Here is a 56,549-nt window from a genome sequence, read left to right as displayed (position 1 = left end):
AACACTGAAAACTCACTGGTAAACCTAAAATTACCTTGCTAGTTGTTGCTAATCTTGTTTTGTTCTCTCAAATGACTCTAGGTCTAATTTAATTAGTTAACTGACTGGTTTAATCTGATCAGTTTGGGTTACCAAAAGAAGGCAGCCGGTCTCTGAAGTGCAGTTTTGTTGTCATTCCTGAAAAAACACAGAAACAAAGCCAGAAAACTATGAATAAAAATGCTTCATAAAAGTGATATAATATTTTTGTTAAGGGCTGTGCATTAAAGCTGAATGACTGTATTTCTTTACAGTGGAGTTTAAGTTAAACAATCAAGGTGTGATTAAAGTGCAGACTTTTATCTTTAATTCAAGGGGTTTAAAAGAAATATTTTATTGACTATTCAGGCATTACAGCCATTTTTATCCACAGGCCCAGATTTTAAGAGCCTCTAATGCTGAATGAAAAACAGTTTCATAAGCAGTTTCAAGGCCTGTTCTCTTGTTGTTGCGTGAAAAATTAAGATAAAAGATCTAGACGTCACTTCAAGTGTTTCACTTGTATTTGCTATGTTTTTACTGGAACTTAATTAATACAAGTGAAGGAGGAACATGTCAGACTGACAAAATAAAATCACTAGTGTTTATGATGATGTGACTGGTGATACGAGTAGCAGAATGAACTCTGAAGTCTCTGAAGCTCTACTCTGTGCACTGATTCTGCAAAACGCTGCAAAACTGATCAGATGGGGATCTAGTTAGCCCAACGTCTTTTGACCCAATGAACATGGTGCACTGTTTATAGAATGGCTGCAATTCATGCAGAGTTCATGCAAAACTCCTTAAATTAAAGCTGTGCTTCAATCACATCTAGATTTTTTGATTTGGCAGTAGTACAAAATCAGAGATTGCACAAATATTTACGATGTAACTGAATTTGTAATGTGTCCTGCATGTAAAGTAGAATGCATGGGTGTGATGGGTTTGTATCAGTTCACGGAGTGTATTGTGTGTATACCAGTGTTTGGAAGGAGTTGTTCTATTGTTTCTTTATTTTCCACAGTCACACCTATAAAAAAAAACTTGGTTATCATTGTTAAGTCACAACTATAATTTCATTTTGGTATTTTTAGAATTTATCTCTATTTTGTGATTAATGAAAAGAGAAATCAGTTAATGTAAAAACTTGGCAGCAGATAGTGCCACCAGGGAGATGCCTATACAAAGAGGTTAATGTGTAAAGTAAAGGTCAGCGTACCCAGGAAGGCGTCGACAAGGATACCGACTCCACTCATGGCTTTAAAGAAGATGTTTGGTAGCTGACTGTCACCTCTTCTCAACACCTCCCCCTGTGAAACTTGCGATGGAACAACAGCTGCTGTGCGACTGAGCTCCACCGGATTACTGGGGGTCAACGAAAAGACACGTCACATGCCAAGTTAAAAACATCTGACCATGTTTCTGAAGCAATTGTTACCTAAATAAGTGCAGGAATCTAAACCAGGTCTGGGGGATTCGCTTATCATCCATGTCCTCGGGGATCAGGGCAGCATCTTCTTCTGGGACTTTAAAGTGAGGGAATGATGGCCCGAAAGTCAGCTGCAGCAACCTGAGCACATTACAACAATGCAATTATGGACAAAAAACCATAGGAGTCTGCTCAGTGACGGGTTGTTCTCCCCAAGTCTAGGACCAACAGACATAAAAACTCCTTTGTCCCACATGCCATCAAACTATTTAACTCCTCGCTGGAGGGAAACAGGAGGACAAAGGAAGGTGGGGACAACTAAGCTTTAGTGTTTGCACAAGCTAAACACTAAATAAGAACTAATCACGTGCAATAGACTCACAACAGTCGCAATACTGTGCAACAGACATTTGGCTGCTACATCTCATTAATGAGTATATTTCATTGCATATTCATATTTTATATTCATATCTATCTATCTATCTATCCATCATCCATCTATCTATCTAGTATATAGTAACAACATAGCACCAATAATCCAACAAACAAACAATACAATATAGTTCCCCAACAACAACAATAAAAACATCTCCCCATGAGTATTTTGTGGCTGCTGCCGGACAGAACTCAGTCACAGTTTGTGATGTTTCTGAACCTGGAGGTTAAGGCTGCAACAACTCTGCACCACTGTTCCACAACTGCAGGCTGATGTCTCCAGCTGCTCAACATCTGTCTGCATGTCTGCCATAGTGAGCGAGATGGAAAACATCGAGAGCAAGACAGCAGCCACACTTCAAGAAGCACTGCCATCAACATGTCTGATACACCACCTACAGAAACACAAGGACAGGTGAAGAAAGACCGGTGAGACGCAGACAGGAGACATGGACAGGAGAGACAAGTAAAGATACAGGGGGTTAGGATAACTATCACCTGCAGCAGTTGCTGGAGACAGCATGGCATGGTTGATGCGAAGCAAGAAGTGCAACAGAGTCTCCCAGGTGTCTCTGCTCATCATGGTACTCTCTTTAGCCAGTACTTGGACAGCACACAGAACCTGCTGATAGAGAGACAGGTAGACCAGATTTACCTGGTCAGACCTGAGTGCAGAGTCAAGAAGAGAAGAGTTCAGAAAAAAACAGTAACAAGTACAAACACATTGATCTGCATGACACCACACTAATGGCTAGTCGTTGGATATAATAATAATGATGGATTGCATTTATATAGCGCTTTTCGAGAACCTCAAAGCGCTGTACAATTCCACTATTCATTCACTCTCGCATTCACACACTGGTGGAGGCTACAGTTGTAGCCACAGTCACCCTGGGGCAGACTGACAGAAGCGAGGCTGCCATATTGCGCCATTGGCCCCTCTGGCCAACACCAGTAGGCGGTAGGTGAAGTGTCTTGCCCAAGGACACAACGACCGAAACTGTCCAAGCTGGGGCTCGAACCGGCAACCTTCCGATTACAAGACGAACTGCCAACTCTTGAGCCACAATATGATTAATAGAAGAATTTTATCTTTAATAATCACTGTCTCAACTGGTTTTGGTCTGGTAGGTGTCACTAAATAGAACAGCTTTGTGCAACATAAGGCAGAAGAAACATCAACTACATCAATCTGACCTGACCGATACTCATCAGCCAGTAAAATAAGTATTGATAACTGTTAACACGTATGTTGTTTTAACAACATGAATATAATATATGGCTTAACTGGACTCAAAGAAGGGCTGAGTCGCATCTAAAAACATCAGGTATTCAAAACTAACAAGGTCCTTAAAGGTCAATGGTTCCTTAGTGGATCCCTGTATGGGATCAGTAAATCAGGGTAATCAGGTCTAGATTGTCTACCTGGGCAAGAACAGATTGAACAGATGTCGGAGGATCTTCTGGACATACAGGTTGGGGTCTCTGCTGATTGGTGGAGGAGTGGAGTCTCTTGGGGAAACCAGGGCCATTAGCCAATCAGTGTAGATGTCCACGCAGAGTTTGACGGTATCTCCTTCTAGTGGGAGAGTGAGGCCATAACACAAGACCTCCATTGTCCACTTTACCTGCATATTCAGATTATTATTATTATTATTATTATTATTATTATTATTATTATTATTATTATTATTATTATTATTATGTTTCTGTCCTCAGTGATTAGGATTGAGATTAAGATTCAGATATTTCTTTTGTATTTTTATGATGATCAGTTTTATTTATGTGGGTTAAATCACAACAGCAGTCACCTCATGAGTACTCCAGTAAAGCTAAGAGAGCTGTACAGAGGTTTGGAGGTTACATATACTGTCATAGATACGACTTATGTTTCAAGGAAAATTTACATGCCAAACAGAAAAAGAAGTCCAGACCTGTCATCCACTGAAAATATTTGGTGAATTATTAAACAAAAATATACATCAAAGGAGGCCTTTGTATCTAGGTTTTAATGGTTGGTAAAAGGCTACATTCTCTGTTTATTAATATTTTGCACAGCCCCTCCACATTCTTGGTAACAGGGTCTGACTGTATCCAACTTGCTTTGCAGTAAACTGGTCTGGGCTTCAAGTCATTCTTCACTTCCTGCTGTGTTGTCTACCCCCACTGTGTGTTTGGCTTTAGTTAGAGGTCACACTCACCTGTTTGTCTGTGCATAGCAAGCTACGGGTGCCAGGGTTTCCAAGGCCAGCTCCCAGGGGTTTCACCACAGCAACAGCAATATCTCTGCCTACAGAAGGCGGGAAACAGCTGAGCACGCTCACTTGACCCCGCCCACCAGACAGCGATTGGTCCATGGTTGGAAATTCAGAGCTCAACTGCATAACAGACACGCAGAGTTTCTTATCGTGTGAACTGCTTAACAGGCCCTTGGCATGGCAGTTAAAGTGTAACTGCAGCTACATTAAACAGATATCAGCAGCTGTAATCTTCCCTTTGTGCATTTTGTGTACATGTTTATTCTGCAGTCAAGTTCACATGAAGTTGGAAAATCTTTCATCGTTGATGCCTTGTTGTCAGTTTAACACATTTACACTGACAACTGAATTGCAACATGAATCTCTAACATGTGAGCCTGAAAGTATTCAGCTAAAATTATCTAAACTATTATAAGGTACAATTACGCAAATGCAATCTGAGGTTAATGTCATACCGTACAATACAATTTGTTATACAATCTAAAAATTCAACTGATACAGGATAAAGTGGTTGTTTGTTATTTTGAGTTCATCTAATTTGAAAATATCTCTTCACAGTGTCCATATACAGTCCTTCTCTTAAGAAGAACAGACAGTGGTTAGATGGAGAGAGAAAAGCAGATAATAAAAGAAAGTGAAGGACACAAAGTAAATTGAAGAATAAGATGTGCTGTTGGAAGACATTTGATCACCAAGATCAGGGTGTTTAAATAAAAGTAAATAAATAAAGTTAAGTAAATAAATAAGTCCAGCTTGTATTGAAATAGTACTGCAGTAAACATACTTCCAGAGAAATGAAATACTGATTACAACAGTTCAACATTTCTAACAGCAGATTCCACATGAAACTGGAGTATCATACCTGCACAGGTGAGTCCAGCTGAACGGTTTGCAAGTGAAATTCTGCGCTACCACCTGTTGACACCAACAGTGAAATCAAATCAGTTACTCTAAGGCAAAACTTTAAGCTTCAAGTCACCTTCTGCTGCTGCCTTCAGGGTCAGTTAGGAAATGTGACATTTCAGTCAGAACCGGTTTAACTAGAGGTGTACCTCTCGAGCTGTTATTGCCAGACTGCAGCAAAGCACAGAGACAGTTTTTAGCTTACATTAAACAGATGGGTTTAGTATCAACATGTAGGACCTTCCCGATAGGTTGGTGTCATGTAATGACTCTGTTTGTTTTACTGAAAAAGCTCCAAACCAGTAATTATCTACTGCTATTCATGCAGATGCTGCTCTCAGCAGTAGTTGGTTGCTCAAAATGTTCCCTAAGAACATCTTGATGCTCAATCATCCAGGTAAGGAAATTTCAAAAAGTTGATTCTGTTCATCTGGTCGTAGCGTTTTCAGTGGGAGAGACATTTAGTCACTCATCCAAGTCTCAGCTGACTGCAGGTTTCCCCAACCTTATAAACAGAACCTTTTCACAAAGACTCAAACTAGCGCTGCTGAATGAACAATGAGCTGTGAGGTCAGTTGCTTGAACATTAACTGTCATGACCATTGATCAACAGCCACTGATTCACAACCACTGATCAAAGACCATGAGTATCATTCACAGAGAGTTGGGGAATGGCTGCAATCACAGCATTGTAAGATGGTGAAAGATGTACCCTTAGTCCCCCTCCACGATTCAGAGATGGTCTTTCCCTTTTCACATTAATGGCCTCCTCCTCTTTCAATTATGACGTTGAAAGAGTGTCCACTGGCCTGTAGGTGTAAATAGATTGTGGAGTCCTGGCCTGATGTTAGCTCTTCTGTCTTTTGCCATTGGCTTCGCCAGAGGTTGTTTAGTTTCACCGATGTATAAATAAGGTAATATAGATCTTTATTGTCATTGTTACCAGAACAATGAAACATAGTTTGGCAACTCTGCATTTGCAGCAGTAGATAAATTCAACATTCTTTGGATAGGAGAACGAGATAAATAAAGATCAAAATACGTTTACGAGGTAATGCACACGTTATATACAGAAACAAAATATATAGAAATATCTACAGGTACAGTGTAAGGAGTAGGATCAGTGCAGTATAAAGTGTGATGTGATTGGTTGTATTGCACTTTGAGTAAGGGGTAGGAATGCTGGTTGCTATTGTACAGTTATATAATAGAGGTATAAAATCACAGCAATTCTCCAGGCACTTAATGGTCGACAATATATATCTCTATTTGTGTGGAGGGACCCGATCTTTGGCGCAGCGTGTTTTGGGGTTTAAAAGCCGCAGAGACACAGAAAATGGGTCTCAGCTGTTCCGATACTTATGAGACATAAGGGATCACTAAGGGTTTTCGCTTAGGCAGCAGATGTCCTTTTTTTCTGGATCGGCTGGAGCTTTCTTTAGGAGCCTTCCCAGCTTTGACAAAAGTCCAGCTGGGATAGCTACATTTAATCAGGGCCTTCTTGATGTGATGTTCTTCTGCTTCCCTGGCCGCTGTGTCTGTTGGGATGTGTTCGCTCTGTGTTGTAGCGTCCTGATGACGCCCAGTTTATGCTCCTGTGGATGATGAGAGTCAAACCTTAAATACTGATTCCACAGCATGTCTTTTATCCTGTTTTCCTTCTCTCACCCCAACCAGTCGCAGCAGATGGCCCCGCCCCTCCCTGAGCCTGGTTCTGCTGGAGGTTTCTTCCTGTTAAAAGGGAGTTTTTCCTTCCCACTGTCGCCAAAGTGCTTGCTCATAGGGGGTCATATGATTGTTGGGTTTTTCTCTGTATCTATGAAGCGCCTTGAGGCGACTTTTGTTGTGATTTGGCGCTATATAAATAAAATTGAATTGAATTGAATTGATCCGTATGCGTAGGTTTCTGGTACACATCAGCTTTCAGATGTCCTCCATTACTGATGGAAATCTCAGAGTCTAAGAAGGCTAACCTGTCATTTTTCACATCCTCCCTGGTGGACCAAGTTAATGTGATCAGTGAATTGTGGTATGTTCTAACATTTGATTTTCACCCATCCATATACCTGAACCAATAGCTTGGTGGTGTTCCAGGGTAGGATAACCAAGCCCTCTTTTCCATTTCTTCCATTACAGTTTGGCCACAGTGGGTGAAACTGGGGAACCCATGGCACAGCCATGTTTCTGCCTGTAGTGCTGACCTTTGTGTGTGAAATTTACAAAAGAAGGTTAGGGATGAAAAATCTGACTATTTTACCCCCCAAAACAAAATGTAATCATAGTTCTGGGAATGTGAATTCTGTTCATTTGATCTAAAATAAGGTCAGATTATTGTCACAACTGTCACATCCAAAAGTTCTCCGGTATTGTATGAAAAGCAAAAAAATCTAATGGTTTTGAATTACACAGCATCTCAGTGAGTACACCCCTCACATTTTTGTAAATATTTGTTTTTATATCTTTTCATTGGACAACACTGAAAATGACACTTTGATCAAATGCAAAGTAGTCAGTGTGCAGCTTGTATAACTTGTAAATTTTCAATCACCGACCGTAACAGAAACACTTTCTAGACACAAATAACTTTCTGCATCAAATTAATATCATCTAAATGCAGATGAGAGGAACTGATAACTAGCTCCAAGTGTTACCATTTTATTAGCCACCAGCCACTAGCTTAATAAGAGATAGCCAGTATGGGCTACAAACAGTGACTAACATTAGCGTTTGCCTTGGACAGGTTCACATTTAAACAGGTCAACATTTCAATGTTGTTGAAACCGGGCTTCACGAGGATGTCAGTTAGTAAGATGCTTCACCAAGTTTTTTTCCCCACTATTGTTCATGTGTTCAGCAATTATTATGGGAGGGAGGGGGCTATTTGCCTAACTGTGTGCACCAGTGTCCTGCCAACTTGTTTGGCAGCTGGAGGAAGCAGAGTTGGCATTATTGCAAATGAGTATCTAGCCAAACGGTTAACCCTACTCAGAACATATACGACCTACTGTACTCACATACATATAAAATACGGTTGTTTTAAGAATTCTGAAGTCAATGGGTACTGCAAGTATCAGTTCTCATCCCTAATTGAACCATGATGCAGCGAAACACATGATATTTTCACTGCATAAAAAAGGCTATTAGAGTGCAGGAAAAGGACATTCTTTATGTTAAAAAGCACTTTCTACTAAACAATGAACAAATGAAGATCAAAGACACTTAAATACATCACTTTATTGATTATTAACAAGCACATGTTTTATAGATTTGACACAATGATACAATGTCCTGCGTTTGATAGCTCAAGTATCAATGGATGAAAGAAAGTTCAGATATCTGAACATAAATGCACTGAAAGCATCAAATGATAGCGACTGAGTCAGAGTCCCCAGCAGCTTCGCCAGCTGAGACGCTCAGCTCCAGCTTGTTTAGACCCTGAGGATGCCTGCCAGACTGATGCATGAAGGGTTTTCTATCAGAAGAATCTTTTAAATGATTTGACAGTTTTTAATGACACTTGACGCCTTAGACGGCCTTCTTGCTCTGCAGCTGTTTGGGCAGCTTTCTGCGGTCCTTCATGGCGTTCCTCTTCCTCTTCTTGCTCAGGAAGTTGTCCAGTTTGCTTCTCTTCTTCAGCTCTTGGTATTTTTCAGCCAGCTGCAGCTTTTTCATGTCAGCTAGAAGCAAGAATAATTGAAAGAACAGTTATTAAAACTTCCACTACCTTCACAGATGCTGTCACTGTTTATTTTTTACAGAAATTAAAAAAAAAAATTCTTATCAACGTTTCTTTTTTTCATGACCATCTTAAATCAGAATCAGAATACTTTAATAATCCATAAGGAAATAGTCTAAGTCACAGTTGGGACCACAGGTCAGTGTATTCCTAATGTCAGTCCCAAGTGTGAATAAATGGGAAGGACTGCATCAGGAACTGAAGATGTCATTTTGGAGCGCTGGGGCCAAATACTTAGTGAATCAATAGATGTCACATTGAAAATAAGCATTCCGAGATCTATTGATGATCTTCTTACATTTCTTGAAGAAGAATGGTTTTCCACCCTCGCTGGCTTTCTCTCTCTGCTGTCTCTTGAACTGCAGCTCTCTCTCTCTCTGCTGCTCTTTGCTCTTCCTTGCTTGGTCTTGGTTTTCCTGCACAAAGTCAAAATTGACATTAAAAAGACCTCAGAATAAAACCATGCAAAGTAATTGTAATTGTTTCCATTAATGTTGCTGCTGCCGCACACACACACACACACACACACACACACACACACTATAACCTATACAAAGAACAAAACACACACCCCTGAAAATCGCCAGTTACACGGACTGGAGTGAAAATCACTGAAAAAAGCAGCAAATGTTTAAAGAAAACCTTTGAAAGAGAGCCTGGAGAACTGAATATCAAACAGAATATTGATGCTGCACTGCCAATTTGATGTTTGATGACCTCATGCAATGCATTACTATAACATGTAAAGTCAAATTTATTTATACAGCACATTTAAAACAACAACTGTTGACCAAGGTGCTGTACATTTAAGACAAAAGAGATAAAACATAGGAAGACATGATACAAATTTAAGGAAGAAGAATAAAATGAGAAGATCTGTGGGCGATCGTGGCTCAAGAGTTGGGCGTTCGTCTTGTAATCGGAAGGTTGCCGGCTCCGACAGTTTCGGTCGTTGTGTCCTTGGACACTTCACCCGTTGCCTACTGGTGGTGGTCAGAGGGCCTGGTGGCGCCAGTGTCCGGCAGCCTCGCCTCTGTCAGTGCGCCCCAGGGTGGCTGTGGCTACAATGTAGCTGCCATCACCAGTGTGTGAATGTGTGTGTGAATGGGTGGATGATTGTGTATAGTCTAAAGCGCTTTGGGGTCCTTAGGACCAAGTAAAAGCGCTATACAAATGCAGACCATTTACCATTTACCAAGATCTGGGTAAGAAATAAGACCAAAGTAATGCAAACTCACTCTGAGTTAAAAGGCAAGGAATAAAAGTGGGTTTTCAGATTTCAGGTTTTGAAAGTGTCCAATGTCGAGGAGGTCTTGAAATGAAGGGGACGTTTGTTCCACGATTTAGGAGCCGTCACAGCAAACAGAGGTCTCCTCTGTGCTTTAATCTTGACCTCAGGGCAGCTAGGAGCATTTGATCTGCACACAGTGATCTTGCAGGAGTATGAGGGTGCTAACCTCTGCAACATGCAAAAATGAATAATAAAATCTTAAAATCAATTCGAAAACTAACTGACAGCCAGTGTAAGGACGCCAATGTGGGAGAAATGTGCTCTCGCTTGCGTGTGGCAGTTAGTAACCACGGTTACTGCTGCAGCAGCTTTGTTTTTATTTTTTTAAATTGCAAAGTACTTTTACACATACTGCTGAAAATGCTGTTTGCCAACTACAAGCAATAGATTGGTTGCTGCTTCAGCCCTTTAAGAGGTCTGTAGCAACAAGAGGTTGATGATGCACGCTCCTTATATTGCACCTGCTCCTCTGCATGGTACATATAACTTGTATATATATGTATATTCCCTGTGTGTCGTTAGCTCTATAAGTCTATTTTTTGGCTTCTCTTTTTTCCTTATTCTACACGCTGCTAACGGAGAGATGCCAAACTGTCTGTCACTGTTCTTGTAACAGTGACAATAAAGATCTATTCTACTCTATTCTCTTCTATGATTTCATAAATCAACAAACTGAAATGGTTTTCGAGGAAGATGCTTAAATTGTAAAACTATTAATGCGTTTCTAGTTTTTCTTGATAAAAATGAACAAACGGAATAATTAAAAGTGAATGAAAGGCAGCAAAGACTCACCATCCTCTTCAAAAGGAACTGCAGTTTCTCCTTCTTCTGGCTGTTTTTCTTTATTCTCTTCAGCTTTTTCTGAACAATCTGCAAATAACCAAAATGGTGCCACTGTTACTCTTCTCACACCAACTGAAACAAACACGTTTTACAACTGTTATCATCTTAGATTTTTCAGCCTACAGTTAAAAATGTCTTTTTTGTTTCTCTTTACATTCAGCACATTGTCGTTCATTTTCTCACCTCCTTCTCTTTGTGTCGGATGTCATTAATGAAATTATATGTCTTCTCAAAGATCTCTGGTTTGTATTCTCCAGACAAGTCATCAAATCGAGGATCTCTCAGCGTCTGGAGGACAGAACAAAAAACAAATCTGTATATACATGAGTGCTTGTGCATTGAACTCAACACTGGAGATTTTCTCCACTCACTGGTTTCTTGACGGGGACGACCTGTCGGAGGAATGGTGCTGGTTTCTTGGCTGAGAGTTCCACTGGCCTGAAATCACAAGCAGACCGTAAAGCCCTGCAGGATTCAGATGAGGAAAGTCTAACAGTTGTCTGAGCAGGCTGAGAACGTTCACCTGTTCTTGTTTAGTCGTTTCTTCTTGCTGGACTCGTGACTCCTGTTGCCGCCATAGGCGACCGTGTTGTAAACTTTGGTTCCCACCTGGTTCTGCAGTTTTACAATGTTCTCAAATGACATGTTGGACAGCTCTGGAAGGGTTGGAGAAGACAGAAGGGGAGACACTGCAATTAGTTATCACACGCAATTATACATTCAGCACTATATTGGGTTTGTGGGGGGAAAATCTTGAAAAAAAACCCAAAAAGCATACAGCAGCTGGAACACAAAAATGTGAAAACGCACAGATACATAAATCAACAATCTGTGTTTGTGTGTGTCTGTCATGATATGTACTTGAAAATGAGGGTGGGAACTAGGGCTGCACGATTAATCGTTAGAAAATCGTGATCTCAATTCATACTTATGTGCGATCTCAATTCCAAATGACAACAATTAAACAAACAAACAAAAAAAAAGACGACGATTGTACCGCATTTTGATCCGGGACGTAATCTGCATGAAAACAAGCGCTCACTCTTCCTGCTCAACAAATGACGAGGGCGGAGCCTTATACCACGTGATACAGAAGCTGGCTGCTAAAATTGGCAGGGAAAAAACAACGGAGAGCACGTCAGGGATGACGAGAAAGTGACAGGAGAAAATCCGTCCCGGTCAACCACCCAAACATCAATAACGGGAACCTTATACAGCGCTTCCCTATACCCGTCGAACTCCCGCAGGCACAAAGAAATTACGGAGGCTATTACTTATCACCTGACCAAAGATATGGCTCCATCAACACTGTGCAAAACGAGGGATTTAGGAAAGTGATCAACACCCTAGACAAACGCTACACAGTGCCGTCCCGCAACTATTTTTCTATTGTTGCACTACCTGCTCTATACACGCAGTGTGGAGCAACGGTGGAGACGCAATTTCAAGCAGTACAACATTTTGCGGCAACGACAAAATGTGAGACATTTGTTGTTTTTATGTTTATTTATTGTTTTTATGTTCAGTCTCAACTGTTACGAAGTTGATGTGCAGTTAATAAGTGCAATAAATATTTATACTGGAAAAGAAAATCGTGAGAGAATCGTGATCTCAATTCTAAGCCAAAAAAATCGTGATTCTCATTTTATGCAAAATCGTGCAGCCCTAGTGGGAACCCTATGCTGGTCAAAATCCTATTTGTCAGGGCAGTTAAATGAGGAGCACCACAACAGGTGGTGGCCAGTGAGAACACAAGACGAAAAGCACTGTGTTTGCTAGTTAATTCGCCTGCACTGAAAGCAGCAACAACAAATGGATGTTAAAAAATTCACAATGGTTTACACTAGGGCTGTTCGATATAACGATATATATCGGATAACGATATAAAAACGTCTATGTTTCATTTTACGCTATCGTTTGTTTCGTGGTGTCGCAAAATAAACTGTTTACGGCAATATTTTTTCACCGTTTTGATGTCACTGTAGCGGCTATATTCATTTGTTAAAGTTCTCTCTTTCTCTTATATGTAATATAACCACACTACGGACGGACAAGCGCCTGTTTTTATGCGTTGTTGTTAGCAACAACGACGGTAACACCATCGCGTGTCCGCTTGTTTATGTTCCACATGAACCTTTCACAATAAAGCTCAAGATCCTGTTGAGACTTTTCAAAATAAACCGAATCACGTGAAAGAGCAGATTATTTACGGATGAGAAGTAAAAAAGAGCCGCCAGGTCGAGATTCACAGAATTTACAGAAAATGTTACATTTTTGTGATTTATATCGTTACCGGGACGATGGAATTCTTATATCGGGATGAGACTTTGGTCATATCGCACAGCCCTAGTTTACACTTCCTAACTGAACAGAATAATATCCTCTATACAAACAACATACATACAAACAGTTTTGTGGCCAATCGCACAAACAGGGCTTACGTCAGCACTTAAAGGTAACGTGGTTGTAATTCTAGCTGCACCACCCAAACTTAACTAGCTGTCCTGCTACGACATTTATACCCACTTTAAAAATGGCAGATGTAACCTGCAGGTCTCGCTTCACCAGTTTGGCATCGTTCATATTCTTGAGCTGCAGACACACTCACCCTTTCTGATGTCTTCTTTTGTTTGGACTTCATTGCTGCCACCAGCATCTTCTGGGTCATCATCACTGTTACCATCCTCTTCATCTCCCTCTTGTTCTTCATCATTATCAGATTCCATCTCATCGCTGCTATCTGATCGTTCCTCATCTTCATCAGTCTTTTCCTCTCCTATTTTGTAGCACTGATCTTCCTCCTCAGTCCCTTTTCTCTCAGTAATCAGTGCAAAGTTCCTCTCCACATCAGACGACTCCCCGTCGCTGCTGCTTTCTAACCCTTTCTTCTTTGAGCTCGGCAGCTGTTTCTGCTTCTTCATCATCTTTGTTTATGAGGTTGTAGTAGACGCAGAGACTGGAAATAAAACAAATATGAACAATTTTACGTGGTGCTGAGTTTGTCGTAATTATTCAACCCTACAAAGAAAAAAGCGTTCTTAGGCTACGTTCACACTGCAGGCGAAAGCGCATCAAATCCGACTTTTTTGACCCTATGCGACCCATATCCGATCTTGGTGTGACAGTGTGAACGGCACAAATCCGATATTTTCAAATCCGATCTGGGTCACTTTCGTATGTGGTACTGAATCCGATACATATCTGATGTTTTAGAAAGCGACTGCTGTTTGAATGGTCAGGTCGCATTAAATCCGTCTTTTACATCACCGACACAAGACAGACGCCAATTATCAGTGCCGGAGAAGACATCGCGAACACTTCCTGGCCATCCAGTGAAACTGCTGGGAAGACAACGTTGGAGAAACGTGAACATTTTATTTGTTCTGTATAATCTGCAGATTCTGACAGAAATCTGCAACTATCCTTGAAGCACCGCTCCTCTAAAACAGCAATAAGGATCATTATTAGGCCAAATGTAAATAACAAAATAACTTTACAACTTAAAGCAAAAATTGGGAAATGTAAAGTCCGAAACAAGTCTTTATATTAAGGGCCATCAGTCAAACAATACTGTTCGGTCTGGGTCTAAACAGAGCGCGTTGTGTGTGACGTCTTCTTTTGCGCATGCGGGCCGCTTTGAGCGTTCACACTAGAGCGTGTTTGCTGTCACATTTTATCTGTAGTGTGAACAAGCAGACGGAAAAATTGGATTCTATCAAAAAATCAGAATTGAGCATTAAGACCTGCAGTGTGAACGTAGCCTAAGAGTTCCAATCTTTCTAATGACGCTTTCCGCCAAGCGCACTGAGCAGGCAGGTACTAGTGTCTGCCAAAAACTGATTTCCAGTATTTGCCAAAAACTGATTGCTCGTATTTAAACTGCTATAAGTAACTTGTTGGGCTATAATATGTGAAACATATGTCAAATGCATCCCTCATGGATGACATAAAGTCATCTTGAGCCACAAACAACATTCGTGTAACAAGGTAGAAGCCTCAATCAGTTTTTGGCCGTGACTTTTATATAACCTTTAATTATGCAGTTTAAAAAAAACCTCATTAACATACAAATGTGTGTAAGAGTAAGTTGGCCAGTAGGACAGCAGAAATGGCAGCAAATATTACAATAGTTCTGTAAAAATATTTTAAGTGGGGATAAAGGATTGGTTATAATGTAAGTACAATAACACAGAGTTGTAAAGATACATGAAACAACAGATATTTTTTTAATTCTATATATAACCCCCTTATAAACGCTGTTTACCGACATACGTAAGGATATTACACAAAAAAAAAAAATACACGGAAACATTGAAAATCGCTTTTTGGCACAACACCGGTCTGTGCGCCATCTTGCATCAGATGTGTTACACATCTAATAAATACGCTTCTCCTGTCTCCATTGGCACAAGTGGATTTTCTTTTTATTAAAACCTGACCTGACATCAACGTGGGCGCTCCTGAAATGTCTCTTAAATTTTTCCAGTTCTTTGGGGTTTTTGTACTTTCAAGATGCATAACTTTAAAAGCGCAGATTGACGGAAATAACCACACACCATATAGCAACTAGCAACTCGGTGCTAGCTAATGATCGATGCCGCTGGATGAAAATGTGATCTTGAAAACTAACGAATATTAATATCAGTACTTTCTATTAATCCTAGCAAATCTTTCCGAAGACTAAAATGTAAGTTTTCACTGGTTCATAAGGACTACGGTTACCTAACAGAGCAAATAACTGCATGGGGAATCGCATACATAATGTATCTTGTGAACTGTATTCGCATTAGCTTGTCTAACACATGAATGAGGACTTTACGGCAGATTTATTCGGCTTTGATGAGAGCTGAACTCTGATTCGGGTTATATGGAGCAACAATAATAATTCTCAGGACAGTCATCGGTATTTTACCCACGGAAATGGCGTCATCTCGTGTTCAGTGTTTACTTTCAGGAGGCTTGTTAGGTGTAACATTCACAAGCAGGATTAACAGTTAGTACATGGGGAAACAAACGAAAACGTCACCAATCAAGCTTATTAAGTCTGCTCTTTCCTGTATGTCGTATAAAATAAACGTCAACACACCTGGATATAGAGCCGCTGTTAAGTCGTCTTTTCCTAAGTTCCAAACACACGTGTGCCGATCTAGCGTACCCCCATCACTCCAGGAAGCTAAACAAAACACTTCCTGTTTCAAATTAAAAGTTTCACTGAGAATTTTTGTTACGAAAAACACCAACCTTCAGTGTTTGATATAATTACTGCCCAGGACACCAATTGTGTTAAAGGAAAATAAGAGCTAAATTTAACCCGTGTTAAGCTCATGATAATTGTAACTCATGATAAAATAAATGTTTCTGGCACATGCTCAACTCATGCTCCAAATTCGGCCACTCTTGGCTCCAAAATAAAATGGAAAACAAACAAACAAAGAAAAAATAATCATAAAACTAGGACATTTAATATTCATTACTGCCTGAAGAAAATAAGAATAACCCAGGTTAAACTCAGGGTTCTTGCCAGGCTAACAGAGAGTCACATGTCTACTGAGCCAAGCCTTCCTTTAACCTTACCTACTAATGAATTAGCAAGTTTCTTTAAAAAATAAATGAAATTGTATTAACAAATTAAATTTTCACCATTAGAGGAAAAACATTTCCAACCACCCCACAGATCATTATGTACAGCTGATATTCGTTTAGATTCTCTCTCCAATCTTTCTGTGTTAACTTCAATAATAACTTCCACCAAACCATCAATGTGTCTGGTTCTGCTGGAGGCTTCTTCCATTTAAAAGGGAGTTATCCTTTTCACTGTCACCAAGAGGAGCTCAGAGGAGGTCATTTGATTGTTGGAGTTTTTCCTCTATTATTGTAGTCTTTACCTCACAGTATAAAGCACCTTGTGGTGACTGTTGTTGCAATTTCGTGATATATAAATAAAACTGAATCGATTCAGAATTCACTGTACACAAACAGCATTAATGAAGGTTACAAATGTGGCCTCAGACAGTAGACTTACCTCTGTACTGCTAGACAGTGTAGTGTTTGACACTGTTGACCACACTTTTTATTACAGTTGTTAGAACATGTCATAGATATTAAAGGTACTGTGGCACAGTGGTTTAAGTCATATCTGTCTAATGGACTCCAATTTTCTCATGTGTGAGGTAACTTAAAGCAGACAGAGTTAATTAGAGCGTTGTATGTATGTATTTGTCCATCACCTCAGGTTCCAGTTCATTCATGAAAGATCAAAACAAAATCCCCTGATTAGCCTGTTTCTCTGTAACACAGAGAGACAGAGAACCTTTCACACTCACTCATGGACAATTTAGATTCCCAGTTAACCTAATCCAGTGCAGAGAGAGCCCACGTAAGGAATATGCAAACTCCACACTGGCCAGATGATGGATTCGGACCACGAACCTTGAACCAAGACACTGAACGATTCAATTTGTATTCATCTTTTCAATTCTCCTTTCTTCCTGTATTTTTCTGTATTATTATTATTGTGCTTGATTTGTAGGCTAATATTGTATGCTGTTATTCTTTTCTGCCATTTCTTTTTTCTATTTAGTAGTGTGCTGTCTAGTGTAGTGTGAGTTTTTCCACCCCCCAAAAATAAAAAAAAATCAAATCAAACATTAGCACAACTCATTAGCATAGACCTCTCTGCTGAATCACTCTTGTTATTAATCTCTGTCTCTCTTCCACAGCATGTCTTTATCCTGTCTTCTTTCTCTCACCCCAACTGGTCGCAGCAGATGGCCCCGCCCCTCCCTGAGCCTGGTTCTGCTGGAGGTTTCTTCCTGTTAAAAGGGAGTTTTTCCTTCCCACTGTCGCCAAAGTGCTTGCTCATAGGGGGTCATATGATTGTTGTTGTTTTTTTCTCTGTGTGTATTATTGTGGGGTCTACCTTCCGATATAAAGTGCCTTGAGGTGACTGTTGTTGTGACTTGGTGCTATATAAAAAAATGAATTGAACTGAACAACTCTCCATCTTTTTTAACACTTCTGCACTTAAATGTCCCATATAATTTAACAATTACAACAAGTCAACTCAAACTCATTCAGCTTTCAAACAACATTTTCTTGGAAATGTATTCTCTGGTATTATTATGTGTAAATTTATTTTCTCAGAGCAAAGTGAATATTTATCACTGATGCTCTATTATTTATTTATTTTTTTTTCTTTTGCTAGAATTTTAATTTTTTCATAACTCTGTGTATTACTTAGTATCACGGTGGTTTAAATCTCTGATCCCCAGAAATCGAAAATGTACATGTTAAAAACATACTCTGGAGAAAGAGTCGCTTTAATTCTGAAAAGATTTGACCGGAAGTGCTGTTCCTGTGTAATGTTCGAGTAAGTCCAAACCAAGCCTCGTTAGTGAGATGCTGGGAGCTGAGTAGGATTAGGAGCGCAGCAGGAGAGCAGCAGCTCGGCTCTCCGCGCTTTGTTTTCTGCTCAGATCATCAAGAGCTGCAGTCTGGTGTGGAAACGCTGCGTGTAGTTCTTCTCTCTGAAAGCGACCTGCCTTTTTTCTCCAGAGGACATCCCACCGTACCCATTGCAACAGGTCGAGCAGGAGGTGAAATCTAAAACAATATATATAGATGTGATGTGACAGTAAAGCGCAGAGAGAGAGGCGGGCAGCAGAGGAGGTTGACGGTGTAAGCTTTGATGGTTTCAGCTGCAGTGGATGCGACAGAGCGGGGAACTGCCAACATGATGCCGGTGAGTGGAAAATCACATTCTGCCTTAATGACCCATTCATGCACAACTGTCACCACCATCTGAGGGGGAAACTCCGAGTTCAACTTTCTACCACACATCCTTACATAGCTGCATCACGAATTTAATTTATAGGACCACGCACTGAGATCTTCGTGGAATCCCTTTAAAGCATTTTTTAAATAAGAATGTGTCTCGAAATAACACGTCATGTTTTATAAATTAAACTTTTTTGTCGCACTAATCTTTTTCGTTGTACTTGGCTTCCTCTGACTTTGTAATGTAATGATAAATACTACATATAACACAATTAATATTTAACCACGCAGTATATTTATGTTTGAAAATAAAGATATTAGGTGTAGTTTTAAGTTGTGTTAATGTGCAAACGTTCAGCTTTAAATCACGGCTATGATTGTTCTTAGCGGTTTGCTTTGTGTTGATATTGTGTCTTTGCGTTGGGTGCAGTTTGCACAGTGCTGTCATGCAATGAAAATTAAAGTAACTTTAACATTCACACTCCTTAGAAATTGTAAAGTGTTCTCACATTTTCTCCTTGATCAACACAAACTGAAATCAACTCGATCAGTAACATTACTATGACTGTTAACTGTATTACAGTACTCTGTTACAGTATATCATTTTAACCCCATTCCTCACACTGTATCTAGCAGATATCTGCTGAATACAATGTGAGGAAGCTTAAACAGACAAACAGGATCAGTTAGACAACAGATGCCAGTGTGGTGGAATCAGACAGAATAGGGATTACGTGTTCCTCTCATCACGGACCAACTGCAGGTGACACAGAGGATTTGAAGTTGTCTGGTGTCTGTCTGCAGTGACTCAAACACAGCAGACTTCTCTGTTGCACCAACCAGTGTCACAACCAGATGTGAGCAGGCCAGCTGTGGATCTACTAATAATAGATTAACACCATTGCACTGCACCATTGTTTTCATGTGGAATGATGGTAATCTTCTGGTTTATGAGAATAAAAAAAGACCTTTTCGTGCATGCTACATCCTCAGTCTTACTTCTGCTGAACAGTTTGACATTTCAGGCTGTGGTGTTCTGGTACTTGTCACATGTCAGACGTCCCACTCTTCACTGGTGTCCCGTGTCTGGGAACCACCAAAGTGTCATTATTTCACTGAAATTCAGATAACTGACACGTTGACTGGTTGGATTTAAGTGTGTTTCAGCTACAGTTATCTGCATTAATGATGGGGGGGTGGGGGGGTTTGCACACTAATGGATGGCAGACAAAAGAGGAACTTTATAGACTCTGTTGAAGGAAACAGAATCTATCAATGAGGAAATGGTGAGATGAACTTCTCATTTATTGTTCTATAGACAGTAACTTCTACTCTTGACTTCATTATTTCTACATAGGTTGTTTGGAGGAAGCTCTTATAAAACAACCAATTTACTCACAACTTGTCTTAAATAAAGGTGTAAAGGTGACATAATATACTATATGCTGCTAAATGTAGCTTTTTTGATTCACACTTCAAAATAATCTTTATTTTTATAAAAATAACAAGTTGAAAAAAACAAACCAATAAACTGCTACCAATGTACTATTGATTAACCGCAAATGAGATTCTGTGCACTCATCTTTGACATATTTTACCTTACCGACAAAAAGCAGGTGTAACAGATGTACAGAACAAAGCAAGTGTCAGGTACTTGCATCATTTTCTAGTCTGACTGTAAATTCAGCAGATCGCAGGATATCGACCTGTTTCTCTTGTTCACTCATCTTTATAATTTCTCTTCTAACTGCTTTGATCTTTTTAAACCTCACCTAGACCGCTGGCTTGCGCTGTGGCAGTCGAGCTCCTTGTGGCTTAAGCTACGTTACCTTTGTTAACTTCCTTAAAATATCCATGTTCAGCTGGGTGAAGACGATTTATGATTAAGTTTTCATGGTGCTCCACCTACAGTTTATTTTGAACTGTTTGACTTCACTCATAGTGAAGAGCTTCCATGTTAATGACATGTTGTATGTGTTCATGTGACTGTTAGCTCATAACTGAACATGGTGACCAGACAGGATCAAGAATGCTGGAACCAATCGAGCCCCTGGTCAGCTGATTTGTACAACTTTACTTGATTGGCTGCCCTCATTAACAACATAATGAACAGCAGATGGGTGGAGCTTCTATGCTCTCATTCAGAGCCATGTGTCCTCCAACACAGCAACTACAGGTTTCTGGATGTTCATGAACAAATGTTGATTGGTTGACAAAGTGGGTGGCTGTAGCTCAGGAGGTGGAACCACCAACCAATCTGTAGGTTGGTTGGTGGTTCGCGATGTCTTCTCCGGCGCTGATAAGTGGCGTCTGTCTTGTGTCAGTGACGTAAAAGACAGATTTAATGCGACATGACCATCAAACAGCAGTCGCTTTCTAAAACATTGGATATGTATCGGATTCAGTACCACATACGAAAGGGACCCAGATCGGATTTGTGCCGTTCACACTGTCATAGCATGATCGGATATGGGTCGCATAGGGTCAGAAAAATCGGATTTGATGCGCTTTTGCCTGCAGTGTGAACGTAGCCTAACTGATGCATCCATTGGAATGTGAATGTTAGACAGAAAGCACTTAAGCATAGAAAAAGTGCTCGGATGAATCAGTGAATGAGTGCTTTGAGTGCTCAGGCTGAGTAGAAAGCCGCTGTTTAAGAACCCTTACAACTGAAACAAGGGCAGAGAGTCAGGAATGAGAGAAGTGTGAAAAGAAACAGCAAAGATGCAACACACAGCAGTCACTGTTTTTAACACTTGGTTTTACTTGAGCTCTTTTGCATGTTAACGCCGTCTTCTCTGGCAGCCTGATAGAGACCCACAAGCAAGAGTAGCCCCAGATCCGTTACACCACATTGTACACTGCCTCCATCAACAACAGGCCCACTCTGCAGGTAGACAGGGTGTCCACTGACTGCTAATACGCTACCACTGCTGAGACATGATTTCAGAATAAGTGGGAGAAATCTTAATTAAAAGTATGAGATTTGAAAGTATTTCCACTGCAGTTAGAAGAGTTCAAGAAAACCACAGAGCTCTATTTTTAAATAGTGGAAGTTGTCAGTATTGTTTCTGCTGAGACAGTCACTGTGGCTCACAAAACAAAAAAACCCCCAAAACAAAACGTTTGTCAGTCTTTTTTTGTTCGTTTTTCATATTAACTTTGACGTCCAGACTGCAAGAAAAAGAAGGAAACAGGTGGAGGACCAGGATCAGATTATCTGTTAACCAGACAGGAAAACCTTACTGCAATGGGGGGAAAAAGAGACGTCAGTATTTTCCAGCAGAAGATAAGGAATATAATATTATGTTTAAAATAAAAGGTTCAACCTGATACTTTTGGTAATATTTTGTTTTCTTTACAAGCATATGTTTTCATTTATTACAGTATATTTAAATCTGACCATTTTGTGATTTACAATGTTTTGGAGAACTGTAATAACATTATTATACATATAATTTAGAAACCAGATTTTTTTTAAAAGTCTAAAGTGAAACATTGAGAGCAGCCTGTAGAGATTACCTGAACATTTGCTGACCTTTGTATCTAAGACTTTGTCCTTGTCTACTTAAACCTCCAACACTATAAAAGCATACACATATACTATGTTTGTGTATATGTATATAAGAGGGAAAAAAAAACAGAAAAGCATAAAAGGACCAGTTCTTGTGATTCAAGATAGTGAAGCAAGCCTTAAATGTTACATAAAAGCTGCCTTTAAAAAGGCAGCACACCCTATTCATTAAACTGCATCCTCATAATCTTCCAGGCTGAGCTCAGTGGAGCTCATTGTGCTGCTTGGTAACTGTTGCCACAGTGACCAGAAATTAACACTAGCACACTCACTAACACACACACGCGATTCAAGGTCATATGGGAACACTCTTTATTTAATATTCCTTAGGCGATGAGGCGCTAAAGCATTTGTAGCCTTCATGTTAGTTTGCAGCATCACCCTGGTGCTGATATTCAGGTCTCAAAGGTGACGATAAAGTCAGACTCGTCCCGCTCTGGCTTTGTTTACATCTTTAGGCAGAAGCATTTTGACAGTGAGAGTACTTCCATTCTTTCATGTTCAATGTATAAAATTGCGCTAAACATTCAAATGTAGAAAAGTCACCTTCTTGTTGACATCCTCTGACAGACATCAGTAAGAAAATTGGTTTTCACCATATATGTTGGCCAATATGCTAACGTGTTTAAATAAGTATATAATCAGCTAATCAGATGGCAGCAACTCAGTGCATTGATCTATTTAGGTATGTAGACATGGACAAGACGAGTGGCTGAAGTGCAAACTGAGAGATAGCGTAAGGAGGAAAGGTGATTTAAGTGACATTGCATGTTGGCGCCAGACAAACTAGCCTGAGCATTTCCAGAAACTCCTGGGATTATGTTTAGGTTTACAGAAAACTGTCTGAAAAACAGAAAGTATCCAGTGAGCAGCAGACCTCTGGTGTAATATCCCTTGTTGATGCCAGAGGTCAGAGGAAAATGGCCAGACTGCTTTGAGCTGAAAGCTCAGCTCAGCTATACATGTACACATATATACACACTGCATGTTTATAAGCACAAACAATGCTAAACACTGCTGATGACAGGCGTTACTAGGTAGGTAGATTTTATTAATAGTGTGTAGTGTAATATTATAAGTTGGTAGGTGGGTTACAGACACCAATAGCATCATAACATACACTTTATCAAAAGGTATGACTTTATAGATGATTAGTCAGCAGGTGGGACATCTCCCAATATAATCTAACAAAACAGTGTCAGTCAAGGAAGACAATGTGAACAACAGATGTCTGGAAGCATTCTGCGTTTATACTGCTCACTGTGGGAGCGTCCTAGACAATGGGGTCGTGTGTATTGTTTATCCAATATTGGCATGTCATGTGATGCTGGTAGCCATATGGCTACAGCCCTCCACAGTGCCTACAAAACATTTGGGATGTGACCTGCAGTGTGGCAGCTGTCAGCATGTTGCCCTGAGCAGAAACAGGACAGATACTGAATGAGTGAATGAAAACAGTCGGCACATTGACAGCGAAATGTGTTTTCAGTCAGTTTAGTTGTGATTTAACACTCTGTTATAAATAAAGCACGCTGAGATCAAAACCAATATTCTTTGACCTTTGGTTTTCCCCGGTCTCGTCTGATAATGTTTCAAATTAGCTTCAGTTTTGAGCTTCTGATCTCAGGATTTCAGATCTACAGAAATATTTGACAGAATTTCCTAATTTGTCTAGTTAATTATAATAATCAAATGATTTAATTAAATCAGTGATCTACTGTGTTAAATGTTTAGATTTATTAACTGTCACATTTGTAGTCATTGGTGCTTTCATAGAAATCTACATCAGCACCAGTATTAAAAAAAATAAAATAAAAATGTTTGCAGTTGTAATCTGAGTAGCAACAAAAACAGCTTAAAATGTTTTTAATTTGCTAAAATTATGTAATACGTTTCTTTTGTTGATTAAAGCTGAACTATATGTATCCATGTGTGTTTGTCTGCTTCTGTTGTGACGTCTCAATTGTTGGCGAGTCAATAACAGGATTACGAGGTGACTCCATTTTGATCATTGTTAAGACGAAGCTGTTGACCTCTTTCAGACAGTAGATGGATCGTTAATTTCATCCCACACAGCAGTGGGGGGTTGTGGTAGTATTAAGCAGCGTGATGCAGCTCTAATTCCTGGCTGGATTAGGAGCTGAGGCCACAGGACTTTAAGGCTCGCCGCCTGTTGACTAGCAGGTTCACTCTTCGGGGCTTTTTAATATTTCAGCTTTCACACGTTTCCACTTTCAGCTACTATGGGTGCAGCAGTGTTTCCAGGATTTCACAGGGTTTTTTCCTCCATGATTGAAATTAATGATGTTGTGGTGGTATAAAATCAAACAGCCTATACTGTCCTCTTGGAAGGATTTCTTACAGTGTTTTAACTGCAAGATGACAGCTTTGGTGTGTGTGTCATGTTTGTGTTTTTGTGCAAGTGTCTGTGTTCGCTTGTTAAAGGCTACGTTCACACTGCAGGTCTTAATACTCAATTCCGATTTTGTGATTAAATCCGATTTTTTTGTCTGCTCGTTCACACTACAAATAAAATGCGACAGCAAACGCGCTCTAGTGTGAACCCTCAAAGCGGCCGCATGCGCAAAAGAAGACGTCACACACAACGCGCTCTGTTTAGACCCAGACCAAACAGTATTGTTTGACTGATGGCCCTTAATATAAAGACTTCGGACTTCACGTTTCCCAATTTTTGCTTTAAGTTATTTTGTTATTTACATAATAATGTAAATAACCTAATAATGATCCTTATTGCTGTTTTAGAGGAGCGGTGCTTCAAAGGATAGTTGCAGATTTCTGTCAGAATCTGCAGATTATACAGTACAAATAAAATGTTCACGTTTCTCCAACATTGTCTTCCCAACAGTTTCACCGGATGGCCAGGAAGCATTCACGATGTCTTCTCCGGCACTGATAATTGGCGTCTGTCTTGTGTCAGTGACGTAAAAGACTGATTTAATGTGACTTGACCGTTCAAACAGCAGTCTCTTTCTAAAACATCGGATATGTATCGGATTCAGTACCACAAACGAAAGTGACCCAGATCGGATTTGAAAATGTCAGATTTGTGCCGTTCACACTGTCATACCAAGATCGGATATGGGTCGCATAGGGTCAAAAAAAAATTGGATTTGATGTGCTTTCGCCTGCAGTGTGAACGTAGCCCAAGTGTTCTAGTGAATGAGAGAGTTTGTGTGTCTGTATGCCTTTAAAAGAGCATGTAATGGCTGCAGTGAAGAAGAGAGAGCATGTCAGCATTCTGAAGTTTGTGCTTTGATGCAAAATTTAGTGCTGCTGAAAACAAGGCATGATGATGGTAAAGATGTTAATAATTGTGTGGATGCCCTCAAAGGCCTCATACTTTCATGTAGAAACTCCATTCAAACTTTAAAACGTTCTCAAATGATTGGGCTATTCCTGTGTGATTCAGCTTTTTCATATCTGATACCGTTTTCATTTAATGCCTCTTTAAGTTTTCAGTTGCAGATTTGTGATTTTTCAGAAAATACATGTGTTGCTATGGTTGCTATGCAATTAACTCAGAGTGAGCACTGGTGCGTTCTGAATTTTCTCTTCATGTCTGAACAACTTCTTGCTACTCACTCAATTTCCACTCATCCCCCACAAATTATACATCAAAACGTAGGTATTTTTGCTGGCTTTAAGACAGTGTCACTATAATTATCGTGCGAGTTACGGTTTTTTCACAATTTGCCTCGAAGTGACACGAAGTCTAAAAACTCCCCATTCAAACTCTATGGGGAGGTTGTGAAACTCAGAGCTGAAATACTGAAACTGAAGGCATTTTCAAATCGTCATATCTCCTTAACGAAGCAAAGTTAAGACATGAGGCTTGTGCCAATTCATCTTCAGACACTGCTGACACTCACGGTCGAAGCAGTTTTTACAGTCATCTTACCGTTGAGCCATAAATTACGTTTGTTTGAGGGGTGGAAATCTGTCCTCCTCTCAGTTTTCAAACTCCGAAAATGAAGCCGTTTCTTCTCTCGTCATATCTCCGCGACGGAGGTACAAAGAGCTAAGTAAATCGCAGTCAAAGTTCACCAAAGTCCGCTGATTCACCCAGTGCAAGAATTATGCTTCTATCCCACCTAGTTTTTGAGTTACACGACGTTTTGTAACTCCAAAAAACGGCGTTTTCGCCTCTCACCGCGATCTAATTCTGACTGCTCATCAACCTGTTTTCCAGGCATCCGCTCTCTTTGCCAGTGGCGCAGTTGGTAATGAAACGGATCTTCAGACCAAAGTTCGTGGGTTCGATTCCACCTTGTTCAACATTTTTTTCCACTACAAATTGATACACTATCACAGACCTGTAATTCATATTGATAATTTAGTACAATTCTGCAACGTTTAATGATTTTGGAAGCTTTTCTAATATGGACCTCAGATTCTTGTTAACGCTCCATGGCAGAAATACATACAAGTACACAGCCTGATAAAGCAGACAGAAGAAGTACCTCTGATTGGTTCAGCCTTTTCACCTCTTATCAGCACAAATCTCAGCCTCTTCTGCTGTTTTTATTAGAATTTTAAGCTTTTTCACCGTTTTTCTGTTACGTGAGAACCAGTTTGGCTCAATGAGTAGCTGAAAAATGTCAGCCTCTTCTGCTCTTTCAGAAGAATTTCAGAGTTCAGCTTTTTCACTTGTTTTAAGCACAAATTTCAGTCTCTTTACCTCATTTCACAACAAAGTAGTTCTTCCTCTTCACCTCTTTTCTGCTAATTTAAGCTTCTGCTCCACAGTGCACATTTTTCTTCTTATCATATCTTTGCTTGTGACCAGAACTCATTTGGCTCAGAGGGTTGAGCAGCTGCCGTGAGACCCGGAGGTTCGAATCCTACCTGTGACAGTTGCCGCACATGTTCCCTGCTTGCATGCGCAAATTCTGCTTATTCACCTCTTCTACAAAAATTTCGGCCTTTTCACCTCTTATTAGCACAAATCTCAGCTGTTTACAGAAAAAACTCTTTTGAGCACAAATTCTGCTGATTCATCTCTTTTCAGCGCAACTTTCTGCTTCTTTCCATCCTTTCTGCAGAAATTCTGCTCATTCAACTCTTTTCAGCAAAATTTTCAGCCTTTTCACCTCTTATCAGCACAAATCTCAGCTGTTTTCAGAAAAAACTCTTGAGCACAAATTCTGCTGATTCATCTCTTTTGAGCAGAAATTCTTCTGATTCACCTCTTTTCTGTAAAGTTTTCAGACCTTTCACCTCTTATCAGCACAAATCCCAGCTTTTTCAGCTGTTTTCAGCAAAAACCTCTTTTTAGCAGAATTCTGCTCATTCAGCTTTTTTCAGCAGAAATTCTGTTGATTGAACTCTTTTCAGGAGAATTTTCACCTCTTTTCAGCTCAAATCTCAGCTGTTTTCAGAAAAAACTCTTTTGAGCAGAAATTCTGCTCATTCACCTCTTTTCAGCGCAATTTTCTGCTTCTTTCCATCTTTTCTCCAGAAATTCTGCTCATTCAACTCTTTTCAGCAAAGTTTTCAGTCTCTCCACCTCTTCTTTGTGGGAATGAGTTTGCCTCAGTGAGATGACTAGCCGCCTTGAAACCAAAAGGGCAAGGTTCGAATCCTACTCAGGGCAACACCTTTTTTCAGCAGACATCTTCAGCATTAAGGCATCCACACAGCATTTTCGCAGGAAATGCAAATTTTTCTAGTTAATGTTAATAATAATTCAGTGTCCAACGTAACAGGCCACATGTACATTTTTATTAGAACGTGGAAGAGAAAAGACAACTTGATTATATCATCCCCTCCTGCTGGTACTGTAGCTTCAGCATGCATGCCCATTTCACTTTTGGAAAGAAAGCGTGAAATGGTCACAGTGGACCGGTGTGTCTATTACATGTTTTGCTCACAAACAACAGGTTGCAACGATTGACAGCTGGTGCTTCTGGGCAGACATTTATGGAAATGCCTGGTGTGACGTGTTACTCATCTCAGCTGACTATTTATGTTACCCATTTTAATCAGAGCTACAATTGAAACTGACTGAAGGTGACTGAGGTGAAAAAAGTGCACGCACTCACAAATGTAGTCTGTTTTTAAGATCTGTTGATGTTCAGGAATCAGTGGTACCAATGACAAGAGACTCCCAAGAGAAACTTTCTTTCCTCCACCATCTCTGATTGGCTGCAGTGTTTCCTGGTCTGGTGACAGTGGCCCACTTTGTCTGAACCTGAAGGAAGACAGCATTGCTCCAGTTTTCTTTATGTAGGACAGTAGGCAGGCTGGTTGACGGCTTCTCACTGAGCCCGTTAAATCTCTTTCAGAGCCTTTGTTGGTTTTATTATTTCTAACACTATTGCAACTTAAATTTCTTGAGTATTTCCATTTTCTGTTGACAAGAACAGCTACTGTAGCCTGCAATAACATAAAACAATCGTTCTTAAGAGCTAAAAGGCCAGGAGAAACGAATGGGGCTAAATACAAAATTACACTTTTCTTTCTGACAATGTTCATTTACGTTTGCAGAGTAAACTTTCAGTTTGACTGAACGAGACCAATAAAATTAACAACGCCCTTAGCAACCTTTCTTATAGTAATTAGGACTAAAGTGAAAAGATTATTTTATTTAATTTGAAAAAAAATCCCACTCATGTGTGACCTCATGGGTGCCTAATCGCTGGCATTGACAAGCTTGGAGCTGCCCATTTTAGCTCTGCCATGGTGACACTGTGGACTTGTTTCAAAGCCTGAAGTCCAGATTCTCCATGGTAGTCACTTTTTCACAGTTATATCCATGTGAGACATTTTAGTTCTCATCTTTTCCTCACACGACTGTCTTGCAGAAAAAATAGAAAGCACACGAACAAATTCAAAAAACCAAGAAGACTGAATGTTGCATATATGAAAGTTATTTTGCTTTAGTTCTGTATTGAATTGATTCCTATAGAATCTCTGACAAGCAATCCTCAGGTTAGTGACTAAAAAGGTAAACTGTGTGCACTGAAGTACCCACTGATTTGTCAGAAATGATCAATAAGATCAATAATTGTCACATCCATATGCCCAGTAATTTATCCCTTTGTGTATTTGCAGTTGAGCTCTCATTTCGGTCGACTGTATTTGTGGTTTTGAGTAAACTGTTTCAAGACCTTTTTGGATGGACTCAGTGACATTTAGCTCACATACTTGTGTTCCCCCCAAGATCAACCAATACCGTTTTCTCCTGTTACACCTTAACCAGGCCTCTTACAACAAAGAGGGTTGTAAATTGGTTTCAGCTGCTTTGGTGTTAATGAAATCACTAACATGTGCACTAGAATGCCAACAATGAGACAGACCTAAAACAGGAATGTTTTACAGGTGGAGGCCTGTTTCCCCTCAACTGGGTATGTCTCCTTTGTGCGAGTGTCACGACCCACTCGATAAAGCCTCTTTTAATGACACAAAGAGCGGCTAGGTCCACACGGCTTCAGGACGCACCACGTGATCATCAATTTCTATCACTTGGTCAAAGACCCTCCGCCCCCGGAATCAGTGACGGACGTCGCCACTGAGCACATGATGTGATTGCATCCCCGTGTTCTGTCCCCAACACGTTATTAAACGCTGTTCAATTCGTACCCGCAATCAGGGGACAGGCGCGGGTAACTGTGTGTTTTGACCTTGTATTTCAATATCAGCGGCACTTTGGGACACTTGTGAATATCACCATGAACACATTTCACCAATACACACTCCGCTTTCAGCAATGCGCCGGGGCGAACCAAGCTTTGGTGCATAAGGCTCTGCGTACAGACCGTGTCCCCCAAAGCATGGCGCATACCCCGTTGACTCCTTACCGGAACGCTGTAGTCCCTCCTGAACCGGGGGAGGGTGTCGGAGCCCGAGCGATGTGAGTCTGGCATACCAGCTGAGTTTCGGCACCACTGTAAAGGACCGTGACCCGACACGCCGCTCTTTCGATTGTGTAACTGTTTTTTTCCTAAATTGATTGTGCACTCTGGTTCGGCACACACACCAGCCAGCTTCCATCCCGCACACACACTTCTCCTCTCGTGTCCGACCTCGCTGAAGGGAGAAACCTTGTTTGGTTGATTATCTCCACCTGGCCCTCCAGCCTCCCTGGCCCTGCCCTTTGAGCTCACTGCGCCATCCCTCCCCCTGCGGCTGAGCCAGGGACCACGCCTCCACCACGATGATGGCACAAGCATACATTGGCCCTCATTCACAAACAGCGTGCATAAATCATGCATTGAAACTTTCATGTACAAACCTAAATGTTATCAATATTTGTATAGTTGATTTGTACTTCACAAACAACTTTACAAATGTGAGTACAAACAAATGAAAGCCTGACTGACTTAGAAAACTTACATGTTTGCAAAATGAATACTAGTGTATTTATATTTATTATATATATTAGGTGATAATATTATTACCAATAATGATATAGTGATCTTATTATTAATTAGGTCACTATATACACTTTTCAAAAACATGGTTAGAATTGTTCTTTTTCTTCTTTTGGCTGTTCCCGTCACCAGTCGCCACAGCATATCGTCTGCCTTCATCTCACACTATCCCGGGCATCCTTTTCTGTCACGCCACCCCCTCTTTTATCCATGAACTTCTTGGGGGTTGCTGTAACTCAGGAGGTGGAGCAGGTGATCTACTAATTGGAAGGTTGGTGGCTCCTGAAGCTCCACCTTCAAACATCCTTTGTCCAGTATATTCACTATCCCTCCTCTATATATGTCCAAACCATTTCAACCTTGCCTTTCTAACTTCAGCACTGACGTTCGATTTGCAGCTTCAAACTCATGATTCTGACACTCTTAACCTGCACAACACTATTTCCATGCTTTTCTTTTAAGGTTACACTTGCTTCATTTCTCTTCATATTTACTCTGTGGTAGAAGAGTGTGACTCCACCTCCGTTGCAGTAGCGTTTAGCTTAAAATACTGTTTTGTCTTTTTTGAATGCTCAGCCCCTCTCTTTTTATATCTTGTTGGCATATGCATCATATATGTTTTTGTTCTTTTGAGCTTTTTCCAGACCACATTGACTGGAATGAATAAAACGGAAATCAGGGCAGAAAGAGCTGTGCAAAATGAGAAAAGCCAGCTCAGGGATGTCAAGTTGAAGATTTTAATCCTTAGACCAGCTTTGTGGATGGGAAACCTTAGAAGAAGCTCTGATAAGCCTTTGAGCATGTTGTTGGTTAGTGCCTAGTTCACAGGATAAGTAAAGGCTGGAAAGTGCTGAGTGCTGCATCCACGCAGGTTGGCAGGCTGTGGGAAGTAATCTGGCTGTGGGCCTACCCTGCTGGAGTAACAGATGGCTCATTGCATCATGGGAGTTCTGTCCACAAATATCTGTAATAGTTGTAAATAGCGCAAAAGCTGCAATAAAGGTGAAAAGGGCAGGTTTTGTTTTCAGTGAAACTGTTATGTTGCATGCTGTTTTACTGAACACAGTCTGTTGACGGACTATTCCAATGATTTTGGTTTTAACACTTTAAACAGAACATTGGAAACCTGACAGCCCTTGGAACTATTTTAAGTTTGTGCATGTTGTACAGGTCTGTTGTGAAAGTGAGGCTGGTGATCTTATGATGTTACTGGTTGAGTTTTACTTATGGTTATGCTTATGAGTGGGTACTAACCAAAACATATGAGCATGAGTAGCAGAATGAACCTCATCCAAGCAGTAGCAGAGTGAAGCTTTTGGTCATGCAGGAAGTAGACCGTTCAACCACATTGAAGAGGACAGTTGAGGTAGTTCTGGCGTCTGATTAGGCTGCCTCCTTTATAGAAGGAGGTGATATAGCCTCAAAATTATATCACGAGATTTTAAGAAAATTTGCAATAATTATATTTTATGAAAATATAAAAAATGCTTTGTTGATGCTCAGTTCCTTTCAGTTTTGTTTATATAGCACCAAATCACAACAAAATTGGCCTCAAGGTACTTTATTATTTTAAGGTACAGACCCAGTAATACACAAGCTCACAGTTGTAAATCAATGACGCGGATCTCTCGTCCTGCTTTTCAAGTGAGCTACTGTCCTTGATGACAGTCTTCCTAATTTAAAGGTAGTCTATTGAAACAACGTGCCAGCAGCAGCATTATAGTGCAATCGTAGTGACACAATATTCTATGACACATCATAAGTCAACTGTAAGTTTAAGTTAAGTATAAATTACATAATTAACACTTTAGATTGAAAGTAACTAAAGTACTTTACCTGGGATGTTGTTTCTTCCTTTTTAACCAATAGCTTAAAGTAATGGTTTTCCACCATGTAGCTGCTTCAGGAGTTTCCATCTAGCATTTGCTTTTTCTGTCACGTGGAGTGCAAGTAGCAAAGGCTGACTTGCCTGGCTTTATCTCATTGAGAGATGAAACATCTCTACAAACATCGTCATCTTCACAAAGATGTCCAGTCCTGTTTCGTCCCAAATACCATTACCTGGATGACTGAGAACCTACACAGACATATCCACTATCATTCGGTTTCCAATTTCAGCCAATCAGCATTCGACTTATGCACAGTGTTGTTGGTGTAGCTGGTTAGAGGGAAGTCTGGGCACCTCTGCATAGTCTGCTACCCTCAGTTTGGTACTCTAGGTCACCCATTCAATTTGTAGAACTCATGAAGTGGTGTTGACACTAGCAGCTGGTTTCTCAACATCTGGCAAATAAACGAACCCTGAATTCTTATTACCAAAATGTGTTTTGTAATTGTAGATGTTCCTAACTGTGTACCTCAGCAACAATAACCAACACTTTAGTGAAGTCCCCATCACACCAGAGACACTGTGCAGAGATGTGGTGGAGCTCTGCAAGGAGCCTGGCGAGTCTGACTGCTATCTGGCTGAGATATTGAGAGGCTCAGGTGAGTTTCTTGTGTCAAGTAGATATCCAAACCGCTAGTTTTGGATAAATTGTATTCATTCACGTGAACCTCAAATACACAAACACTGATATGGTTGTAGCTATATTTCAAAAGTAGCTATAATGTGACTTTCAGGTGATAAGACTTATATTTTCACACATAGTTTTTGGCCCTATGGTGTAATTATATCATGATTGATTCATTCCATCTCTTTTTGTAACAAAGGGTTAATGTTATATTCTTTAACGTTGTGTGCTTTTTTCAATCAATCAGAACGTGTTGTTGGAGAAGGAGAACAGATGCTGGAGGTGTTGCAGCGATCAGGACAGCAGAGGGGAGAGGTACGTTATCTCCTCCGTCACCAAAGAGCACCTGGACGAGAATCAGGTAAGAAAGAAACTTAATGGCTGAAGGTAATTAAAAAACTGACATACTATGTTAGTTAATAAAGGACCACACACCACCAGAACAGTCTCAGTACTATTTGGCACTCATACACAATTCTCTGGAAATCTACTAAAGTGAAGAAGCATATTTCTTCCAAAAACTCCAACCTCATTTGGTGTTTTGATGATTGTGCTAAGACATCAGTCTAACATTTCTTGAAGGACATAACATATGCTCACTTAAAAAAATGTAAAATTTAAAAAGAAAAAATTGTCCAAACAGCCGTAACTACAGTACAGGTTATGATTTAGGTCCAACATTTAGGTCTAAGCTAATTTCTAATTATAAGTAATCAATTGAATGTTAATTATGAAGAATTTGATAGACAGTATCCATCCTCTCACTTTTGATGGCAGGTATGGATCCTGTGGTTAACTCAGTGGAGTGGCAGTACTGGTGTATCCCCTTTGTAAATATACAGATATACCTCTATCCATCTATTAGTTGATATACAGAGGTGGCAAAAGAACACACATTTTTCACATTTTTAATAGAAGTACAGATGCTTGTGTTTGAAAAGTAAAAAGGTGAGTGTTCCTTTAATTCTCTTGACAGTGTATTACAATTTACAGAAAATATTGGCACTATTGAAGGTCCGAATGAGCACAGTGTGTCTTGTAGGTTACTTTGCTTTCACTCGTTTGTCCATCCATCTTCTTTCGCTTATCCAGCATAGATTGCTGCCCTCGGGTCGCGAGGGCAGCAATCTAAGCAGAAAAGCCCAGACCTCCCTCTCCCCAGCCACCTCCTCCAGCGTGTCTGGGGGAACACCAAGGCGTTCCCAGGCCAACCGAGAGATATAATCTCTCCAGCATGTCTTGGGTCTGCCCCGGGGCCTCCTCCCGGTGGGACATGCCCAGAACACCTCACCTCACCCAGGAGGCATCCTTATCAGACGCCTAAACCACCTCAACTGGCTCCTTTTGATGTGGAGGAGCAGCGGCTCTACTCTGAGCCCCTCCCAGATGGCCGAACTTCTCACCCTATCTCCAAGGGAAAGGCCAGTCGCCCTTCCTCCGAAGGGTGAGCCAGTCACCCTTAAGGAGTATCTGTGATCTCGTTCTTTCGGTCACTATCCACATCTCGTGGTACATAAGGGATGTAGATCGACCGGTAAATCAAGAGCTTCGCTTTTAAACTCAGCTCTCTCTTCACCATGACAGACCAGTATAGTGTCCGCATCACTAATCCGTCTGTTGATCTCTCGCTTCCTTTTCCCGTCACCCGTGAACAAGACCCCAAGATACCTAAATGCCTGCACTTGGGGCAGGAACTCGTCACTGACCCAGAGTGGGCACTCCACCCTTTTCTGGCTGAGGACCATGGCTTCAGAATTGGAGGTGCTGATCCTCATTCTCACCACTTCACACTCAACTGCGAACTGTTCCAGTGTGAGCTGGAGGCCATCATCCGATGAAGCCAACAGAACCACATCATCTGTGAAAAGCAGAGATGAGATTCTGAGACCACCCAACTAAAAGCCGTTTACCACCTCAAAATTCTGTCAAATAAAAATTACGAACAGAATCGGTGACAAAGGGCAGCCCTGGCCAAGAATGAGTCCGACTTATTGCTGGCTATCCGGACCAAGCTCTTGCAACGGTTGTATAAGGATCGAATGGCCTGAAGCAATGGACCAGACACCCCATACTCCCGAAGCACCTCTCACAAGACACTCTGAAGGACACGGTCTTCTCCCAGTCCACAAAACACACGTAGATTAGTTGGGCAAGTTCCCATGCACCCTCAAATATCCTTGAGAGGGTAAAGAGCTGATCCTGTGTTCCATGACCAGGATGAAAACCGCATTGTTAATGCTGTATCAGAGGTTCGACTAACGGGTGGACTCTCCTTTCCAGCACCCTGGCATAGACTTTCCCAGAGAGGCTGAGGAGTGTGAGCCCCCTATAGTTGGAACACACCCTTTGGTCCCCGTTCTTAAAGATGGGAATCACCACCGTGGTCTGCCAATCCAGAGGAACCACCCCTGATCTACACACAACATTGTAGAGGCATGTCAACAAAGACAGCCCTACAACATCCAGAGCCTCCAGGATCTCAGGGCGGACCTCATCCACCCCAGGGGCTCTGCCACCAAGGAGTTGTTTAACTGCCCCAGTGACCTCGCCCCCGGAGATAGGCTAGTCGCCCCCCTCAGACTCTGCTTCCTCCACAGAAGACGTGCCAGTGGGATTAAGGAGGTCCTCAAAGTATTCCTTACAATGCCCGACTATGTTTTCAGTCAGAAGTCAGCAGCGCTCCACCCGCACTATACACATTGCAGGTGGAGCACTGCTTTCTCCTCCTGAGTCGTCTGATGGTTTGCCAGAATCTCTTCGAGGGAGTCCGAAAGTGTTTTTCCATGGCCTCTCTGAACTCCTCCCACCTCTGAGTTTTTGCTTCAGCCACTGCCCGCGAGAATAGAATAACAAATGAACTGAACATGACACAGGAACACAGGAAAACTAAGAACGCTGGGTCAAATGACCCAGAATCTTGACACATACAAGTCCTTGAATAATCAGGCCCCATCTCATCTTAATGACCTTCTAGTACCATATCACCCGATTAGAGCACTACGCTCTCGCACTGCAGGCCTACTTGTTGTTCCTAGAGTATTTAAAAGTATGGCAGGCAGAGCCTTCAGTTTTCAGGCCCCTCTTCTGTGAAAGCAGCTTCTAGTTTGGAAATGGGACACTATCTCTACTTTTAAGATTAGGCTTTAAACTTTCCTTTTTGCTAAACGTATAGTTAGGGCTGAATCAAGTGACCCTGAATTCCCCCTTAGTTACTCAGCAATTGACTGCTGAGTAACTACGGCTGCTGGGGGCTTATTATTATGCACTAGTATTTTATTGTCATTCACCTTTTTCACTCACTATGTGTTTATATACATTGTTGTCAATCTTGGCTTATCCCGACCATCCTCTGCACCAACACTGGATAGGCAGTAGAGCATGGCTAAAACGATTAAATTCTTCATTAGTATTTACTGTGTTTTGTGTCCAGTTGGATCCAGGGCTGCAGATCAGATGATGAAGAGAAACCAGGTGAAAGCCTCTTTGGAGAGATGTCTGGAGAATGGGGTGAGAGACTTTTACTGTGATTTTGATGAAAATAAATCAGTGTGTTTTGCCTTGGCTTACATTTTTATTACCGACTAACATGAATCCCTTCAAACACATTCATAGATATTGGATTGTGAATTTCTGTGATCAGCAGTCCCCAAACTTTTTTGTGCCACGGACCGGTTTATGTCCAACAATATTTTCATGGACCGGCCTTTAAGGTGTCGCGGATGAATGCAACAAAATAAAACCAGTACCCATACTAAAAAAAAAGAAGATTTATTCATAACACACGGGAAAAGACCCAGAGAAACCAAATTAACGATAAAAACAATAAAAAGAATAATGCTAAAAACCGACAAAAACCCTGAAAACCATGAATTTCACATCCAAGCCTGAACTCTCGCGGCCCGGTACCAAACGACTCATGGACGGGTACCGGTCCATGAGTCGGGGTTGGGGACTGAACAGAAAGTTGTGCATTGCACCTTAAAATGCATGAAGGTTGTGACAGCTGGACAGTGTAATGTGTAACTCTGACTGTATCTGCGTTACAGGTTTCAGCTCCTTGTCTGGACATGACGCTGAATGAGCTGCACGACCTGGCAACCCGACAGCAGCAGCAGATCAGTGCTCAGCAGCAGCTGCTGGCCTCCAAGGTAAAACACACCATACACAACTATTACTACTGTTACTACTACTGGTGTTACCACTTATATTGATGCTGATACTATTTCAAATGCAGTTCACAATAACCTCTTGCAGTTGCCTATGGCTGCTTATTAACTACTTGTACTCTGTTTGCCCTCTGGACTAGTATACCAAACAAAGCTCTGTGCAAACAGAGACTAATGTTCATACTAAAGTGATGTACATGATTCGACTGTGACTACACAAGCCTTCTATACCTCATATGAATGGCTGGATATATTTTACAAGATGTACTGTAAATGTTTCACGTCTTCCAGTTAAAGTATATCAGGAAGAAATCTGTGTAGCTGTTTAGCATGATAAGACCTGAAAAGCATTGTGTTTTGCAGGAGCAGCAGCTACGGTTCCTGAAACTGCAGGATCACCAGCAGCAGCAACAGGAGGCGTCAGAGCAGGAGCGGCTGTGGCAGCTCAGGGAGAATGCGCATAACCAGGAGGCCAAACTGCGACGAGTCCGGGCCCTAAAGGGTCAGGTGGAACAGAAACGCCTGAGTAATAGCAAACTAGGTCAGTGAGCCATGCGACTGCATAGGCTTTGTAACACTTTGCAGAGCTTCTTTATTCTTATCCAAAACCTTTGAACTGTTTTATGTGTCACATATTCCTGGGCCTAATTGTATAAAATCAATATGAAACACTAATGCACCGACAAGTTTGGCACTTTAGTTTGGGGCAAACATCAACATGGGAAAAACATTAGAAAACTATTTAAGAAATTTTTCGTTTCATAAATAGTCTAATTTTTGTATTTTTTAAAATAAACTTGGGATTTTTTAAACGGGAGCTGATATTCTCATATCCAACTATATATTTCTGTTCATTGACTATCAGAAAAAGAAGAGGTACTGGCGCCCCACTCTTCATTTTCAATCTCAAACTTGTGGTGTAAGTCAACTTTCTTTTGACTGGCTACCCTTCTTAAACAAAAGGTTTACATGCAGCTGGTGTTACGTATAAGAAGAGGCTCTAAATAAAATTCAACCGTCCAAATTGTTATTCAATTCAATTTTCTTTTACATAGTGCCAAATCACAACAACAGTCGCCTCAAGGCACTTTATATTGTAAGGTAGACCCTACAAATATACATACAGAGAAAAACTCCCTATGAGCAAGCACTTTGGCAACAGTGGGGGGGTGGGGGGGGTCAGTGTGGTGTGACCCTATAAATGACTTCCCTAAACTTGCTGGTCTGTAAGTCCAGCAGTTCATCTAAACAAAAGGCACTTATACTAAAACTGACATAGCCACGTTTATCCTACCATAAAACAATAAGAGAAGGTGTGCCCTCTCCCAAGCTCCCAGGTTGTGGGTGTGAATGCCAGAACACTCTGGAATGCACACAAAGTCTTTGCAGACTCCTAAGGATCACACATCGTATCACTACACAATCGATTATACACCTCTAAGCATATATGGTTAAATATTGCTAAGCATAAATGACAATCAACAATATAAACCTGACATGAGGCAGGTTGCGCTGCATTTGTGACAGCTTCACTTGAAATGCCTTCACCACATCACACATGTCCATGAACTCACAGATTTCCTTACCGAGCTCAAAAACTCGATTGAGAACTTTTCCCCAACTCAGCCAACGGACCTCTGTATGATGAGGAATGTCAGCAAGCTCTGAATCTATTTGAACCTTTAACTCGGTGATCATTACATGCTGCATTTTTAGGACTCTACCACACAGCCTTTCCTGGTGTGTGATGCAGTGATATGCTGTTAACTCACCGGTACATTTCTCCTCCTGCATCTTTACTCTCATCCTGCCGACTAGTCCGCTTTTTTTTCACCGCACAACACCGGCGCTCCATCTGTTGTAAGTCCAACAAGTTTGTCCCAGGGCAGTTTCATGTCGGTTACACTTTGATTTTCCTGCCGTTGTCCTGTGCATCGATTTAATGTCCAATATTTCCACTCCACGGATGAAGATGTCCAGCCGTGCAATGTCCATCATGTCTGTACTTCCACAGCAGGAGAGTATGCCCAGTACAAGGTTTTAAAAAAACCTATTCAAACTGAAAATGCGTGTAATGGTTATCTTTAAATAAGTAGTGCAGGGTACTGCGGGATGACACCAGGATCAGTTAAGGACTGCAATGATATGATTGTGTTGCAGTGGAGGAGATCGAGCAGATGACCAGCCTTTTCCATCAGAAGCAGACAGAGCTGCTCGTGGCTGTGGCGAGGGTAGAGGAGCTGAGCAACCAGCTGGAGGGACTGAGGAGCAACAGTCTGGAGCCTTCTCTTCCTCTTCTTCCTCACCACCACAACATGTCCTCTACAGCTGAGCTGGAACGTCTCTACAAAGAACTGCAGGTGAGATGTTAGCGGAGAATTTCTCTTGCTAATATTAAATTATACTTTGCTGTTCTACAATTAAATTAAATGTTTGCCATATTTTCTGCTTTCTTTACAGTATGATATAAATATATATCAGATTTTTATAGCAACATTTGTCATTCAGCGTTCTTTGATGAATGTGAAAATCTCTTGACATTAATCAGCTACAGACATAAAATCATATTTCTACCTAATAGAGAGAGTGAAGATATCGGTGATACTGTTATGCCTTTACACAAATTACTTTGTATTGTGGAGGGAAATATATTTTCTGTTCCTGTTCTTGTTATGTAGCATGTGTAATCATAAAAAGGCAGTAAGAGTAAGAGGCAGGCGGGGCCATCTGCTGCGACCGGTTGGGGTGAGAGAAGGAAGACAGGATAAAGACATGCTGTGGAAGAGAGACAGAGATTAATAACAGATATGATTCAATACAGAGAGGTCTATTAATACATAGTGAGTGAGAAAGGTGACTGGAAAGGAAAAACTCAATGCATCATGGGAATCCCCCGGCAGCCTACGTCTATTGCAGCATTCTATCAGAGATAGTGTCTGTCTCCCGAATCCAAACTGGAAGCTGGTTCCACAGAAGAGGGGCCTGAAAACTGAAGGCTCTGCCTCCCATTCTACTTTTAAATACTCTAGGAACAACAAGTAGGCCTGCAGAGCGGGAGCGAAGTGCTCTAATAGGGTGATATGGTACTACAAGGTCATTAAGATAAGATGGGGCCTGATTATTTAAGACCTTGTATGTGAGGAGCAGGATTTTGAATTCAATTCTGGATTTAACAGGAAGCCAATGAAGGGAAGCCAAAACAGGAGAAATCTGCTCTCTCTTTCTAGTCCCTGTCAGGACTCTTGCTGCAGCATTTTGGATTAACTGAAGGCTTTTCAGTGAGTTTTTTGGACATCCTGATAATAATGAATTGCAGTCGTCCAGCCTGGAAATAATAAATGCATGAACTAGTTTTTCAGCATCACTCTGAGACAGGATATTTCTAATTTTAGAGATGTTGCGCATATGGAAGAACGCAGTCTTACATATTTGTGCTTTGAAGGACATTTCCTGGTCAAAAATGACTCCAAGGTTCCTCACAGTGTTACTGGAGGCCAAGGTAATGCCATCCAGAGTAAGAATCTGGTTAGATAACATATTTCTAAGATTTTCAGGGCCGAGTACAATGACCTCAGTTTGATCTGAATTAAGAAGCAGAAAGTTATCGGCCATCCAAGTCTTTATGTCTTTAAGACATTCCTGCACTCTTATCCTGTCTGTAGTGCTGTGCAGTATATTTTGGTATCGATCCAATACCAATACTTTTAACATATATAGGCAACTTATGTTGGGGAGAGAAGTGTAAGACGGGAGGTTCCCAAAGTGTGTGTGTGTGTGTGTGTGTGTGGGGCATGGTATGAGAAGAGAGAAAAAAAAAAGAGCGTTTGGACACTGCTAGCATAATGGACAGGTTTTTGGCGGGGATTCCACACGTACGCAAAGCAGGGTATGAAGCATCGCCAAATATGTTTCCAAACCAACTGCCTTCCAAGCAAAGACTAGAAAATATGGTGAAGCATATCTTCCCTTTGGCTTCACCTGCATAAGGCCAAGGTAGGTCTACCCTGCAGAATTGGTTTTCCCTGCGTCGCACTGGGCTGTCCAAATCACGGACAAACAGTATCCCACATTCTTGATGTTTAGTTCACAAACACTTCTTATAATGACCAACTATATGGGCTGAAATTGTGGTCATAAATATTTTGTACTTGTAAATCAGGATTTGTATGTGTAAAATGAATTTGTGTGTGTGTAAAAAAAGATTTGTGTGTGGACAAAAAATACACGTGAAACTCTGCACTCAAGTTTCAAGTTACAAGAATGAATTTTGACCCTATTTTTTGTCCTTTCATCTGATTGGCCAATGTCATGTCAGTCACAAATTTAACTATCCAATCAGAGAACAGATGGGTTTGGCTATTGGAGGGGTGCTTTATGGAGCTTCAGGTCCTTGAAGGGAATAAATGCCCTTTTACATGCCAGCCCAGCGTCACCACGAAAGAAAACAGTCTGTGGTCGTCTGAGTTTCTGCTTAATACAGGGACCTCCAGAGTCTTTTCAATAGCGCTGCGGACATCGGGGTGGGGAGGGGGGGTAGTGTTGTGGAAATGACAGTCTTCACTAGTGGGGATAGTTACAAAGCATTCTTCGTTATGAATTAGCATACATGTTTTTACTGAACATTTAAAGGACCAGCAAAAAAAAAAAAACTCTTGTAGAGGAAATAAAGCCAGAGATAGAAACGACAAGCAGCAGGTGCATCTAGCACAGGTAGAGCTGCTGCAAAAACCCACAGAGCTCAACAGCCAGCGCAGCAAATTCTGGATCCTTGGCCTTTAGTTAGCATTAGCAGCACATGATGTGAAAGGACCTTTATGCTGCGCACTGTGACTCACAGCAATGCTCCCAGATCAGCACTAACTTTGTGTTAAACTAATCCTAAAGTGGCATAAACTCTCGAGCGTCTCACACTTATGTTTAATCAGTTTTCTGTTTGACGTTTATTCAGCTGAGGGATTAATAAAGTTAAATTTAATTTAATCTAATCTAATAACTTTAATCTCAGCCAAACCGATTTACTCACGAACAAATAAAACACTGAAAAAAGCCCAACAATAACATTTTTAAGTTATCAAAGTGACTTATATATCATGTTTAACCCGAGTAGTGAAAGACCGCGTCGATCGGCTCAGATATTTGAAGTTTACACAGCTACATTCTCACCTGAAAATATGTTAAAAGTTTTTTTTGTGACCCAGAAAGAGAAATAAGAGTGATATTAAAAGTAAGTCGCTGCCGCCATTGTTGGAAAATGGAATTGGCTGGGCCGCTATGAATTCTGCGATATGGTTTTTCAATTTTGTTGTCCGGGTGGAAAATGGGGAGAATGGTGGCTCCGGGATTCTCCCGGAAAAATCGGGAGGGTTGGCATGTATGGTTGTGGCAACATCACTAACCTTGTCAAACACCTCAGAGTAAATCATATCACAGAATATGACGAGCTTATGTTGAGGCGAACTGAAGAGGAGGAGAGGGACAGGTGCTGCTAGAGCGAGACAGACGTCTCTCACGGAGTCCTTTAATGCTGCAGGCAAGGTGTTCAAATAGCCGCAACTTCAGTTGTTATATTTCTATGTGATGAACTCTGCATTATTAAGTGATAAGAACAAGTAATCTGATGTCCTGTAATCATTATGACGCTATAATTTGAGATACAATAAATAAAATAAGTTTTTGTACAAAGTATCGGATCAGTATCGTCGATACCATCCTGAATATTACTTGGTATCGGATCGGAAAGGAAATCAGTGGTTTTGCACATCACAAGTTAGGGGACCTAGCTTCTCTCAGATATTAATACAGCGATCCTCCAGCTTCAAACTGTATTACCCTTCAAGGACCTGCAGTTCAAAAAAGCACCCCTCTGACAGCCAAACCCAGGTGTGGATGTAGCGTAACAGAGTTAGTAGTGTATTTTATTACTACCTGTAATTTATTGCAGGTTACTTGTATTTGTTTAATTGTTTACTAAATGTAAACTAAATGAACATTTTCTTATAAAACAAAGGGGGGCCTAGCAAAAAAAGTTTGGGAACCACTGATAGAGGGAGTGATTTGATATCCGGCTGTACATACCTCTATCTCACACTGTTAGTGCTTCCAGCTACAGTTGCTGGGAGGTTAAATCTAGTGTCTAATAAATTATTCTAGACAATATTTTTTCTGTTGGTTACATACTTTGATTTCTCACCCCCCCTTCCTTTCCAAACAGCTAAGAAACAAGCTGAATCAGGATCAGAGTGCCAGGCTGCAGCAGCAGAGAGATAGCTTGAACAAAAGGAACTTGGAAGTAGCTGCGATGGACCGTCGGTTGGTTGAACTCCGGGAACGGCTCTGGAAGAAAAAGGCTGCTTTGCAGCAGAATGAGAACCAGCCAGTGAGTTTATACAGGAAACAAATATCAGCAAAAGTAGATTTTTACAATTTCACACAAGTTTTTTTTGTTTGTTTTTTGTACAAAACATTTATTTTTGCTTTGTTGTTTGCTTAACATACAAGTACTGATCGAAAAGGCTGCAGCAGTCAAACATTTCTGCTCCCTCCAGGTGGCTTCAGACTGCACAGCCCCACAATATAGCATGGGCTCCAGAGTGGCAGCGGTGGGGCCGTACATCCAGTCATCCTCCACATCAAGCTCTCAGGGGCCACCTGTGCCGGTCCGCCAGGAGATTCTGGTGAAGCCAGCATACCCAGATGGCACTGTCACCCTGCCCAAGGCTGATTCGTCACTGAAGCCACCTCCTAGGCCTGTCAAACCAGCCTCAGGTACATGTTTCCGTGATGTAAGAAATATATTTTTCTGTTTTGAGTCCTAGCATGCTAAAACACTATTTGAGTCTGTACCAAAACTCTACTTGATGTAGTTATCTCTGCCTCACAGGTTTCAACACCTTAAAAACAAGCAAGATCTTTGACTGGGAAAGCTCATTTTCCGAATCCAGTAGGGGCTACGAGCACGCCTCCACGCTGCCTCGCATGTCGAGTCTAAGCTGCCGCAACTCAGGTCAGTTAGGTCCTGTTTCTGTTTTACCTTTTGCAGAAAGAGGATTTAAACTTTCTATGCCTTTACAATCATTTGTTACTACATTTCTAATCTGACACATAAACGTTCAGGCATCTGATTCATTGAGACATTCACTGAAAACCTAATTTAAGGATGGTCTATCCATGCATTCATAGAATACCATGTACAAATGACAGGCTAATCAACCTGAGAATAGAAGGAATGAGATCTGGGAGATAGAAAATTGTTTAAACAAAGTCCCACTGATGTTAGAGTTACTTTCTCTTTTCTAGGTGGTGAGACCGCCATAGACAAGAGCTACACTGGCTCCGACATTCCTCCTCCCATCCCCTCACGATCGAATCGTTCCACAGAGAACCTGCTCAGGGACAATCAGGTATCAGTGGGACATCTCAACATTAATGCCTTTTCATTTTCAGAAAAGACTAACCTGGGATAGCGTTAATGTAATGAGTCAACAGCTGCCTTGCTAGGTCAGTTAAAATCTACCTAATGGTGGATGATGCAGCTGTTGTCTCAAAATAAAAACTTTCTGAACTAAACTCAAACACTTCACCAGCAGGTTTCACTAAACAAGAAGAACAGTAAGAATAAGCAATAAGCAAAATCAGTACAGAAATTCTGCGTTGCGCACAAAAATAATCTAACCTGAATTGAAATTAAAATTAATACTTTAACAATTCTGTTTTGCAGTGAGTGACTGGCTGCTCCCATTTGGGAACGATGCCACCTTATCCCATAGTCCAGCCAATAATGCGTATATACGCAGCTTAATCAACGTCGTTGACAGGCTATGACAGCGTCCTTATGTGCCGACACCGGTGTTTTAGCGAGCAAAGCGGCGAGGCTGACGTTAATGACAACGTGTACAACCACTGGAGATGTGAGGAGGACAGACGGAAAAAGAGTGGACTTTATACCAGTTTTTAAATTGTGTTGATCGGCCACGTAAAACCAGAGTTATGATAAAAATATCTGCAATGTTTGGTTTTCTTCCTGAACACTGTCGTTGTTTATATTTACTGCGGGAAGAAACGGTAAAAACGGCGTTTTATAAGGAAAACCTCGAAAGCCTGTGAGCAAAAACAAACCCCACCCCCCTCTGCCTTTCCTATTCGTCCAATCAAATTCATCGAACAATCAAAAAATGATATGGCAACGTGGCATCTAGTTGTTAAGAAATGGGGGAAGTTTTAGGAGTGACGGCGTGTTTTGAGTTGTGAGAGATTTGCGACGTTTAGCGCAAATCTTGTGTAGTTAGTGTGTAGTGTAGTCAATAGTTTTGTTGTGTGTGTCAGAACAATGAGGCGACTGCTGAATGTTACAGGTGTTACAGCAGTGATACATCTGCTGTTGTCAGGCCTGCAGGTATCAGGCTGTTGTTCTCCTTTATCTCATAGTGGACAGAAATTATTTTTTAGAGTGAAACAAATAATTTGTGTGGCATCAGATTTGATGCAGAACAGCTGATTGTTCTGAAAATAGTTTGAAATGTTTATTTAAAAACACCTTTGCTGCATTTAAAAAAAAAAAAGCTGCAAAAAACTTTGTTGTTTGCATAACTCAGTTACTTTTTTGAAGAAGTAACTATATAATTAATTGCCCAACATTGGTCATTATATGCTGTATTTTGCAGACAGAGCGGTACAGACTCTCTCCCAGACCACAGACTCAGACTCATCATACAAGTCAGAGCTTTATATTAAAAAAAAAAAAAAAAAGTTGTGTTTTGAAATTGGAGTTCAAGTTATTTTTACTTCCAATAGTGTTAACATACTACACAGGTCATGAACAAGATTTTTTTTTAATTTTCATTGTAAGTGGGCTAAAGCACTTAATTAAAAGTAGTCTAACATAAATGCTGTAATTTGATTATTTTAATAAACATGTAACTTGGATGGATTCGATGCTGGCGTGACCACAGTGCACACGTCTGCTGTTGCTCACAGTGGTCCAAGTGTTCGCTCAGAAACATGAAAAATTAGAGGGAACATTGATCCTGACTAATAAATGAGATGCTGTTAAATCTTTGCAAAACTAATTCATATATGGACAACATATGTGCAGAACAGAAATATATACATAGTTGCACTTACACATACGTTTTCACGTTAAATTATGATAAAAAAACAAAAAACAAATTAAAGCTCTGGTGTAAGGTTGAATATATAAAAGTCAAACTCAAACTGGTTAATAGCTGCTGAGCACTTTTACATTTCAGCTCATTTTGATATTTGATTTATTGCTTCATTTTCTGTATTTTGCAGTTATATCATCGTGTTTCCACGTTTGCTATATTTTACTTTCAGCTCTCATCCAAAAGTCTTTCCAAGTTGACACCACCACCTCCAGTTCCCAGCAAGCCCAAACCATTCCGATCTTCTGGCCTGTCAGCCTTCTCCAAAGCCCCCTATAACACTGGCACCTTCCCTGGTAAGGTGAAGCCAGTCGGGGCCCCCCTCAGGGCTCCAGGAATCCTATCCAGTCATAGCAACACCCTCCCTTTGCCCAACAAGCAGGAGAGTCCTCCAGCTGCTGCTGTGCGACCTTACACCCCAGAACTCTCTGATTGTCCCCCACCTGTGCTTCAGAAACCTCAGACCCTGGCGGCTTCCTCAATCTACTCGATGTACACCCAGCAGGCTACACTGGGGAAGGGATACCAACATAGTGGCCAAGGAACACTGCCTCGGAGCCAGCCCCGAGGTAATCCACTGATACGGTTGCCCGTGTACTAGAATACTCTTCCTGTTAAGATAGGGCTGCACAATTATGGCCAAAGTGATTTTTCTGATTATTTTGATCAGTGTAAGATTGTCCTTGGAAGCACTGGTCCTCCTCATTCACCAAAATGTAGTATATGTCTTAGTAGAAAAATATGAATTAAAAAAATTCACCAAAACACCAAAATTCAGTCAACAGGGGAGAGGCTTTTGCATTTACATCTTTGCAGAAAAATAAGGTGTGTGCGACAAACTTGCCTACACTTGGTCTTGGGTAGAGCATCACTTCCTGTTCCTGTTACAGCACACAGTGGTGTTTTCTGTAGCTTATTTCGAGCTGTGTAATCCTTAAATTCTTTATCCAAAGCACACTTTCTGTTGAATAACCCGCTAATTATATTCAAAGTATTCATTCATCTTTAGGGACTCACTACCTTAGCTTAGCTCGTAGCCGACTGACTAGTACCTTGGCCTCTTCACTCTTCACACCACCAAACTGTGTCTCTAATAATTCCCCCCCCCCACAAAAAAAGCACGACTATCGAGAGTTGGGATCAGGAAGCAGAGTCGCAGTCTCTCCACAGTTTCTCTCCCCCTGTTATCCCCCAAAACCCCATCCCCTTAGAGACTGTGTCTGCTCCCAAAACAAAAAAAAACAAACCAAAAATCAGCAAAATAATGACTTAAACATAAAAAAATCACAACAAAAGAAAAACATAGTATCCACAAATGCACCAAAGAGTAAAATAGTGTCCCTGTTAGTAATTGATCTACAAATTCCTCGACCTTACAGAAACCTGGTTACAGGATGATTTTGTTAGTTTAAATGATTCAACAGCCATGAGTTATACCAACCGTCCAAAACCTCGAAGCACAGGCTGAGGACGGGGCGTGACAGCAATCTTCCTCTCCAGCTTATTAATCAACCAAAGATACAGGCAGAGTTGTCATTTATTTGAAATTACAGCCACACAAACATTTGTTATTGTTCACTTCATAGTTTCTGGCTGTTTTCTCAGAATTTTTATCTGATTTAGTGCTCAGCTCGAATAGGATAATTATTGTAGGTGATTTTATCATCCATGCATTTAATCCGTTGTATTCAAAACGAAAAAATAACCACTTTAATCATACACTAGATCTTGTTGTGACATATGGGATGGAAACTGAACAGTATTTCCTGAAAACCCTGTTTTGTCTGATCATTTCCTGATAACATTTCAATTTACAATAATGGATTACACAGCAGTGAGGAATAGATTTCATCACAGCAGATGTCTTTCTGAAAGTGTACAAGGGGATGAATTATATCCTTAATTTAAGGATATAATTCATCCCGTTGTCTTCTTCAATGTCATGTGCCAACACAGTGCAAAACAGCAGTAAAACATTACTCATAACAATCTCACAGATGTAACGTCATGTACTTTCAGAACCACTCATATTTCAAGGTTCAAGGTTCTTTATTTGTCACATGCATAGTTATACAAGTATAACACACAGTGAAATGTAGCCTGACACGCTCCTCGACATGTGCAAAAATGGGGGGGGGGGAGGAGTGGAAGAACATTATATATATATATATATATAGAGTATATACATTGGGTGAATGTGCAGTAGTAGCAGCAAGCAGGTGAATTCTGTACATTAATATGAATAGACATCTGACTATTTTACAGAATAGACAATATAATCATATTTAAAATTAAAGGAATTCCTGTCTCAGTCAATTATAGATGATGTGAGAGGGCGGGTGTGTGTGTTTAGGGCCTGGATGGCTTGGGAATAGAAGCTCCTCTTGAGTCTCTCTGTCCTTATTTTGTCTCTTTTTCTCCAATTGATCTTCCCGAGTTAACTTCGATAATTACTTTATAAAAAACCATCAGTGGTCCTTTAGACACCATTTCTACAAAACTGCTCACAGAAATCCCGTCATTACACTGAGGACACTGAGGTGAGACCAGGCATGAACAGGACCAGATACCAGACAACCTGGGCTAGAAATACAGATAACTAAACTAGCAACGATTGACACAGAGAAAACTGGTGGTGGTCAGAGGGCCCGGTGGCGCCAGTGTCCGGCAGCCTCGCCTGTGTCAGTGCATCCCAGGGTGGCTGTGGCTACAATGTAGCTGCCATCACCAATGTGTGTGAATGTGTGGATGACTGAATGTAGTGTATAGCGCTTTGGGGTCCTTAGGGACTAGTAAAGCGCTATACAAATGCAGGCCATAAGCCTGTCTCCTAGAAGTAAAATACAGAGTATTTCACTCCATTAATTATACCTGCATGATGGATGTAAATAAAACGTATAGCCCAGTACTTGATAGCTATCAGATCCCTCTGCATTTCCTCTCTGATGTTGTACTTGTTCAGACTATATTTTGGAAACTTCACCATGTGAGGTGAAGGGAACAGCTGTGACTGGTATTTACTGGCATGTTGTCAGGGACTGATTTAGATACCACTTGATTTCAGTATCAGTATTTAGGAAAAACAGGTACTTATCTATCAATAATGAAGTTTTTTGGGGGAGTTTTTTTCCTCTCACCCCAAACAATAATCAAACATGTAATTTGTAATCTGTGCGTTTGTTTAATGGAGGTCAAATAGAGCTTGCTGTGAGAAATGTCTTGTGAATCCATGTATTTTCTTTCCTTTCTTAGTGTATGGAAAACCAGTCCTTCCAGCCAGCAGCAGGCAGCAATCAATCAGCTCAGAAAACTATTCCCTCAATTCTGAATTTTGTGCACCTGACGGAAGTGAAGCTGGCAACAGTTGCCCAGGTAACACTGAAGGTATCGGAGGAGAAACAGCAGAACACAGTATCCCTCGCCCGCTCAGCCCCACCAAGCTCCTCCCCTTCATATCAAACTCTCACAGGAACCCCAGCGATGCTGACCTGGATAATCTGCGTCGCCGGCTGCAACATGCACCCCGACCCCTGAAGAAACGCAACTCAATCACAGAGCCCGAAGGCCCAGCAGGACCCAACATTCAGAAACTGCTCTACCAGAAAACCACTCTGGCTGCTATGGAAACCATCCCCATGGAGACGGCTAATTCTGCAGGGATCCATATACAGCCTACAGTTCATGAGGACAGGATGGGTGGCATAGATGGAGCAGCCAGGGTTCAGGAGGAAAGTGAAACTGACTTGAAAGAGCCACTCTCTGAGAAAAGTTTGACCCCACCCCCACTACCCCCTCGCTCACCCATCTCTGATCCTACTTCCTGCCACTGCGTGCTATCACCGCTGGAAGACAAGGACAAGGAGAAAGAGAAATGTCCATCAACCTTAGCTCACCAGGAACAGTTCCTAGAGGAGTTCCCTCCTTACCCACCCCCACCTTACCCCAGCTGCGGGGAGTTGGAGGAGGGAGATGATGCTGTTCCCCTGCAGCCACCAGAGGTTGCAGGACAGGTCACAGTTCTGCCGGTGAGTGAGGCGACTCAGATTTTGAGAGGTTATTAAAAATCCAGTTTGCCTACAATACAAACACAATTTTTTTTCTAATTTATTGCAGTTCTGTTTTCTTCTTAGGGTAAGAAATCAATCCTCCATAAAGCTGGCAAAGAGCGAGCCAACCACAATTTGCGGGTCAAGTTCAACCCTTTGGCCCTGCTACTGGATTCATCTCTGGAGGGCGAATATGATCTTGTCCAGAGGGTGATCTATGATGTGAGTCACACAAAAAAAAAAGAATGAAATAGCCCATTATTGTCATTGTACATGTACCAAAAAGTTGTGGGAGCTACACACTGCTATACTTATTTTATAGATCCACTAAAAAGATTTATACTTCCTTAATTGTTCTTCACCCCAGGGTATATGGTCAGTATGTTACTGTGTGTCTTTCAGGTGGATGACCCTAGTATGCCGAACGACGAGGGCATCACGGCTCTGCACAACGCCGTTTGTGCCGGCCACACCGAGATTGTCAAGTTTCTGGTTCAGTTTGGTGTCAATGTTAATGCTGCCGACAGCGACGGCTGGTGAGCCTAAGTAGGAAACAGTAGAAAACACGGGCAGTATAAAAGATGGACTTAGCCATGGTGACACCTCCGGACATAACTTCCAGATGTTATGTCTGTCTTTTACATTGTCTATGGTAGAAAGAAAACAAGTTAATTGGGCACAGCACCCGTCCTTATTAACTAACTACTAATTTTCCTTCTGTTTGTGTCTCCAGGACGCCGCTTCACTGTGCTGCCTCCTGTAACAACGTTCAGGTCTGTAAGTTCCTTGTCGAGTCCGGAGCAGCTGTATTTGCCACAACATATAGTGACATGCAGACAGCTGCTGACAAGTGCGAAGAGATGGAAGATGGCTATGCCCAGTGCTCCCAGTTCCTCTATGGTGAGACAAAACCTGTTAACATATTAACAAAAGGGGTTCAGGGAGATAAGCCTCATAGTTCATAACAAATTTGCTGGTTTCAAGGACAATTTCGCAAATCTTTCAAGGGGTTGAGCGTGTTCTGTAGCAACAAGAGATTTACTGATGTATGATGGGTGTCTGTACAGGTTACAGGCCAGTTTGGAATTTGCTTAATTGTTCTTTAGGGCAGCGGTCCCCAACCCCCGGGCCTCGGGACGGTACCGGTCCGTGAGTCGTTTGGTACCGGGCTGCGAGATTTGAGGCTCAGGTGTGAAATGTATAGTTTTCAGGGTTTTTATCGGTTTTCAGCGTTATTTTGTTATCGTTTTTATCATTAACTCGGTTTTCCTGGGTCTTTTCACGTGTGTTATGAACAGTGTTGGGGAGTAATGGAATACATGTACCGCCGTTACGTATTTAAAAATACAAAATATGAGTAACTGTATTCCGTTACAGTTACCGTTTAAAAAGGTGGTATTTAGAATACAGTTACTTTGTTGAAATAAATGGATTACACGGCGGTACTTTCCTGTTTCATATTGTGGCGGGTCAGGACTGTTTGGGTTTTGTTTGACAGCTACGTTCTGTTGTTCCAGGCGGCAGCGTTACGGTTGCCATGGTTACAGGGTGACGCTCTCTCTCTGTGTTTCCTGGGTGAGAGAGGCCTTTTTGTTGTTGTTGTGCTAAGCTAATAGGCAGAATGCTACAGGTATAGCTCTAAAGAATGTAGCATCATAGGCAGTGTAGTCCGTGCTGCAGGGAGAATGGACTGCCATACCCGTTATGTGTCTGTGAGCGAGGGAGGGAGAAAAAGGAAAAGTACGAGCTGTCATCAAGCAAAAATGGGAGCTGGAAGCATGTAAATATAATAACCACTGCAGCCAAGAAGAGAGCCTGACGAGCCCAGTTGTAAGTAAGCTAATAAGACTCGACTGTACACCGTGTTCGTGTTTTCCTCTGAAACAATAAGTTCTGTTGGAGCAGCTTTTCAACACCTCTCTCTGTCTCTCGCAAGCAAAGTTGACCCAGACAACAAAGTAAAGCTAGTTTTCGGCTACGAGCCCGACACAGAACCGACGTATTAGTCAGAGGTCCCTTTACTACGGTTCGGAGCCGCGGACCTTCAGTAACAGTAATAAATCACAGCAATAGTACATTCATGTAGTTGTAAACAGCATGATAATATATTAAGTAATCCAAAGTATTCAGAATACGTTACTCTCATTGAGTACCGGAACGGAATACGTTACAGAATACATTTTGGGACATGTATTCTGTATTCTGTAATGGAATACATTTTAAAAGTAACCTTCCCAACACTGGTTATGAATAAATCTTCTTTTTTCAGTACCATTACTAGTTTTATTTTGTTGTATTTATCCGCGACACCTTAAATGCCGGTCCGTGAAAATATTGTCGGACATAAACCGGTCCGTGGCGCAAAAAAGGTTGGAGACCGCTGCTTTAGGAGATTTAAAAGATCTTGGGTGCCATAAGGATCTTGTTATGATCTGCCTGGATTTTGAGGACTGTTGCATAGGCTCATGCATTTTAAGGGGGTTTGGTTCAGACCAGTTATATCAAGGAAGTAAATCAATTTTGTAAAAGTTTTCTAGACTTGTGAGGCTTGTGTTTCAGGTTTGTTTCTCAGGTTATTACATTTTCACATAAAAGTTTAAAGAATATCAGACAACGACTCATTAAACTTTTAACCTATTTTTGTCTTTTTAGGTGTTCAGGAGAAGATGGGTGTGATGAATCACGGGGTAGTGTATGCCCTGTGGGACTATGAGCCTCAGAGTGACGACGAGCTCTGCTTCAGTGAGGGTGACTGCATGACAGTGCTGAGAAGGGAGGATGAGGAGGAAACGGAGTGGTGGTGGGCACGATGCGGTGACCATGAGGGATACATTCCCCGAAACCTTCTGGGGGTGAGTCGCCCATGCCAAATTTAGCAGAGCTTGTATAAACATTTTAGACTGAAGCTACTCATAAGGAAATGTTCAGATTTCTGGGTTTAGGGTCCCATTACATCAGCATTTAAAGCTTTCTTGTTAAAGTAAAAAAGCATCTCAGGAGAATATCAGAAAAATTTAATAAAGAATAAGACGGTAAGATTTCCTAATGTGCGGGAATTAAACTGTCTAGTCTGCCAATCTGTTGCTACTTCAGGTTGGCCTTAAATCACATGTTTTAATCAGGTTTAAAAACTGCTTTGAGAATCCTGTTACTTAACAGTCTTAAGTTTGACGTTTCAGTGTTTAATGAGAAACTCTCTATCTTTCATTCCCAGCTGTATCTGAGGATCAAGCCCCGGCAAAGAAGCCTGGCCTAAAAGACGGATTGTATCTCTTTCAGAGGACTACATGTTTCCACGAGAGAAGTGCATCAAGGGAATAAACCTCTGGGTTCTTATAGTAGAGAAAAAAAAGTCAGATGTTGTTGATTTTTAAAAAATAAATGTAAAAAAGGAAATGTTTCTCAGTCTTTCATTGACTGTGAAAAGGATTTAACCTCATCTGGATTTCTCAGGAGCTTTTTTTGCATATTTGTCACACTTAAACATTTCATGGTTCCAAATTATAGTCGTCCATGTCTTCAAGCAGCAAAACAGCCATAGACCATCACATTACCACCACCATGTTTGACTGTTGATATGGTGTCATATGAAATGCTGCATTAGTTTCACAACAGTTGTAATAGGGTTAAATTTAAATTAAAAAAAAAATGCAATTCTTTTTCTTGGCAGTTCGCATTTCAGCGATTCCTGAGATTAGGGACAAAACGGGTAAAAAAGTTATTTTTTGATTTTTAAAAAACATATTTACATATAATTGTTACACAAAGTTTTGGCTGTCTGACTATGTTTTGGTACAATCTCCCAGGTGTTTTTTAATTTACGTTTTTGCTGGGGAAGTGCAAGGTTTTTGTCAACACCATCAGACACAAAGAAATGTAAATATATATACAGGGGGGCCGCATGAGATGAAGATGGTAGTTGTTTTGGTTAGTGCGAACAAAGGGCTTCCAATTTTACAGTTGATCTAATGTCCGTCACTGGTCACCAGGTCTCTCAAATCCCACTGTTCTTCTTCAAGATGTTATCCATATTGCAGAGCCATGAGCTTCTCCAACATCGTATCCATATTGTGTTCTAAAAAACACAGTCTGAGTACTCACAGCCCTGCCCATCATTTATCATGAGCTGCTGGTTTTCCCTCCCCTGGCGGGCGTTGCCAGGGTTTTTGATTGACCGTCATGCTGGCCGAACAGCTCTTCGACAGTCTGAGCGTCAATCTCGTATTTCTGTTTCACTTGGCCTTGAGTCCATAGGTTGAGCCGTCCCTTTACCTGAGACACAGATTTTAGTAATGTAATAGCCGTTTTATTAAAGTGCTCGATTTCTCTTTGGACTCAAGCGTTTTCAGAGAGGTGCTTAGTCATGCTTGAGTCATCATTTACGTTTGCCATTAAGCAAAACAATGTAATATATATTAAAAATATATATGTTAAAACAATGTGCTAAGACGAATGTAAAGCAGGAACTCTACCTGCTCCTCTGGAATCGTTTTCCAGAAAAAACTCCTCACCCTCCTTTTCTTCTTCAGCCCACCAGCGGGGTGTCCAAGCTCTGGTGGCAGAGGCAGTAGGGGAGGAGGAGGTGGGGGAGGTGGTGGAGGAATGTCAGGTGATTTCATCTGGTTATCTTCTATGTCAGCATACCTCGATGGAGGACGAGGAGGAGAAGGGAGAGACATTGTCACGGTAACAGCTACATCCTCTTGTTGGACAGAGAAATCTTGGCTCCCATTGGCCTGCGAGACGCTGCCCATCACATGCATCCCTGCTGCTGATGGGGCAGTCGAGGACAGGGGAGATGGTGGGTTTGGAGGCAGACTGTAAGATCAGTGGGCCGATTAACTGACCATTGTGAAGGGTATAGTTACATTTATCATGTCGGCCAGCGAATCAGCCAGAACTCTGTTATCATGGTTCTGAATTGGTAGATCTCATTCAATGTCCTCCATCGAGAGTGTTGCCAGACACACGACGCAACCGACCATCGAGTATCCGGCAGCAACCATCTCTGTAGGACAATCAGGCTCTCCCAAGCCCAGAAGTTGTCAGTTTCGTTAAGGGACCAGTTAATCAAATCATAAATCTTCTTTAGTTTTTTAAAGAAGAATTATGAAGACAGAAACCTAAACAGGAGTGACTTTTGTAGGGTTACTGAAGTTGGGCTAGCTGGTATATAATGATGTGCTAACGTGATCGCTAGCGGCACAGCTATGTTGTCCGTCACACTGTCACCAAAGTGCTTGCTCATTGGAGCAAGCACTTTGACGCCTTTCTCACCCATCCGTGCCGTTGGGTGAGAAAGGCAACGTCTCACTGATTCTGATCCGTCGCCGGGTCCGTGCTTTGTGTTTACGTCTTTGTGCAGAATTCCGGATTTTGATGAATCAATATCACCTTATCCAAGCTAGAATCAATTTTAATCGATAAATCGACAATCAAAACCCACCCCTGGTAGCTGCCCACTGCATCACTGAGTGAATGGGTTAAATGTAGAGGACTAAGCATTTTCCTAGTCCGGAATCCGGATTTAGGGGGAGAAATATGCAAAAATCAAGAAATCAAGCATACATTAATGTATGCTTGAGTATACTGAAAGAGTTCATTTAATTCTATCTCAACTATTACTGTTAAATAAAGAACTACTCAGAGGAAAAAAGTGCTTCAAGTGTTACAAAGGCTAGAACTAGATGTTCTGCAGTAAATGAGAGGTCACTACAAACTCTTGATTTTCCTAGGGGTTTGACTAAATTTGCATTGTATCAGTTTTTTAATCTATAAATTTTTTTTCATTCTCATCATTCATTGAAAATAACTCCTATCCTTGCTTACAGTCAAATTTCTTGTTGCTTTCTGACAGACACTATGGGTATTATGAATAATGGAGTGGCAACATTACTGTCTTTGGAACAAGGGGGTTCGAATCCTGGCTCGTGCATCCAGTAATGATCATCAGGCTACCCAAGCCTATCTCGGAACAGGAGTGAGCGATTATAAAAGCCTTAGCTAA

General features: G+C 41.1%; 2 protein-coding genes across 2 annotated transcripts; one reads left to right on the top strand and one right to left on the bottom strand.

Annotated features, from left to right (window-relative positions):
- Window positions 1-8,079: 8,079 nt before the first annotated feature.
- Window positions 8,080-16,086, bottom strand: LOC118455539 (ribosomal RNA processing protein 36 homolog). Its single transcript, XM_087842431.1, has 8 exons — window positions 16,000-16,086; window positions 13,522-13,869; window positions 11,437-11,569; window positions 11,285-11,351; window positions 11,097-11,201; window positions 10,863-10,940; window positions 9,078-9,195; window positions 8,080-8,720 (listed from the first exon to the last, which is right to left on the bottom strand). Exons 2-8 carry the CDS (start codon window positions 13,835-13,837, stop codon window positions 8,569-8,571), a joined length of 969 nt encoding a protein of 322 aa, XP_087698557.1. The 5' UTR covers window positions 13,838-13,869; window positions 16,000-16,086; the 3' UTR covers window positions 8,080-8,568.
- A 2,187-nt stretch (window positions 16,087-18,273) lies between these two features.
- LOC102785362 (apoptosis-stimulating of p53 protein 2-like) lies at window positions 18,274-53,938 on the top strand. Its single transcript, XM_087841417.1, has 18 exons — window positions 18,274-18,654; window positions 32,996-33,143; window positions 33,417-33,530; window positions 36,600-36,676; window positions 37,216-37,317; window positions 37,699-37,876; window positions 39,496-39,695; window positions 43,547-43,711; window positions 43,881-44,100; window positions 44,216-44,338; window positions 44,632-44,735; window positions 46,669-47,065; window positions 49,749-50,521; window positions 50,627-50,764; window positions 50,945-51,078; window positions 51,276-51,442; window positions 53,195-53,394; window positions 53,757-53,938. The coding sequence occupies exons 1-18, from the start codon at window positions 18,601-18,603 to the stop codon at window positions 53,796-53,798; spliced, it is 3,336 nt and encodes a 1,111-aa protein (XP_087697543.1). The 5' UTR covers window positions 18,274-18,600; the 3' UTR covers window positions 53,799-53,938.
- Window positions 53,939-56,549: the final 2,611 nt, after the last annotated feature.

Source organism: Neolamprologus brichardi, chromosome 6 (genome assembly GCF_056152115.1).
Source record: "Neolamprologus brichardi isolate AB-2024 chromosome 6, ASM5615211v1, whole genome shotgun sequence".
In the NCBI taxonomy this organism is placed as follows: Eukaryota; Metazoa; Chordata; class Actinopteri; order Cichliformes; family Cichlidae; genus Neolamprologus; species Neolamprologus brichardi.
Note: the sequence above shows the minus strand (reverse complement) of the source record. Positions and strands in the feature narration are given on the sequence as shown.

Coding starts and splice junctions, on each gene's coding strand:
- LOC118455539 (XM_087842431.1), bottom strand. CDS start 13,837: ATGATGAAGAAGCAGAAACAGCTGCCGAGCTCAAAGAAGAAAGGGTTA. Junction 11,570..13,521: donor AAAAGAAGACATCAGAAAGG/GTGAGTGTGTCT, acceptor CAACCCTTCCAG/AGCTGTCCAACATGTCATTT. Junction 9,196..10,862: donor AGTTCCTTTTGAAGAGGATG/GTGAGTCTTTGC, acceptor GACTTTGTGCAG/GAAAACCAAGACCAAGCAAG.
- LOC102785362 (XM_087841417.1), top strand. CDS start 18,601: ATGGTTTCAGCTGCAGTGGATGCGACAGAGCGGGGAACTGCCAACATG. Junction 36,677..37,215: donor AGAGATGTCTGGAGAATGGG/GTGAGAGACTTT, acceptor TCTGCGTTACAG/GTTTCAGCTCCTTGTCTGGA. Junction 51,079..51,275: donor GCTGCCGACAGCGACGGCTG/GTGAGCCTAAGT, acceptor TTGTGTCTCCAG/GACGCCGCTTCACTGTGCTG.